This window comes from Molothrus ater, chromosome 1, assembly GCF_012460135.2.
Source record: "Molothrus ater isolate BHLD 08-10-18 breed brown headed cowbird chromosome 1, BPBGC_Mater_1.1, whole genome shotgun sequence".
NCBI classification, from domain to species: domain Eukaryota; kingdom Metazoa; phylum Chordata; class Aves; order Passeriformes; family Icteridae; genus Molothrus; species Molothrus ater.
Genome location: NC_050478.2, coordinates 10,985,053 through 11,043,421, shown reverse-complemented (window position 1 = coordinate 11,043,421; position 58,369 = coordinate 10,985,053). Strand labels below are relative to the sequence as shown.

Below are 58,369 nucleotides of genomic sequence, written 5' to 3'. Positions count from 1 at the left end.
GCCTAATTAACTGCAGTTAAAAATAGATGATGATCTGTACTAAATAACTAGAACTGTTTGATGAGACTTGTTTGCTCCTTGGTCAAACAAAAGAACTCTTGAATCTTGTGGGGCTCACTGCAGTTTTATATAACTGAAGATTTACTCTATTCCCCAACTTGAGAAGAGTGAGAGAGCTTGAGGCTGAGAAGTTGGGAGAATCCTACAGAGACTGGCAAAAATCCCTCATGTGCCAACCAGAATGTCCTGTGCCTGCCTCTGTCTGCATTCCTTCTTCTTCTCATGCATGTTGTTCAATCCAGCCTGGTATTCTCCAGCCCAGGAGGAAGCAAGCACCTAAAACCAAAATGCATTTGTACTTGCCAGCAGTTTCTCTGCTTGTCAAGCCTTGGCAGTGGCAGAGAGCAGCCATTCTGTGGGGACTGGAACTTGCTGTTGGAGGGAAGCAATCTTGCTTTACAAAACAATCCTGCCTTCCTGCTGCAGCCCTTGTCTTCCCAGGATTGTTCCTCAGCCCTTTGCTTCCTCTGCCCCCTCTGCCTCCATGCAACGAATAGTGGGAGGCTGGTGAGGCACAGTGTGTGAAAAATGTGTATTTTATGATTGGCTTTTCACAAATATTAAAATAAATATTTTATGTGTTGTGTTAGAAAGTTATGCTGTGTTAATTCTCTTAAGTAGTGTGTTAAATATAGTTTTGGGTTATAAAAAAAATGTTAAAATAGAAACTATGCTATGTAAGATACTTTTTTTAAAGAAAGGACTTGCAGCAAGATAGCAGCCACAGGACACCTAAATCTTTCAGAGAAAGAGAATTTATTGCCCTGTTATCAGAAGAAACGAACTTCCTGCCTCAAAGGTGCTGTTAGGATTCAGGGGACAAAGTTGACACTGACCAGACAGAATCCTGTGTTTGAATGGAATTTATGCATCATGTATGAGGCGTATGAATATGCAACAGGCTATTGTTTTTTAAGGGTTAATCCTTTGTTAACGGGTGTCTTTTTTCGGGCTTATGCTGCCCAGAAAAAGGTACCTGGATGTCCATAACTTTTTGTCTCTATTGTCTCATATTGTCCTAATTCAAATTGTCCAATTTATTACTACTCTAATTGTATTACTATTTTTATAACCATTTTATTACTATTAAACTTTAAAAACAAGTGATTGGCGTTTTTCACACACTGGAACACATTTCCCAGAGAAGCTGTGGATGCTCCATCTCTGGCAGCGTTACAGGCCAGGCTGACGGGGCTCGGAGCAACCCGGACCAGGGGAAGGGGGCTGGAACTCGATGATCTTTAAGGTGCCTTCCAAGCCAAACCATTCTGATTCTATGAGCCAAGACTCTCCAGGTTTTCACAACCCACATGAAACACAAGGCTCTGTCACTAAATACTCTTCTCCTAAAATTCTCCGATTAATCACTTCCCTTTGAGCCACAGCTGCTCACTCACACAGGAGCTGCTACAGCAGGAGCTGGGACATTCTCCGGTAACTCCGGACAGGCTCTGGTCCCTCCCGTGCTGCCATGGAAGGGTTCCAGAAGGCGACAACGTGCCCGGTGTCACCGCAGCACAGCACAGCACGGACCTGGGCGTGCTCCACACCCGCAGCCCTCGCTGAGGCGCCGCGGCCTCGGGCACTGCCCCGGCCCGCTCCGTCCCTCGGGCCTGAAACACCGCCCGGGGCCGGCTGGACACTGCCGGAGACACAGGCGGAGACAGCGGGACAGGAGGCGCCGCTTCCGCGACATCACCCGTGACCCGCCCTTCCCTTCCCTTCCTCTCTCCCTCCGCCCTCCCGTTGCTTCCCCTGCCCTTCCCTTTCCCGGCTCTTTTCCCGCCACTTCCCGGCCAGGCTACGGCGCCTGCGAAGGGACAAAACGCCTCCGGCGGAGGGAGCGGGAGGGCGGGCGGTGCCGGCCCCGCCCCCGCGCGCCCCTCCGCGGCGGGTGACGTCAGGCGCCTCACGCGCCGCTCCGCGCGTCACACGCCGCGCGCGCGCCGGGGCCCCCACCCCCCTTCGCCGCTCCGCCAATCCGCGCGCGGCGGCGCCCGGCCGAGAGGCGCCGGCCAATCCCTTCCGCCGGCGGGGGCGGGACTTCCGCCGGGAGCCGGAAGCGGGTCTCTCATGCGAGCGGGTGGTTGAGTCTCGGCTCGGAGACGTTTCGGGCCCGGAGCCGCCGCCGCCCCCCCGCGCCCCCCCCCCGCCCCGCCCGCCCCCGGCGCTGCCGCCGCCCGCGCCCCCTCGGCCCCGCCTCGCGCTCCGCTCTCCTCCTCACGGCATCCGGCGGCGAGGCCCCGGCGGCGGCGGCGGCGCGGCGAGAGGCCCCGGCGCCCGCGGGAACCCGACAGGAGCGAAAGGCCCCGCGCCGGCGGAGCCCCCCCCCGCCCCCGTGCCCGCCCGCGTCCCCCGTGCCGAGACCCGGCCCGAGGGCGGCGGCGGCTGTTGGTGACAGGTGAGTGCGAGGGGCCGCCCGGCCCGCGCCCTGCGGGCGGCGGCGCCCGCCGGGGCCGTTCCGCAGCCGCGTCTCCCGGTGTGCGGGGATGGCGGGGCCGAAGGGGGAGCGACACCCCCGCGCTCCGTCGCCCCCTCGCACCGGGGAGGCGGCCGGAGCCGCCATCTTCCCACCCGAGGCGGTTCCCGGGGGAGAGACGGGAGGGAGGAGGAGGATCCCGGTTCGGGGCCGCGGTGCCGGCGGGGGTAGGGCGGGCGAGCCGCCGGGGCCGCTCCCGCACTGCGGCCTCGCCGCCCCGGGCACAGCGGGTGAGCTTTGCCCCCGCGCCGACGGGGCCTTGCGGGAGAGCCGCGTGTGCCGCGGGCCGAGCGGGAACGGGGCGAGTGCCGGGGGGACCCGCCTGGAGCCTGCCCGGCCGGGCCGGATGGGCGGCCGGGACCCTGCGGAGCAGCGGGCGGTGCCGGGCCCTGGCCCGTGGCTCCGGGTACGGCGCTGGCTCTCCACGGCAGCCCTGTCCCGAGCAGGTGAATTGCCGGCGGGCCGGGGCAGTGCTCGGGCCCTGCGCTGCCCCCGGGATTTCGTTGTTGTTGGGCCTTCGGAGTTGTTTTCACTCTCGGTTTCAGTTTGTCCAGGTGCTCAAAATTACTACGTAGCTTTGTCCGCAGTTTAAACAGATGTGCACTTACCAAACAGTGTTTGTTGTGTGAGATTCCTGTGTGGCAGATAAGTATAATTATTTTTATTCTGTAGGTAAGCGAATTGAGGCAAGTGGTTAAGACTTGCCTGTGGCCACAGAGAGAGAGCTGGTTTCAAAACCACTGTTTAAACTTGAGTCACTCTTGGGGTAAAACCCTGGGAATTCTGGCTTCCGATTCTGCCTCTTGTCTCTGGCCTAGTTTTGTTGGCCTCTGAATCCTTTGTAAAGTTGGAGAAAGATTCTTTCTTAAGTACTGCCTCAAGGATTGCTGTTGTAAGGTCTGTCTGCTGGTTGAAGTTTCGTGTCAGACTTATCTGTTTTTTACAGATTGGATAAATTCTCAAAGGTCAAAGCGTGTTGTATTTTTTTTTTTTCAGCTTGCTGGTATTTCACAACTCTTAGGTTTTGATTCTGGTCTGGTAACTTTTTATCAGTTGAACTTTCACTTCTCCCTGATGCTGATTTGTAAGCATTTCTTCAAGTCAGTTTTCAAGATATAAAACTAATCAGCTTACTCAGCCCAGCTATTAGAATAACATTGATATTTTTATATTTTTAATTTTTTTTTTTTTTTGTGCGAAATGAAAGGGAGGTGAAAACTAGGCTGAGGCCTGATAATACACATAAAAAAAGCAGTGTATATTTTATGCATAATGTCTACAGAAAATTTTATTCTTCTAGATGTGTTGTCATTCATGTGGGTATGCTCTTTATATGGAAGCCACAATTACTTCTATGTTTAATTTGTCATATATTTTGGGGGAAAAATAATCTTTACTCAAATGGAGGTACAAGTTTTCTTAAATGAATTACAAACATTGAATTTACAAGCAGAAAATTGAAAGCATTTGATCTCTTGGACGTTCCTTAATAAACAATTGTATGTAATCAGGTCCTTAAGCGCACACAATGTTCTGGGTTAGATTGAACTGTTTACCTTGCCGTTTTTCCAGGGTTTTTTACCTATTTATACACAAACACTGTGAAGGACTAAAGGTGTAAGCACGCACAAGCATGTGCTGCCTTGGTTGCTTTTTATGGCTGGCTGTAATGCCAATATACACACAGAAAGTACAAATGGCTGATATGTATTTATTATATATAGTGCTTAGATATGGGGCTGTATCTTAAATGTTTCATTACAGAGCAAAACAGAAGATCTGGAACTGGAGGCAGTTATGGGAGCTTGGGGATTTTGTTTGGTGGTTTTTGTTTCTTTGAGACATACAGATGCCATGTAGGCAGTTTCTGATGGTGATATTTTATTTCAATTAGAGTGAAGTTAAATCCTTGGTTTATTTACTGAAATGCAGAGTCAATAGAGTCAGGTTTGTCTAATCTACATGTTCTGTACCGATCTGTTGCTGCATCCCTTATTAAGTCTCATATCTTGCAGCAGCTTTGGCTTTAAATCAGTTGAAAGCTTAATTGGCATGGTAATATAAACTCTTTGTTAAATATTTATTACATTACCTCGCAGAATGCACATGCTAGACACGGAAAAGGCATGTTTGTGACCATAGTGCATGACAAATCTAAAGTGACAGCTTAAAGGTAGCAAAAAAGGAGTTACAAAAACCAAAGTAATTAGGTGTAGATGTATTCCATCAGTTTGATTTTTTTCAAACTAGGTGGCTTTTAGGACCTTCAGCGCTATTAATGTTTAATTCCATGGTGTCTATATATATTCATCAGTCATTCACAGTCTCGTAAATTAACAGGTAAGGCACACAAATAAGAATGTAAAGCACTTGACTTGACTTTTCTTGTGCCTGTGCTGCAAGGAGCAGGTTTTGCAAAGGCCGCAGCCTTATCGATCTTGAAGAAGAGCACTCTTGCCTTGGAGGTGCGAAGGTGGCTGTGGAGGTAGCTCACAAATGCAGTGTCAGGAGGGCTGTTGCTGGCAGAAAGAGATGAAGCAAGCAAAGAAATATATTCTGCTGGAGTCTGGAGAATATTAAGCTTTGGGAGTGTGATTTGTGTGTGTATGAATCTATGCACGCATGTGAGAAACTGTTACATGCCATAAGGCGTAATAAGTGTGGTTTGCAAAGTTCTCTGTTCTTCTGAGCATTTACTAGCAAAATGGCATTTTTAGATAACAGGTTTGTCTAAGTCTTCGACATACCTGTAGAAAATAATCTCAGGCTGAATTTTTTTTCCTGTATGTAATCAGTGATACTCAGCCACCAGGTGTATTGGGAAGTCTTGTGCATTTGCATTTAGAATGGGCACACAGGTATGAGTAGGATGGACAGGATGTTACAAAACAGGACGTTGTAAGGAAGAAAATTAACCCTCTCCCTGCAGTTTTGAAATAGGCAATGATGTGTGGAGAGCTATGTAGAAGATGAGAATAAAAGCTACTCTTGTAGTAAAGGCCCTGGAAAGGTGTTTGAGCAATGTTGTTCTGAAAGCAAGGCACGCACATGCTGAAATTGATACACTGAATTTAGTCCATATACTTGATCTTGACCAGTGGATTTCACCACAGAAGCCACTAATTGAAATAGGATGGGGAAAGTGATGTAAAACTTAAAACTAGCACTATTTCAAAGTTTGTAATCCCTCAAAAAAAGAGAAGACACACACGCACAACCTCTTCCCCTGAACTGATAATGTGCTTTGTCAAAGGCGCCAGTTCTAACTGTATTTGCATTTTCAAGCTAATGCTTTGGGAAAGCTCTGCTTTCTTTTTCTGTGCATTAACTCTTCTGTGCTAAACTCAAGTCAAGCTAGTGTATCAATAATAGTTAAACACAAAAATAGCATTCTAAAGCAACTTCATTGAATATAAAACTGAGTGATATTTCACCTGGTCAAAAAACCTTTTTGTACTGTAAATACCAGATAATTGAAGAAGCCCCATTGCTATTCCAGCAACCAGTTTCTTTTCTCTTTATGACTTTGACTGTCTAATGATAAAAATGTGTCTACAACCAACAAGTTTTAGGCACTTGTTAGAAACAGACCAGCAGTCAATTTCTGTTCCACCCATTCATCTTCTTAAGTTCCGTAAAAGTATTACAAGATAGAAACAATTTCTGTTAATTGGTTCCCAGCTGGTGGTACTTAAATTTTGGTGATGTGATGGAGGCAAGGATTTATGAAATCATTGGTCTTTCACATCTGTGTGTGTAGCTGTTCCATACCCTTGCTAAAGGAGGGTGCCCCCTCATTCAGAAGCAGGTGCTAGGAGCAATACCCACAGACAACAAAGGCACTTTGGAGTGCTCAAATTAGGTGTGACTGTAATACAGCATAAATGTGTGATTAGTATAGCCATGGCAGTGTTCATTCTGTGATGTGTGCTGCTGCAGGTATTTTGTGTCTGGGTATGTGTTTCAGGAACAACAATTAACTCCAAAATTGGAAGTCTGACAGAGGTTACTAATATGTGGCTAGCTGCTTGGCCTAGAACATTGCTGGGAATTGGGGAAGCGCTGTTTTGACACCCTGATGAATCACCAATTTCTTTGAGTCTTAATCTTTTCGAATGCTCTCGTTTACCAGGGAGGGCTGGGCTATGCATATTCTGGATCCTGTCAGTCCAGCTCCTTAATGGGTAGTTGAATGATGTAATACAAAAGGAATCAGTTGTTCATAAGCTGAATGGATTGCCACCTCTGCACTTCCAGCAGCTCTGTTGTTATTCTCATAAGGCTGTTGGCATGTAAGGAGCTGGTGTTCCAGAGAGCATATCCTACAGTACAGGTTTATTCTGGATTGCCTCTGTGGCCATGTAGAGTTCACAGATATCGAGTTCAGTGAACGTGTATCTATGGTAGTGGCAGGTATACACAGCTTTGAGTTCTGGACTATTGCACATATAGATAGAAATATAGATGCCTATAGAAATGTATAGACATCGGTCTGCCATGGTAGCCTGTGATGAATTGGACACAATTGCTTTATCTGTTAGGGATTCTTTTCTAAAATGCCAGTATCACTTTCATTATTGAAAACAGGAAACCCTGGCAACACAGACTTCGGAAATTTCACCTTCAGATGCTATCAGAATTTTACATGGGATATGTTCAGGAATGCACTGAGTTTTCAGTGTAAAGAACATACAGTTATTTTATCTAAAGCTAATGCTGGGGCTTTTTGGAAGGCTAAATACTGTATCACCTTATTTGGCTTCTGGATTTCTTGTGGTTTTTTGAACAAGTATCTAATCAATATTTTCCCTTTGTATGGGTCAATTCTCTCTTATTGGCCCTTCCCTCCTGACTTCTGGAAGTGAGCAACAATGGTGAATACTTTATTGGTACTATTCATAAGGCAGACTTCCATCTGTCTTGTTAGGGGAATTGCAAACTTGCTTAAAACACTATAGATTTCTGTTACTCTGTTAAAAGTGTTTATCAGTGTTTCTCAGCCCATCTAATGTTCTGCAGTCTGTTTTAAGTAAGTATTTTATAGTTACAGGATGCCAGTGATCCAACAGGGAAACCCAAGAAACAAAATATTAGTTAAATAGTAACTATGTTGAGAAAAAAAAATCATTTCATAAATCTCATTCAGCAGAAACTTAATGAAAGGTTTGAAAGCTTTACAGTGATGTCTCTTGGCAGCTTTATGGTTTTGTTTTCGGTCACTGTTGGTATCCATATGCGTATTTTCACAGGTTGTGATGCTGTCACAGGTTGCCTCACAACAGAGTCTGACTCTGACTGTTGTTCAAACAAGGAACTGATGAATCAACAGGCCAGTGTCCAAAGTAGCTTGCTTTTCCATACCCCAGTGCTGAGGTTTATGCTCAAATGTTTGGATATATCCTCCTGGTTTCTGCTTCTTGTTCTAGGAATTAAAAAGTAGAGCAGAAGTGAAGAATGTACTGGGGCATGGTTACTCTAAGTGCTGAGCTACCTATATGTGCAGAATTTGCAGTCTTATCTCAGAGTTTCATTCCCATTCAATGTTGTTGCTGCCCAACAGATAGGGAGAGAAAATGGTCACCATGTTGCTGTTTAAAGCAGCAAGGCAAACAATTTGGTCAGAATATCATTGTCTACATTGGCATCTCTCCAGGATCTTGGGTTTGTGTCCCTGCTCAAATTTAAAGCTTCTTGTCCAATTCTTCATAATAAATGTCAAAAAAATTATGCTATCAAGAAGGGAAGGGACTCATTTTAATGAACATATGGTGCAGCTTAGTTTATAGTCTATATTTTATGATTATAATTTTCTTAGTTAACAGTGTGTATTCTAACTGGTTTCAAGGAATAAGTGAAATTTTTAGAAGGGTCTGTGCCCAGTTATTTTGACTTACAATGAAAAATTATTGTCATTAAATCCAAGCTAAAATATTGGCAGTCCATCCTTTAACTGTGAGTCAAAACCTGAATTACCAGTAGTTTTGATTACAGTGATACTCTAAGAAGGTGGGGTGCTCTAACTGTGAACAAATGTGCACCCAATAGTCTTTCATACAGTGATTTAAAACTAAGCAAGAGCTGCTTCTGGTTTCGGTGAAGCTTGTAATGGAGGATGGTAGCCTTTATTAAAAGAGGAAGTAATGCTAAAATGACTGGATTATTGGAGTTAAATTCTATTTTTGGCAAAGAGGTTAATGAAATAATCATTGGCAAAAAACATTCGTTTCCTTTTCTTTTACAAAATTTTAAAGTTAAATCATGCTTCTTCTGTAAGTAGGTAAATTTCAATTTAGATTTGGTCCTTAAGATGTTTCAAAACTTAAACTAACATTATAGGTCAATGACTGCTTTTCAAGTCATCTGAAAAAAAAAAAACCAAAACGAAACCCCAGAGATTGAGGGGAGTTCATCCGAGGCTGTTTGTTTTGCAGAATGACTGTTTATTGAAATAGTCTTTGCATTGTCAAGGATTGCTGTATGCATTGGTGTTGGGACAAAAATTGTCACTGTACCTTTTTGCTTATCACTGGCATCATCAACATCCTACATGGTTATATATGCCTCTCACTTGGACTTTATGTAGGTATAGATCCTCTTCTCTCCTAGCTTTCTCAGGCCTGTTGTGAGGGAAAATATATTCCAGGAGGACTGTAATGGTTATCCCTTTGGTTTGTATCAAATCTTTTCCAGAATTCCAGTTCTGTGTGCATTTGAATTTGAGATCCATGGTGTTAGATTTCTGCTTCCCTGAGTTAGGAGTTTATTGTATGGTCCCAGAATGCCATGATAAAGAACGTGGCAAATTGGCTTTGAAGCTGTGTATGTGTCTTAAATAATAATTCAAAGTACTAAAAATACTAAGGATCCTGGAAATTCCATATGCAGCTTTTGACCTCCTCTTGCTTAAGTGCAACGCTGATTGCAGACTTGAAACGTTGAATCCAAGTAATAGCAATATTCTAAGATAAGACTATTAAGATCTGTTAAAGAAGGTCAGCCTTCTAACCTCACCCTTGAAACTGCACTGAATATTAACCCTATAGCTTCAAGTGGTGTTTTTAGTCTTGTCTTTCATCATAAAATGCTGCATCTGCTTCTGCCAGCTTTGGAATTTTTCTGAGGAAGATGTTGTTCATAAAATCCTGCCCGGCAAAGCTGGGTTAGTTGTTTCCTTCACCTTTGCCAAGTGTCCTGCCTGGAGTCACAGGCAGGCTGTGAGTGCTTCAGCCACTCTCTGGCTAGCAATGTTGTGAAGAATGCGGAAAACTTAGAGCTGGTATTGGTAAATCGTGAGGAGGAACATTCAGTAATTGAAACAAGGAAGTTCGTTGTTCCCAGCATTGCCAAACTCACCCTCTTCATGCTCAACATTTAACTTGTTCCCTCTAAGCAAGTGCTAAGCCTCCTGGAACCTCAGCATGTGTTACAGCATTTGAAGATTTAGTGTTTCTTTGAAGAGCTGGGAAAAGACCATCAGTTGCTGCCTCTTAGCTTTAAAAACTTGAAGCACCTAGTAAAAATACTTTGGAATTGGCAGTTGTTTTGTTAAACAAACAATTTATGAAATGACAGGTCCACTCACAGTGAGCCTGACGTGCTGAGGTGCTGGTGAGTATGTTATCCAATAAAGTTCACAATCTTTTTAGTTTTCACTCAAAGTCAGGAATCAGTTTGTCTTAGACTGAAACTGTCTCTTGCAGTGAAAGTGCAACAGTCTCCTAAACTTGACTTCTCTATGTGAGTTCTTAGCATGCTTAATTGTTGCTTCTTTCAGCACAGGAATGGAAAATTAATCTTACACTTCCCTTCAATAGCTACTTTAGGGAAAAGCAAACACCAAAAAAACACCCCCACCTCATTGGATAAGGGAGAGGAGGCCAGTTATGTGGGGAAGGAAAGAAAACAAAGAAAATACATTATTATGCAAGATATTATCTTTACATAATAATTCCTCATATGTGCATGAATTCAGAGAAGGTATGGTAGGATGAGACAGACTTGATGTCCAGAGTGCCAGAGTAAGCTTCCCTGCTGGAGATAAGATATCTGTCAAAATAGAGAATAGTTTGAATGAAATAGATTATAGATCTATTTTCTGATAGCCTTGTTAATCTCCTCATGAAGTCTTGGTTGGCTATGGGTAAGAGCAATACAGGCCTATTTTAAGAGTTCAAGAGTTTAAGCTACCATGTAGTGTTCTGTAACTGACTATTTAAAAATAGCACAGGAATGAGCGAGTTTTTGGGAAACCCAGTCATTAGTGCTAACAGGTATTTGCTCCTGCTCTGTCTACTCCAGGGCAAGCTCAAATTTTCTCACCAATTCAATTTACTGTTTCTAATCAATTGCTCTTCTGCTTTCTGTGTGTATAGAAGTGTTCAGTTTTTGACTCATGTCATATTAGTGAAAACAAGCAACATGGATGATGGTTGCTTTCAGGTGAGGTTTTGTATTTGATAGTGCTAAAATTTAGAAACATACTTTGTGGTGCTTTCCATCGCTTTTTTCCCCCATCATTTAACATTTGCGTGAAATGACAATTTCTGGATCAGTGAGCAGAATTTGATATTAAATATTGGTATTACATTAAAAGCCTGGAACAGTCTCCCAGCTAATTTGTTGGCATAAAGGCCTCTGAAGTTATTGAAAAGCTTTGGCTTTCAGAGAAAATCCAATTAGCCTATGAAAGACCACCCTAAAAGATCTAGAATTAATATTTGTGTAGAAAGCAAACATTTTTAGCAGTTAAATTTATGCATATTAGTAAAAATACCACGACTTTTCTTTGTATTGCCTCAGCTGTTGTGTTTGCAGATGAGAATCCTGCACTGGACACTTCAAGCATAGGCTGTTGCCTTGTAGGTGGATGGGAATGTTACAAGAAATCAATGTGAATAGTGCATTAGTATAATATATGATGCCTATGCTCTGATGAGATTATTAAAATATATTAATTAAAGAAAAAATCCTGCTGAAGGAAGGAGCTTCCGTCACATCCTGCAGTTTCTCTTAACTCGTGTTAGACATAAATATAAGGGGGTTTATATACATAGTCATTGTTTAGGCTGGCTGGTTTTAGAGGATTATACGAAGAATTAGTCTGCCTCTATGGTTAGGCTTATTTAACAAATGTATTCCAAATGTAGTTTGAAAGCAGAGGCAGCTATGAAGTGCTGTGCAGAGTGTGGGGTCCAACTCTAAGCTAGTCATTCAGTAGCTACTTTAAAGCATTGTTTGCCCTGTATTTAGGCTTCATTAGTTTTCTGATGATTTCAGTGCAGAAGAGGCAGTGGCTTGCACTGCCTGTCCTTTCATTCTTTAATTCAGTACAGACAATGTTCAATCTGCTGGGGTTTTTGTTGTGAAGGTCCTGCAGATATGTTACTGTAGCCTTTCCTTTTTTGGTTTTGAGTTGTTTTGGGTTTTTTTTAATTGGTGATCCTTTGTAACAGCAGCAGCAGAGTGATGTGGACCTCAGCTGTTGAGTTCCACTGAGAGCTGAGGTTCTGCTCTCTGCTCCTCCGGTTTCCTAGAGCAGGACAGAAGAGTTGCTGCCACCAGGCATTCAGCTTGAATCCTCTCTGCTCCACTGCTGTTTTGGTGGCCACACAAGTGAAGTACATGTGCAGGCTACTAGTGTGTAGTTCTGTTTAACTCTAGAGGGGGGTGTTCAGATTTATTCAAATTCTGTTCTTGCTGGTGATGTTTTCTGTCCTGGAAAAGTAAAAAGTTGTGCCAGAGCTGGGAGGTAGGCAGGAAATCAAATGCTTGCAAATATAAGGGAGGGCAAGTGATGGAGCATTTTAGTGGAAAATCATTATACTTCAAGGTACTTACCTAATCTGCTTGAGCAACAAATTCCTGATCTCTTTCCTGAGAAAGTTAAAAGACATTTTTATTCAATGTGAGATGTTTTCTGCTCTTTGTAGACCTTGGTAATGAATGTAGAATGTGTAATTCTACATTCAGCTTATCAAGAGAGAACAGGTTGTGGAGAACTACTATAATAATTAATTTATATTAAGTTAGCATTCCATTTTTCAGAATTGTCGTGATTTGGTTGACCTGCTAACAGTTTAACTCTGCCATTTGGGGGGTTTCTTAGAAAATGCACAAATCTGAGAGTTGAGAAGTGAATTTTAATTAAGTGTGGTGCTTTTGAAATCATCATCTGATAAATATCTTATCTGACACGATAGTTATAATAGAAATTAAATATATATCTTTACGAATAACCTGCAGGGTGTGTGCTGTTAGTCCACTTACAGTGAGGAAAACAAGCTTGTGGCTTTGTGATGGATGTGCAACATGAAGCAACTCCTGCTAATTAATGAGTTGAGTTTCTTAATGTAATGTGCTTCAGCCTGCAGTCAGGAGAGTGCTGCTTCAGACTGAAAACTGAAACAAGCCATAAGCAAACTGAAAACTGCTCATGACACAATCACTCTTGTCTTCAAGGCACATGACACTCTTATAAGGCATAAAAATGTCTTCCTAGTGGCTTATTCCTGCTTGGTAGGCACTGCTAGTGTTTTTAAATGGTAAGATTTTTGTTAAGTTATATACCATTAAATATCTGGTTTATTGCATTACTGAGGAGGATGTGAGCCACAGGCTTCTTGGTCCATCTCTGGAGTGATGTTTGAGTGCACATCAGATAATAACTGCATGTGTAGTTTCTTGGTGTGCAGGAGGGCTGCAGAAAGTCTGTGAGAGACCATTGAGTGTAGTGAAATTATTTCATTTTCATTACACACGTATATTTTAAATGCAGTGCATAAAAGGCTAGATACAAAAATATAATCATGATACAAAAAATATATACAAAATTATAATCATAATTTTTTATTTGTGGAGGTCATCCTGTTATCTTCCGTGCACTGTTGACATCATGTTCTTGTTTGAGGTGCTGAGTAAGACTGTAACTTTACCCTCTTCCCATTTTTCTTGCTCTTCACTGAAAGAGTTTTTCGTATGGCTCTGTACAGAGTCCTCATCATTTACCAGTCTCAGGTTTCTTTGGTATTTTATCACCTTTGTTTAGTAACTTGCTGCTTGGCATCTTTTGGACAGCTAATTACTGTAATGATCTGGATTTCCAGACTTGCAGAGTAATCAGTTCTGATGTGCTCTTCATAGCACAGGTTTCTGTGTGAGTGAGAATGCTCAGTAAATGATGAAAGTTGTGAATTGCTTGGGAAGCCTTGCTTGGGAAGAAATGCTTCATAGATCTTTAAATAAAAAAATGGAGTATTTCTTTTTCTTTAAACAGCAAGATTTACTATTTCAGCCTTTTTAAAAGGAGAGACTACATTTTAAGGAATAATTAATAGAATTGCAGAACAATTTTGGAGGCTGTTAACCTTATAAACAACAGAAGGGATAAAAAAACCCCCAAAGTTGTGAAGTAGGTGCAGCAGCAGCTCTAAATGATTTGTGTTTTCTGTTGAAGGATGTTAAAAAGGTACAGCATTAAGGTTTAATTGTTCTTCTGACACTGCAGTTCTTGCTGTTGCCTTGTGCATTTTGAAGTGCCTTGAGTTTTCCAAGTGTTCTGTTGCAGGTGTTCTATTCCAAGTGTTCTATTTGCCCCCAGTGCTTAGGTCCATGTTCCTCTTCAGGAACCCAGAAGTTGCATTATTCTGGAGAGTGCTGGGGCATAAGTAATTTCTTGGCAGGAAGGAAAACTGAAACAAATCCAATGGTACTTTTCTCGGGTTTTTTGAAATCTTAACTTTTCAGCCACCACGCTGGCGTGTACACTGGATGCTTGTATGTTTTGAAACCTTCATCTGACAGACTTGCATAAATCACTGGGTCTAACCAATAAGCTCCAGAGGTGAATTTTCAACTTTTTCCCCAACTGTTGAGCTAATCAGCAGTTAAACAAATTGACGACCTTGTGATGATTTTTAATAGTACTGCATTCAAGACTTCTGTAGACACATGCTGTGACTAAATATTTATGTCGTGTCAGCTTTTTAATTGCTGTTGTGTAATAGAGATTTTACAACTGATGTAGGCACAGTGATGATTGCAGAGATGGCCGCAAACAGATATGCTTTTGATGCTGTTAGATTTCTTATTCACAGCTATATTATCTGCTGTGGTAATGGAACTTCTTCACAGCATATTTTATTTTAAATAATGCCATCCTTTGAAAGCCGGATTGCTTGTCACATCTGTTCTGTAAAGAAACTGATTTCCTACTTTGAAGGGGAAGATGGAAACCCCTGAGTTCTGTCACAAGTTTTCTCTGTGGGCATGATACAGCTTGGATGATGTTACTCATCTACAGAATGGTAGCATGTGCCCCATGCAGCAGGATGATGGGTCAGCTCTAACAGCTGAGATGGTTTTTTGTAAGTATCCTCAAACAACCACCTGATGAAAATTGCAAGTTTGTATCAGTGCTTATGACACTAAGAGGGACACTCTCAGCCTTTCAGGATTAGAGTTTTTCCAGTTTTTCTTGATGATGCTGTATAAGCTTAACCAAATATCCTGTATCTGAGTTGGCACTGGGACTGAGAACATGATTAACTCATGATATATTGCATATGCTTTGGCTATTCACAAAGCTGGTGAAGCTAATAAAGAAAAGTTAAACTTCATTTAAAGAGGAGCTAATGTATTAAAATTGTAGCATATTTTTGGGAAAGGCATCTCTTATTTCTCATATAAATGTCTATGTGATGTCTTCAGCAGGTGCTAAAACTTTTCAGAGCTGAGGTCAGTGGTAGCTCTGATTACCTCTGCTGTGGTGATCCTCATGGGTACACAAGTGTGTGGTAGATGGTGAGAAAGAATGTTCTCTCTCACAGTAGAAAGAGGATTTCTGGCTTGCAGCTGGAAGTTTGTTATGAGGCTCAAGTTAAGCAATGCACCTCTGTTTAGAAAACATTTTAAGCTTTCTCATGTTACTGAAGTGTATTTCTGTATTAGCCTTGTGAAGACTTAATCTGTGTTTAAAGTTTCTGACATGTTTGCTAGGAAGAATTCTGCACAAAGCCAAACTCAAATCTATTTTTGTTTGTACTTGCTGGAAGAGCAGTGAAAAGTTCTTTTATTCTAGCGAGCTTTTTTTGTTTTATGCTGTTGCTATTTGCAGGGTGAAAGTTAGTTGTCAGCACTTGCATTTGTAAATCTCTTTTTAAGGGCTGATTACCCTGGGCTGAAAGTTGGCAGGCAAGATCTCGGCCCTAGAGCATTGTTTGGGGTTTTGCATGTTTTTAAATAACAGATCTATGTGACTGATTTGATTGAGAGAACACATGCTGCTACTCAGACTGTAGTAACTGTAGACAGTGAAACAGAGTGCAGAAGAGCACACTGAATATGAATGAGAAAAATTAGAGATGTCTACAGTGAAAGCAGGAGGATTGGGGGCTACACTCCAGGGAGGTTTTTAGGGAGGTCAGCAAGAGCAGTAGAGGTTTTGTTTGCTGTGTAACAATCAAGGAGATAGATGTCTTTTCCAAACTATTTGCAAGGTTGTGGTGCCTGTGGATGCAGTGTGTTTATAAATACCTTCAGACAGTTGCACATTAACTCTGCCCATACTGAGATACCCAAACCTGCACTAAATGCAGTGTAAAGGTTAGTTGGGTGTTGGCACCACACTAACACACACGTGTGGCTTCTGGATGAGGGCAGTCCCAGCTCTGCTTGGCTTGGCACCCAGGCAAGAGTGATCATGTGGTTGTGTGCACTTATCTGTGTAGTCATTCTGTGGGCCACTGCTGGTTTGTATGTTCTGAAATTATGGAATTCTTATAACTAGATGGCTTTGAAAATACTCTACAGTGAAGAACCATGCTGTCAGCCTTAAAAAAAACCAAAACGCTACAACTGCCCAAAAAAACCTCACAAACAAACAAAAATTAAAAATCAACCTCTCCCCCCCCCCCCACCAAACAGACCCCATATCCTTGTATTTGTGAAGGTGGTTGTGGATGTTGCAGAGTGAAACCAGTAGGCTGAAATACCTGTGTTGCTTGACCAGATGGTCTCAGTCCCTCCTGAAAATATTCTTGTAACTCCTCAAGTTAACCACTCACAGGTGTCCACAGGGACAGATCTGATGACTAATGAGAAAAGGAGTAATAAGCACTCTTGCTGTTGCAATTACTAGTTTTGCAGATGGAAGAGTGTATTCCAGTTTTGGGGAAAGCAAATATGGCTGAATATTGTGCCATTTCTAAAGAAAAATGTTTTTCTTGTATTTTAAACTTCTCTGTCTTGGCTATTTACAAACCAAGTTTGGACTACTTTTGGTAAGTCTCAATAAAATCTAGGCAGTTTCTCTTGGGATAGATAGTTGTAGAAATAAGTACTTGAAGGTCTGTAGTAGAGTCAAGAACAGAGTTATTCTCAAGTTGCTGAACTCAGCTTATTACTGCATGATCACCAAATGGCAAGCTAGAAGGATATAATGGTTTACTATATGCATTTGCAGAATTGAAATTAATGGTTGCTTCTAAATCAGTGAAACACTGGCACAGGTTGCCCAGAGAAGTGGTGGATGCACCATCCCTGGAAGCATTCACGGTCAGGTTGGACAGGACTCTTGAGCAATCTGATCTAATTGAAGATGTCCTGTCTTCTTGCAGAGGTGTTGGACTAAATGACCTTCAAAAGGCCTCTTTCAACTAAAAAACTGCTCTGTGATTCTGTGATGAAAAAATTGTCATTTGATTGTGATAGCTCAATGTTCTGCTGTAGGTAGTGCTATCCCTGTCCCAAAAGGGTTTGCCAACTTGCAATTTTCTCTTGAATGCCTCCTGCTTATTGCTGCAACATTTATTTATGCAAAGATACATTGAAGTGCTGACTGGTAAACCATATCTTTTAAAGTCATGGACAAGTTAACTCTTCAGTTGGATGATAATTTTTATTGCTGCATTAAAATGCTCCATTTAACTTGTCACTAATTCAGCTGATAATCTCTTTCAAACAGTGAATCTGTGGTTTCTAGAATTGCCAGTTATTGATTGTGGTTTGTATAAATAAGCTTTTATATGAAGAGATATATCAATACTAATGAAAAACATGCTAAAACATATCATATGGAGAGCTTTTAACATTCCATGATTTTTATTGGTTTTCTCTTTCCTGAAGTATCACTGCCTTTTTCTACAGCCTTTGTATTCTCTGACATGATAGTCATGGGAGTCTGCTGTCATGTGGGTTTTGTTCTCTAGGAGTCCAATAAGTGGCAGTTCTGCAGTAGGAAAGGTGGCATTAACTTGCCAGAACAGCCCTGCATGTGGAGTCGTTTTCAAGTATCTCACAACCACTGGGATTTTGCAGCTGAGCACTTGACATCCTGCAGACTTGTAGCAGTGGGGTGTATTAAGTGAAGAGAAATTGCAACAGAAGCTCCTCTTTGTGTGTTTGGGATCTTTCTGTATGGCTTGCTCATTTACAGAAAGGCAAAGGCTGATCATTGTTAAAATCATGGGATTTGGAAAGCAGGTTTTATCCTCTTCAAACAAATTACTTTATTGCTGTTGTTTGGAGTGCCATTTTGATCCTTAGTGATCAAAATTTAACTTAAATACATGGGTTTGACATTGTAATTACTAAAAATAATTTGTTTTCAAGGTGAGTGGTATTAGTATGGTGTGTATCACAACAAATCCATGTGTCTAATGAGAATATGATTATGAGTCTGAGTAAGCAAAGTTACCTATGGCTTCAATCTAGACTTGGCCTGTGATAAGCATCTTGCATAATCTCATCTAAGGGAGTTCTGAAAAGCAGTAGGGTGATATGCTGCTCTAATTGCTGGTGGCTTACCTGAGGAATTTGAAGTGGCAGTGTGCACACTGCAGTTGTGTGGTGTCAGGTTAGCTGACAACCTGTCTATCCTCAGCTGCAATTAATGATTTAGCTGGGTATGTTGTGCTTTATGGCCAGTCAGCAAATGCTTTAAAGGACATATATGTAGTGGAACTTTACCTTTTGTTTAACAGATTCATATAATTGCAGCTGTTTCCCTTCCCTTCCTTTATGCATAAACTTACAAAGTTCTGGTGTTAACACAGTGTACCAGAGGATGGAAGAGATTGCAGCATGGCTCTGGACAGGCTGATCCTAGAAGGGAATGGGAATATGTGAGATAAACAGGTGACAGAAGGCTATTAAGAGGTACCTTAACATGGATATGGGGATCAAAATGCTGAGTAGATACCACCACTGCTGACTGGAACATGCTTGTCTTTCTCTAAAGTAGCCTTTAGCTTATGAATCTGGACTAGAGCTATGCCCAAGGGTAGTATGAACAGCAGTGGAGGTTACATACAGTGAATGTGAAATGAGTAAGGAGTCTTGGGCTCTTTTTAGAAAGAAAAATTAATCCAAAATTTGGAAAGGCTAAACAGAATTTCTTTAAAAAACATGAGCAGAAGTGTTCTCCAGGAGGCTTAGACACTTCATGCAGTGCTAAAGTGTCTACCTCTTCCCATGCATGGCTTTGAGCAACACAGAGTCTGGCTGTTTATAACTGCTTTTGAAAAGTTGCTTTCATCCTGAGGATGGTTTTTGGTTATTTTATAAAATATAAACATCCTGAATGAATTCCCGACTTTGTTACATAACCTGTGAGTATACTTGTGTGTAACACCGTGAGGAATAGTGTAATTTTTTAGTTCCATTTTAATGTGGTTTTTTTTTCTGTGCCATTTCTTCCTTAAGTAGTTTCTATTCCAGGGTGAGAGACATAGTGTTAAGAAAAGAAACTTCTGAGAATATAACAGTGACTTGTGTTTCTTTTGAAAGCATACTTTTTGTGCTAACTTCCCATCAATAGCATGAGGTAATTCATGTAAGCTGAAATGTTCATCTTCTTGGGGATGTCAGTATATTTGTTTCCTCAGCTATATGTACAAAATACCTTTTGCATAATCCTGTAATACAGGTGCTCAAATCAGTTTATAGCTGAGCATAGTAATTTTCTTTGAAAATATTGGAATATATTCAGTCAGTTGCATTTGTATTTGCTTTTGTCCATTTCAAAATACAGGTGTAAAGGAGACTAATGGAAAGCCATAATGCTCTAGACTGAAAGTCTTCTTAACTCTAGTCTTGGAGTCAAGGTAGCCTAAAAGGAGCTTATGTTCCTAAAGAATGGAACATTACCATTAGCTTACGTGTGCTACAAATCTTTACATTTTCATTTTAGGGAGATTGCATGTTTGGTGTCACCAACTTGAAGGCAATAGATCTTTCTCATGCATTGTTACAGATACAGTACTGGAATTTCCTATGAATAAAAAAACTAAAAAAGCATTTTACATCTTTTTAGAAAAGAAAAAATAAAAAAGCCTGATTTTCACACCTCAATATTTACTTTGAGACTTCATGCTTTAATTGGTTTTTTTGGCATCTTTTAAAAATAACAGCATTAAATAATAGCATCAAATTTCAAAGCAATGTCACTGTCAGACTTTCAACTCTACTGAGTTTTTCACTTGTTTAATCAAAGAAAATAAGATTTTGGGATGATAGAGCAGAAGAACTGGTTGAGTCTAGCAGAACTGTTGTAACATGCTTCTTAAATCTTGCAAAGATAAAATGACCATGAAAGTAGTTCTAGAAGAAAGGTTGGTTTGTGACTAAATGCTTCTTAGTGAGTGGAGTCTGCAGGTTATTTGAAGAAATCATGGTTTGAAATGCAGTGTGAATAAGTAAGGTGAGAATCAAGAGAAGCTTTCCCAGTGGAATTTCCCTGCCCAGTGCTGTGGCAAGTGTTCATCTCTAATCCCAAGGCAGCCAGTGACTGGGAGCTGAGTGTATCTGCAAGGTGGCTTTATCCTCATTTTATGTTTTCTCTGGATGCATAATCCTGACCGAATTGTGTGGAAGTTCTTTCGCCTTTGCTCTGAGTCAGGGTGGCGTGTCTGGAGTGGCTGTGGTTCTGAGGAATTTCAACAACCACTTACTTACAGAATCTTTTGTCTTCTTATTTCTGCAGCTTACAAAGGTGACCAGTAAAGTTCTCTCTGAGCAGCCAAAAAGCAGACAGCTCATGACTTCTGATCAGGACACTAAAGTTGTGGCTGAACCGCAGGTGCAGCAAGTACAAGAAGTTAAGGACGGTTCTCATCTAGTAAGTATTCTAATTGCATGTTCCCCTGGTGTGCTGTAGGAAACATTGTGTTTTCATTATGTCTTAATCAAAATTTTAGGTCAGAACATTTTAGAAGACAGTTGGCTGACAGAAAGCATTGAAACATTAAACAGCCCGAGCAGAGCTGTTGGAGGTGGTTAATTCTCCATACTGACTAGAAACCTCAAGTTAGCTTGGCTTCAGCTCTTTGGGGGGATTTACATAAACTGCAAGATATGACAGTTTGCAGTCATTTAAGGTACAGGGTTTTTAGGCTATGCAGGAATTGTATCACTAATCTTGAACCAAGGTCCTTGGTCCCACCTTGCCATGTGAGGGCAGTGCAGGGAATGCACTTTGTATGTATGTGTAATTGAGAAAAGCACAAACCCATACAAGCAGGAGTTGGCAGTCTGTAACAGGAATTTTGCTCAGTCAGTTGTGCCAAGTGGCACGTGCTGCTGTTGCTGTGCTGCTGTGCAGGATCCAGTGAGTGGCTATATGGGATGCTTTTGGCAGATCATACAGTAGACTGTACTGTGTGCTTATATGTTGTAGTAAATGCTGCATATGTCTTCAAGAAGATTGAAGACCTTGATTTTTATTCAAATACGTTCAAAGTTTTGTCTTTGTTAACTATATATTGGGAGGAACGTTTCCTCCTGGGACATCTCGAAGGGTTTGGTTTCATTGTATGTTCTTCCAGGAGTTTCACTTGTGCTATGCTAAGGAGCAGGTACTTCCTGCTTCCAGCTTAGCTTGGAGCAAGCACTAGGGAGCATTCTGAAAAACCCCTGCTTTGCTTTTCTAAGAAAGCTGGTGCACTTTTTGTTTGTTCCTCTTCCTCCCTTTTTTTTTTCTGAGTTCTCTGTTATACATTTCTTAGATGTGAATTTTTACTTATTTGACAGTAGAGGAAAAATTCAGTCTGGTTTTCTGCCATACTTCTGGAAGCTGAACTATTGAGGTGTGCTGTGTTTGGGTTTTTTGGTGGTTTTTTTTTGTTTTTTTGGGTTTTTGTTTGTTTGTTTGTTTTTCTGTACCCAGAGTATTAGTGCCAATAAACTTGAGTAAGAGTGGCTTGCAGATTTTTTTCAAGAGCTTGAAGCTGTCCATGCATTTCAACAGGTGCATTAGCATTAAAGGCAATTTATTAGTCTTCATATGGGTGCCAGTTCTTTTAATTTGACATACTAGAATTTTTATTAAAAAAAACTGTATTTAAATATTAATTCCTGTTCTTCCCTACTTACTTGGAGAAAAAGAGCATAACCATTTATTTATATTTCAGGAGACCTTACTGTTCTTTTCATGGGAAGAGAAAGCTGATGTCAGTTTAGATATCTTGGATATCTCCTAGTACCCATAGTGCTATTATAGCACATTTCAAATAACTTGTTCTATTGGATTAAAGCTTTTCTTTGGCTGAGTATTTTATCTGAAAAAGATGAGACCTGTAGCTTATTAGGCTTTAAGTTATACTGATATGATACTCTTATGTGCACAACATCAGAAGGTCATTCTGGCATGAGCATAATCACCAATATATTCTGTTAACAGTGGTGTTTTCAAAATGGTCCCTTGTGTAATGCCTCATGCTTACATGAGTTGATTTTTGCCAGTGCTTCAGGACTTCACTTGCAAGTTCTGTGAACAAGATTATAGTTGAGAAAAACTTCACAGAGTGCAGGAAAGAGTTAGCAAACTGAAATCATTAAGACACTTCCATCTTTCCATAAATGTGATAGGAAGGAAGAAAAAACTGGAATCCTGGCTCTATTGCCTTTAGCAAGTCCATACTTGAGGTCAGGCAAAAACCACCTGCTGTTTGCTAATTATTTTGAGATCAGTGGTCTAGACTGCAAAAAGACATAGGTGCATGTTTGTGCTGGTCATTATTTCAGTGTGCATGTGATATGGGACCATACAGCTCTGGCACCTAGTGAGCTTTCTAGGGGTCTGTTTTTAATAGACTTATAAGAGATGTGCTGAATTGCATTCCCAGCTGTTTTGGCTGTGCTGTTCCACTGGGTTCTCTTGATACACTTTGTCCAAATGCTTTTGTTCAGGAAGAAAGTTATTTCAATGGGGAATCTTGATACATTTCTGTAGGTCCTGTAAAAATAGGTATTAGGCTAATTTTCATCAGAAGTGGCTATATAACAAGTATTTTTTTTCCTCTTTGAACAGTAACTAAATTTTTCTAATTATGAGCTTAGTCATTCTGTAATTTGGCAAGAACAAAACTGAAGACATTCTACTGTGAGTAATGTTGATAGGTAATCAATAGTGACTAAATTAAAATGAAGGTTTTGATGTTTTGGATGGAATCCTTCAGAGATCACTTTTCAGGGTTGCTGGTTAAAGATACACAGGTCACTTTTTCACAAACATGTTTCAAAGTCTTAACCTCAGAGTGAGTGAGACAGTCTTCTGCATTGAAGTAGCTATGAAACTATGCTATTTAAAGCATAATCTAGGTCAATCACAAGTCTAGTATGATTCTAGTATGGTTCTACTCTGGTTGGTTCATTTCCAACACAACCAGTCAGTTTGGCTGATTCTAGTGGTATTTACCAGCAGAATTTTGCACATAAGTTGTTTGAAGGAAATTGGCATCTTGAGGATCTTCATGGATTTCTTGTCAATAGTAGCTTAGGCTTACACATTGGAGGTACATAGTTTAGAGGATACTAGCAGATTCTTAACTTTGATGGTTTTCTTAGCTTTGGGAGTTAAATGTGCTTTTTTTTCAACTTCATTGACCTAGAGGTGGGCTTTGTCGCTTCAGGTGACATCTGCCAATAGACTATTTGTATCCTGATTTGACAGTTACTCTTTCTGAGAGAGCCCTTGTTAGGCTGGACCCAGGAGAATCAGCATTTAAAAAGCAGTTCACTCCATTTTAACTCACTTCTGTGCTTCCTTTTCAATAGTAACTCTTTGCTGCTAGAAATTAGGTTACTCTGAGGGAAGAGGCCAAGCTGCCAATCCCATGGTGGAGGTAGTTTGTATGTCCTGTCTCTGCCAAATTAAGATTCAACTGACTTTTAGTGCTAAAAGCATGCACGAGTCTTTTTCCTTGCTTATTGAGCCTAAATTCTTCCTCTGCCATGCTCACATTTGAATATGTGGCCTCTCAGAGCACTTTCCAAGGACCAAAGAATTTTCTTTCTTTGATTAGTCAAATTAAGACCTGATGTGGAAATTTGAAAATATCTTCAGAAGGGATTCCTGTCACCAAGCGACAACAAGTTCTGCAAATGTGTGTTCCAGTGCAGGATATTACAGTAGGGCCATTTAAACTTGCCATCTGATTGCAATATTAGCATCACCCATTCTTTCCCTAGCTGAATAATTACCAGGTGCTGCCATGGGTTTCTGTTAATGGGAATTCTAATCTGTGTGGTACACTGATGTTTGTTAATCCTTATAGGTACTGTAAACAAAAGTTCAATCCTACTGTTGTTCAAAGCAGGGGGAAAATATCTAGAGCTTCCTGAAAGATGGCACTTAATTGTACTTACCAAAAATGTTTTTCTTAGGAAATACTATAAAAGGATGTCTTAGGTTTATTGCTGCTGGATTATGTTGTTCAAAAATCCTTTTGCAGCCCATTCAAGAATAAGCCTCAAAATGAAAAGGAACTGAGGAAATCAAGTTTACTAGTTTAATACAGGACCATGTGCTCAGTGAAAATTCAGTATACCAGATAAACCTTAGATCATTGGACAATGCAGTTTTACATGCAGTATGTGCGAATTTAATGTTAAGCAGCAGTTTGTATAATGAGTAGGTGGTATTCAAGAGATCCTGACTAGCTTTAAACAAGAAATGGGAGAATTAGGCTTTACACTGAACATGTACAGGATCAACATCACAAAGGATCAATACTGGTTGGTGTTTGCTCTTTCTGTCATGGTATTCTAGATTTAGGCCATAAGAAAAGTGAATAAGGCCATAAGAATAAGTTTATACATGTAGATGACATCTAATGCTCATGTTTGATTATTTCAGAGTGTAGAATATGTACTTAAACTCTTATCAGTCCATTAACCATGATCTATTGGAGGGAAAGTCAGGCAATTTGATCAGCTGTGTCAGAAGCCTGCAGTGGTGTCACTGCAACATCTGTTGTGAGGCTGCTCTTCTGTGTTCCCTTCCCTGGTGATGGGCATGGCATCAGGTGTGGCCTGGGAGTGCAGCATAATCACTGTTTCTTCAGAACTTGTTACAGTTGCATGACTTTGTTATAGAGAAAGAATAAAGGAAATTAGAATTTGGTAGGTTGTAAGGATTGCTTTGGCTTGTGTTATTGTAACTTTGAATCTAGATTGTTTTTAAATTTAGGCCTATAAGGCTATATATGGGATAAACCCTTACTCCTTGGCAAAGAATAAGTACATTGGGAAATGAAAGAGGGTGAGTATACTCTAGTTAATAAGCATGTTGACATCTTGCCTTCTGTGTAGGTGTGTACAGGATATAGGACAAAATACCTATTAAAAAAAAGTAATTGTTCAGGTTATGAAAGTGCTGCTTCAGAGCACTTTTGTTTCATGCAGTCAGAAAACCTGTTTAGGCTTTGAGTAGATGAGCAATATACCAGAGCTAAAATATGCATGAATAAAGAAAGAAAAACCCAAACAAAATAACAAAATTTACTCCCCAGACGAGCTGGGCTCTGAAGTAGCAGAGCATGAACTCTGTTAAGTGCTTTTCAAGTTGGTGGCAGTGTTAAGCTTAGCCAGAAGGTGCCTCGAGTGATGTAGCGTAACAGGAGTGGCATTTTCTGCTTAAATTCATGTTGCCTTTTTTTTTCAAGTTGTAATCGCACACTAAATAGTATTGAGAAATTTGACTTAATGAATGTGCACTGTAGCTGCTTTAAAATAGAAATTATCCCTGGAACCCTAAGATAAAAACAAAGGAACAAGTACAAAATGTGCTCTTACACATGAGAAGGGTATGGGAAAACTGGAATAAGTTTCTGCTTGCCTGAACTGCTTCACCCCTTTTCTTCCCATTAGTTGATAGGAGAAGTGGTTGTTAAGGCACTGGAAAAGTGGACTTTGCCCTGCTCTGTCTCTTAAAGACACTTAGCTCCTCTCTAGAAAGCACGAGTTAGTAATGGCTAAATCACAAGGGGAAAAGTCTTTCTATTTGTTTATCTGATAACGGAGTTTTCTGAATAATTGTGAATTTTTTCAGTATTCCTGTGACTTTAAGCTGACATTAAAAACAGTTAAATTGTTTGCTCATGGCATTTCTTCAAAAAAACTATTCTAAGTAACTCCCTCCCCCTTTGCCTGTTCTCGGTTCCAGGGAATGCTAAAGAGAGGAGTGACTTGGCATAGTTTTCAGTCTGGATCCAAGCATGTTGAATAACTTTGTCCCAGGGGAGAATTGAAAAAAATGCAGCAGATGGCAGCAATGATGCATCAGACTTCCTATCCTTAGGAACAGTGTAGCTGCAGGCACTTGGAGTCTTCCTGGGTCGGATAGGGGGCAGGGGGAGGGTAGTTTTCCTCTGATTTTACTTTACAATTCCAAAGCAGACTTGCTGAAGAGGGGATGTACTTTTTTATCAATTCAGCAATCTTTTATGGTCAGAGTTAGTGGAATATTAGTTGTCATAAGGTGCACAACCAGTGGAAAAATAGCACTGAGTTCAATGCTCATCTGGAAGAACATTGAAATAGAGTTTAAGGGTCTGTCCTGTCTTACTCCCTTTTCAATATCTTTTAAGTAACAGAGGAGGGTGGTGCTGTAGTTGTACACTCCGTAAGCTCTCTGAAGTATGGGGTCCAAATCTGAAATAATAGCAATGCATTTGAGAGAAGGTCCAAACGATGTGAGGTAATGGAAAGGCAAAGACGAACAAATCTGTTTAGGGCACAAAAAGATTGCTGGGTATTTTCAGCTTTTTTATTGGGCTTTTATATTTGAAGAAACAGAACCACTTTTTATTAGCAACTGCAAGAACTTACAGTAATAGAAGTATTTCAATATGTAAATACATGTGTATAAAAAAGGTTTAGTTGTTACAAGGTCAGGAGGAGTCGGTATATGTACAACAATGAAAACTACTGAGGACAGACTTTTGGAAGGAATAGCATTCAGTCAAATTACTTTTTAAATATTTCTGAGTTTTACTAAAAGGATACACAGTTTTCTTCTGAGCTTAAGTATAATTAATCCTGTCACAGTACCATGAGGTGGGTAAATGATCTTGAGGCCCCCTTCAGTGCTATAAGTCACTGAGGAATTATGTATTCTTTTTTTTTTTTCATGCAGATAACAAATTTTAAAAAAAGGCTTGGAACAGAATTAGCTTCTGATAAGGTACAATGACTGCTCAATGGAATACATGAGTCTTATCTATCTTTAGCCTGTTTTTCCTAAAGAAGTAATTGTGGTGTAGGTTCAGCTCTGGGGGAAGGGAGGTGAAGGAGAAAATGGTCCAGAAAGTGTTTGATCTACATGTCAGATTTAAACATGTCAAGCCAGAATGCATTTTAACTTGTGTAGAAGGTGGGAGTTGTAGTAAATATGAAAACAAGTAGTTTCTGGCATATATGGGCATTGTGAAAGATGTCATTTAAATATTTTAACTATTTGGATGAACAAAACTTTTTAGGAAACAATAGAAGTTCATAAGACTCAGTAGTACTCCTAAACAGACTGTAATCTCATTAGAAGGAGTATTTGGCTTGAATGTTAGAGTGTATATGATGAAATACTGAAACATTGCTCAGCAACTGGGATTTGGACTTTGAGTGGCAATGACATATGAACCCCTGCATGGTTTTAAAGTGTGCTATTTTTGGCAGTTGGGTGTTGGCTTGTCTCCTCAGTAGCCATAGAAAGTTAGCGTAAAGAGGAAGGTGATTTGCAATGAGAAGACCCTCTGACACTACTTATTAAACATGGGCTGCTGCTTCAGTAAAGAATTGAGTAACAGCACGAGTGAGGAGAAAACCAGCTTGTTACAAAAATCTGTGGAAGAGGAAGCACCAAAGTCAAGGATAAGTAAAACTTTATCTTCAATTTTTGGAACTGTGGAAAGCCAGGATCTGCATACAGTGGGAAGGACAGTTAATGGGGCAGCTGTGACAGTCGGCATTGAACGTGTTTGTGGTGATGATTGCGCAGTGTCAGATTCTAAATCTGGTTTTTGGGGTAGAAAAGGAAAATATTCGTCATATAACAGCATGGGGAATACTCCCCATGCCAGCCCTAGGAGGACGTATGGCAGACCTTTTAGCTTCTTTAATTCCTTTAGTCACCTCTTGAAAGTCTCTGGTACATATGGAAATCTGCAGAGAAGTGAAGAAAAGAAAGATAAGATTATTAAAAAAAGAGCACCTAAAAAATTTAATAGTAATGGTCAGCATGTGAACAATATAGAAAATAATAATAGCAATATTAATAATGAAAATGCAGCTTCACAAGAGCATTGCTTGTTTGATCATATTTCTAATTCACATGTAGCAGATATCATAGACAAAGGCTTACAGAGTGAAATTTCCTTAAATAGAAATTCTCTAGAGGATTATGCAGTTACATGTGACCATTCAAGGCAAAATGAAACAAGAGTGAGTGTTGAAGACAGCAAGAGTGACAGCTTACAGAAAGTTTCGAGTTCATATAGAGAGATGTCTCCAACATTTTCCTGTCTTGATGTAGACAACAGTCAAAACGTGAAAGACAAGGAGTTTTACAGCATTTGTGTTGTAGATGCAGAAGATCTGAAAGGGGATGAAGAGGTGCCAGCTACTGTGCATGAAGAGACTGCAGCAGACATAGATAACTCAGCTGTTACTGATGAAGGAATGTGCGCCATGGCACGACCTCTAGACAGAGGGAAGGAATTTCCAATGCAACAATTGGCACAAGTGGAAGCTAAGTTTAATTCACAGAAAGAACTGTTTGAGTATAAAAAAGAGGATAGATCAAACATGGAGAAAAAGGATACAAAGGAATGTTGTAGCCTAGACATCCAGTGTTCTTTTGATCACTTATTGACTGACCGGTGTCAGGTGCAGAGGTTAAATAATGACAGTACAGTAACAGATGTCTTAAAAGCAAAAGTGCCTGGTGAAATCATCCCTGAGAATCAGCAAGAGGACATATATACCATGGGTAGTGCTGCCAGTTGGAATGAATCACTGCATACAGGTTGTGATTCTGTGAAGCCTGTGTATGCTGCTGGAGAGGACCAATACAGCCCTAACTCAGAAAAGGTGAAAAACAGTGATCATATTTCCAATGTATTATTAAACACTGGAGTATCTTATTCAGGAAAAACTGTGGGAAGTCATCATTCTGATGTTGTACCACTTGTTGTGCCACTGACTAGGCATCCCTCCAGTGTTGTAGAGCAAATAAATACTGAACAGGTGGTAGACAACATAGGGGGTAACTTTAAGTTATCATTAGAGTTACATGAAATGGACAATGTAGAAAAACTTGATGAAGTCTGCTTTCTAGAGCCAGAAAGTGAAGTAAACTCAAATGTGGAAAAGAAAACACTTGAAAGAACATATGGTGATAGCCAAACATTTTCACCAGACTCTAGTGAACATCACAGCAGTTTTGAAGAATCCTTGAAAGATGGAGAGAAATGCACTGGTATAGTTTTGCATAGCTGTGAAGCTTTGAACGTGACTGAAACACAGCTAAACTTGGAGGAAGGTTCTGATTTTCAAAGTCACATTAAGGGTTGCACTGAAATCAGGACATCATGTGAAGCTGCAGTCCACAGTGTCATGGAGGAGGAGATCTGTGTGAGTGCCTCTGAACTAAAAGGTGACTTTCTTGAGGAAGCTGGTAACTTGACCAGAACTAGATCAGGGATAAGTGATGGCACTGTGACATCTCATGCACATAATCAAAGCACAGATGAAATGTTCCTAAAGGAAAACAGCCTAGAGTGTGAGGTTTCACAAGAGTTAGTAGAGAATAAAGGTAAAGTATGCAAATATTCAAATTCAGATGACAAAACCAGTGTCTCTTCTGTATCTGTGGAATGTGAGCATATGAATAAAATAGATATGAACAGCAGACAAGATAACCAACAGGATGTGTGTTCCTTCCACACAGTGGAAGATCAATGGAGTGCAGAGACTGAGTCAGCCAAAACAGCTGGGCATGTAGTAGAATCTGTAAAACAGACAAAATTTGAAGGTCAACTAAATGAGTCCATTGATAACAAGGCAGAAAATGTAAAACAGACTCTGGATGCTAACATTGCTGATTGTGATAAAGGCATCTTCAGTTGCAGTGAAGGCTTGGCTGGCAGTCAGAATGCTCCCTCTGACTCCGCTGTACCTGCAGTCACGGACAGTTGTATGTACAGGAGTGTAAAATTAAAAGATGCCACGAAAAATCTGGAAGATGCCAGTAAACTCTTAAAGACAGACCATACCTTTTTACCTGTATTGTGTCAAAATGCATGTTCTCATGAGCATGACAAACCACCAGAAGAGCCTGAGTTGTGTCACTGTGCCAGTCCAGAGCCAGAAGTTGGGAACACTCAAGTTTCTGTTGGGCCTTTTACTGAGGAAAGATCAGAAACTCATGAAAAAAGTATGTGTGATGTAAATGAATGTAATTTCCAGGATGGTGAAGTAAACCAGTATGTCAGCATCCACGCAAAGGAGAACCTCACTGGTTTTGGTTTATCAGCTGAGAATCTAGAACCTTTTACCAGGGGGAATTTGAAGCAGTTGCAAGCCGAGACTACTGAACTGAAAAACACCAGTTACATATTAAATACTCAGATGAATGACTTGACCACAAGCTGGGAACAGATGCAGCCAGATCACAAGATTTTCTCAAACAAAGAGCTTGGAGTTTGTGTTGACCCAAAGCAGGTAGACAAATATGCTGCTACTCCTTCCTATGAAATACCCGGTGCCTCTCCTGGTGCAGCAGGATTTCAGCAAGGCGGAGAGCAGTGTGTGTTAGGTCTGATGGAAGATGGATCAAGTGACCAGAAGCAGTCCTACGACCCGGACAGACAAAATCCCCACGTTGAAATGTGGTCACATTTCGTCAGTCTTCAGACTGGCAATGCTGATTGGACAAATCAGCTGCTTTCTGACATGGTTCCTTCTGGTAATGGTGAATATCTAGTGGGCTTTTTATGGAATAATGCAGCTTCTAATGATACCATGAAGAATGACAGACTGTGTATAGTTAATGAAAACTTCCAGAATGAACCTGAAAATTTACCAAGTGCTTCATATGCAGTGGAAACATACCCATATCAGCTGCTGGCACCGGAATGTGCTGGTACGTGGGGATGGCACAGTAAAGATGAACTTGTAAGTATTCTGCAGAAGTGGTTTGCTCTTAAAGCTTAAAGCTGAAGCTAGAAGTTTGACTAAGCCAAGTCAAACTGTGGTTTCTTTAGTTAAATAATGTTGTTTTGTCCTGAACCTGATGACTCCCTTTCCTTTGAAAAACCGAATGCAGAAGTAAAAAATTTTGCTGAATATTGATTTTTTTTTTCTGTTTACTTTGTGTGAAAGTTCAGTCATTGGCAAAGTAACTTGATTGCAGGTTCTCAGTTTCAACTGAACTTAAGATAAACAGTGTGCAGAAGGGAAGCTTGCTACAAACAATTCTCAATGCTCTTTAGCTTTGTATAGGAAGAAGTGTTTGTGGATTTCCTGAAGTTCTTGTTTGGTAGCAATTAGGAAATCTTTTCCTCACTTCTGGAGGTGAGTAGTGCTGTAGAGAGGAGTGACTGCAGGAGAAGTAAGAGGGAAGAGCTAGGCTGGATCTTGGCTAGCTGGGCTAAGAAACAAGTGAAGCTGTCTGGACACAATCCTGAGCTGCTCTGTGGACCCTGCTCAGGCAGGGAGGTTGGGCTGGATGACCTCCAGTGGTCCCGTCCAGCCTTACCTCCCCTCTGCAGAAGTCAACCTGTAACAGCTGCTGCTCCTTTTTTCTTCCCTGCTGAGCTTCCCTGAAATTGTTCCCCTCGCTGGCTGTGTTGGAACAGCTGCTCTGACCTTGCCCTGCACTTGCAGTGTGGGCAGTGGATTGTGCTCAAGGCTTTTTGCTCTCTCCTGGGGGAACTTCTTATATTAAAAATGGAAACTGATGGATCTTGCTGTCATCTTTGAATCTTACTATGCAAGTAGTTATGTCAAACACTTCCACTTTTTCTAAGTCTTCTCTGTCATTCAGGAGATGTGTTTAAGTAAAATTTTAAAAGTTTTTGTTATTTTCTGGATATATTCTCTATGCACTGTGATAATAAGTATTTGAATGCGTGTGTTTAAGAAGATTTAAAGCTTTGTGGGGTTTTGGAGTGCCTGTCTCTAAACACTGCAATGCTCCTAGCATCTGTAAATTTAGGAAGCAAATTTTTAATAAGCTTTTTTCGTGTGTCTTACCATGAGCAATATTCTTTCCCAGTGTAATTACATTAAAACACTCAACATATATTTTGTGTGGAATAATTCAATGCATTTTGCTCAAACATAAGCAAAACAAGTCTCATATTACTCTAAAGTATTCTATTAGATGTTTGCACTGCAAAGAGCCATCTCTCTTAAGCACAGATGTGGCCATTTATATGATGGTTGTCTATAACCATATGTAATCATTAAATGTGTCCATTTCCAATCCAGGTTAAAAGAGATTATCTTGACATGATTTAACTGGATATGGTTATTCATTCTTTCTGTCCTAATGCTCTGTTCCTCCTCTAAGTGTAGTAACAGAAGTTGTCATGCACATTTATTGCTTTCAATTTTCCATAATGTTCCATTAAAACTGTTAAGTGTTTATATAATTTCAGAAAAATCCCTGTAGTTTTGTATTTTCTTGATATATTTTTAAGTATTATTTTGCAGATACAATAGATACAGATCTAACATGTTAGATTGATGTACAGATAAAAGTGTAACATATGATTAGCAATATAATCAACATCAAGAAGACATATATATTAGAGAACTGCCTGAAGTCTAGGTCAAGTACAGACTGGGTTAGTCTGTCAAAGGCAAAGAATGAAATGTTTGTTGTCATTTGCTCTGCTTGATAACATTTTCTGGTGGTTTTAATCAGGGAAATGAATACTGTGCAGTACAGTTCAGTTGTGTTTGTACCTGAAATGATTATGGGAACTCAGTTAATATATTCAGGTGTGAAAAAACATGACAGTAAAATCTTGAGTTGTATGTCTGATACTGTTATTTGAAACTGAATGTATCTGTGCACCAGGGATTTCAGGATTGCTGTGCATCCCTGAAATGCATAATCAATTTCTTTTTGCAGGAGTCAACCAAGGTTTCTGAGTTAAACCCCAATGCAAAGGTGTGGGGAAATCATATGTTACACTTGGAAGCAAGTGGTGCCACTGATGGTAGCGTGAGCAAAACGTGGGAAGAAATACCTGACCAGCCTCCAGATTCCTGTAAAGAAGGTATGAACAAGAGCTTCTGGCTGTTGCTCAAGCAGAAATCAAAATTTAGTGCAGGACTGTCTCAATTCTAATTTTCTGCTAAAAAACGTAAAGCAAGTATGTAAGCACCTTTATTTCAGATGTAGTTTTAACTGTGGCATGACTGTGATTAGAAGGAGCACTTGTGAGTGTGTTTGTGGTGTGTGCTGCAGGACTGGATGCCAATGGCAATGGTGACAAGAAGCATCAGAGCACGGTGCTGACGGAGCTGCCGGAGCCGAGCGCGGCCGTGCCGGGCTCAGAGCAGGCGGACATGAACCCTTTGGCTCTCGATCATTCCGAGTATGAGTCTATGCACGAAACCACCCAGACAGGTAAGGGAAAGCTAAGGTGTGCTTGGACTTAGCTTAAAAACAAACTAAAGGTGTATTTTGGGTGAAACAGTGAACATCTAACGATACCAGTTTTGTTGTTCAATATATGCATTCTTTAAACAGACCCTAGGAATTCCTGTCTGTTTTGCAGTCTAACTTGGACATGTTCAGAGACCAGTCTCCTCCTTGTTTAAATCTTACAAGGTGCTGCACAGAATCAAACAAATACATGTTTCTAGTTGGGTCAGGTGCTGAGGTGAGATTCACCTACAGTTCGTGTCTCAAGTAGTAATGTTAATGTGGGGAAAGACCCGTTTTGTACTTAAAATAGAAGCAACGTTTTAGTATTAACTTCTTCACATTCTTGATTAATCAACTTCCAGAATTTCTCTTCAGTGCAACTGTTAGAAGCTGTAGTCTATACCAGATGGTATGTTTTAAGAAGCTTCTGGAAACTAGCATAGAGATTCACCGTGCTTATATTTCATTGACGGGGACAGAAGGTCTGCAAGATGCATGTAGAATTACTACTTGAACTGAGATGAGGGATGGGAAGTAGAGGAAAATGTGCTGGGTGTTTCTTGAGATTCACAACAGGTCTGTTCATTATGCTTAGCTGATTTTGTATTTAAAATTACCAGTACAGCATCCATTATAGCTGCAAATCAAGGCAACTGAAATCAGAAAATCAGACATCATTGTGGTATCATCTTTGCTTATATTTGAAAACTGAAAGTTCTCATTGACTCTTGTACTTAAGGGTAATATTGGGGAATATTAAATAGTAACTAGCTGGCAAATAGGAAATTGTATTAATGGTGTCTCACACTCTAGAAGGGAACAGCATTCTTCAGATTAATGCTGGAACTTATCAGTGTGTCCTTTATGTGCCCAAAATAGTTAACTTTTAACATGAGTTCAATGGTGTTGTAAAGAGCTGAGCAGCAGGTTGATCTGTTCCATTCGATGAATAGTGACACATGGTCCCAAGTCTGAAATCTGATTTTCATTTTTTAGTAATTATATTTAAAAATGCATATAAAAGGAAATGTGGTTAGAACAAGATACATGTATTTCTCAGGTGTTGGTGTTCTCTTCATCAGAGTAGAACACATGGAGAACATGGGTGGGAGAAAATTAGAAGTTGCTTTAGGAAGAAGAAAGGCTAAGGAGAGCTGAATAAAAGGATGAAAGTTAATGAAGGGAAGGGTATAGAGGACAATAGTTGGTGTGAAATACTTCTAACAATTTACATTGTTCATGTAACTATGTATTCAGATACATACTTACATGAACAATGTGCTACTGAATATTTTGCAAATCTCAAAAGGCCACACAAAACTTGTACTCTTTAAACACTTCTCCCTCTGACACAATGAGTTTACTCTCTACTGACATGGGTATATTGTGTCTAAACTAAAAGGAATATGAAGTTCATATTTTCCATGGGATAATTTTTAAACTTCTAAATACAAGAAAGAAATTAATTTTGCCTTTTTAACCAAAAGATTGTAAATTGACTGCATATTTATTGTTAGTAGATTGGATATCTGCTGATATTCCAAAACTATATTTTTGAAAACCTTCTCTGAATTAATGTGTTGGTAATTTAGACTGAGACCAGAAGTATGGAGTGCCTCCATTGCATTGTTCCTTGCATTGCATTAGTCAGGGTTTCATCAGCTAGAAATTTCATCAGCTAGAAATTGACAGTGTTTACTTTGAAATGTTCTTGTAGCTGTTCTAAAAGTGCTTCAGATTTTTATGTTTTTGGAGAACAGAGGTTAACAAGTAAAGTCAGACATGGTTTCTTTTTTCTATCTTAAATAAAAGTGTTGCCATGCAATTTCAGGGGTTGGTAACTAATACATAATGAACATCTATTGAATTTGAAAATTCATTACTAACTATGTAGTCAGTAATAGACATGATGGCTTGTTTAAAATAGATATTGTGTAATATAGCAGAGCTACTTTTTAATTTGAAGTATTTTAATTATTAGGTGGAAACGAACAGTTGCAGCCAGAAGGTCAGGAAGATTTACGAGAATTACTGAAAAAGACACTGGAATTCTGTTTATCTAGGTAGGTATTTACCTAAATGTACCAAACAACATTTCTTAGTTGTTACTTAAAACTGAGTGGAAAGGATGAGAATTTGGAAAAAGTAACACACAAATTTCAGAGTGTTGTGTTGATGTACCTCTTAAAGCTTACCTGAAACCTCTGTGCCTAATGCATAAACTACCAAAAATATGGTTTGAAATAAGAGTAGTTACAAGCAATTACAGATCAGGTGAATTTTTGTGATCTTTACTGGTCATAATTAAAACTGAGTAATTTAAGCCATTTAGCAAGCTTTAAGCCAGTGATTTTCATTAATTAGCGAAAATGCTGAAGGAATCTGCCTTCTACTATGTAATGAATTTTTGTCTTAAGTTTATTGGACAAAGTTTATCTGTGACATTTCTCTATTTTTTTTCTCCCAACAGAGAAAATCTTGCCAGTGACATGTACCTTATATCACAGATGGACAGTGATCAGTATGTGCCAATAATGACAGTAGCAAATCTTGATCATGTCAAGAAACTCAGTACTGATATGGATTTGATTGTTGAAGTGCTGAGATGTGAGTAGAAGTTCCTCAGTGCTAGAAGGCATTTTGGTTATTGGTGAAGAACTATTAATCTGAATTTTTCATCTCTTCTTTCTTATTGTATTGCAGTAAAATGCCATTATTTTTCTGTACAGCATTAAGTAGCCCAAGCAGCTTAGATCATCACAGTTATAGGACTGTAGTTTTATCAAAGCTACTCTGTATTCCAGCTATTGAATAATGATCTATGCACATAAGAATTAATGATTTTAAATTGTGGGATGTGGTGGGACAACTCACATGATTGGGGGATCATGATGGATCTCTCTAGACTGTTCTGGAAAGACAGGTGGGGAAGAAGGGATGGTGGAGTCTCACTCTTTTAAGGAGAACCTTGAATGGATAGAAATCAGCTGCATCAGTTCATGGAAGCTCTGTGGGGTACCTGTGGGGCAAGACATTCCAAGGGGGATCTTACAGCTGGCTTCTGCTACTGACCTAAACCAGGACAATAAGGCCAATACAGCAATATTTGTGTCACTTAAGGGAGCTTTGGGTCAGCCAAACCTGGTTCTTACAGTCAGTTTCAATGGCTTATAGATATTTGTTGGAAGAACAATACAGCAGCTCCTGCCATCCATCAAGTTTCTGGAACATGCAGAGGACTGTGTTCCCATACAAGTGTTAGATGTGCCAACCAGCAATGAGGCACTGCTGGACTCACTGCTCAGAAACTGAGGAAACCTGCTCTGTATGTCTCAGTCAGTGGGAGCCTTGGCTGCACCAATCATAGAACTGTGGTGTTTGGGGTCGTGCTGAGCACACTGAGTGTTTCTAAGGTCTTACATTTTGCAAGAGCAAACTTCAGCTTGCTCAGAGCACAGCTGGGAAGAATTCTGTGGGAAGCTTCCATGGAAGATAAAGGCACTAACTATACTAGTGCTGAGAGTTCTCTCCTGGAAGCACGAAAACATTTCATCCCCTGTAAAGGTAAGGGAAGTAGGTGGATCAAGAGACTCCCTTGGCTTAACTCTGTGCTTCTGAGTCTGCTCAAAACAAGAGAGAGGCATACCAGAGATGGAAAAGTGAATGAATACCTGGTGAGAGCTACAAGGGCATTGTCAGGGTGTGCAGACATGCAGTTATAAATGCATGTCTGCACACCCTGACAATGTGAAAACCTCAGCTTAGAGTGTATTTGGCAAGAGCTACAAGTTCTGTAAAAAACTAGAAAGTATTCTTCAGGCATGTAAATGATGAACAGAAACATTGTCTGCTTGTTTCTTAATGTTCAAAAATATTGGAGGCTCTGCATTGTATGTCTATGTTCACAACATCTTTTGGAGTGCAAAGCTTCTAGGTTTGTTGACAGCTGAAATGCATTCTTGTCTTTTCTCTCTTAGCGTTGCCTTTAGTTCAAGTGGATGAAAAGGGGGAAAAAGTTCGGCCAAATCAGAATCGCTGTATTGTGATTTTACGTGAAGTACCTGAATCTACTCCCATTGAAGTAAGTGTTCCCTTGTTCAGTAAAGAACACTTTTCCCTTAGGACTTGGAAGTCAGATTTCTTCTAGATTTCAATAAGCACATCACATTTTTTATTACACAGTTAATTTCTAATAGAACTTCTTAAACTTAGTTTATTGTCTTTGTTTGGATAAGAAATATTTTTGGTAGATGCATGTTGCTCATAGCAAGGCTGTGGTAGAACCTGTAGTTCTGCAGAGGGCTGAGAAACTGATAGTGCTGTCTTTGGTAGAGATACATCATTTTCTTGGGCTTTGTCCTACTTATATGCACTTGGTACTCAGATCCTTGGATAAATAGACAAAGATGAAAGAAGATGAATCTTAGACTAGAAAAGGCCACTGTTGCCCCTTGAAGCTTGCTCAAGTAAAGTAGTTAAAGCTTTGTAAACATTTCCATAATGCTGAGGTGAGAGGTGTCAATAAGTCACTAAGGATCTCCCCTGGCTTGTGGAATGAGTGCAAGACTGGAGAACTTCATTATTTGAAAGATACTTAATGCCACCCTGATGAAGCAGGGACTATGACTGATGAAAATATTAGAAAAAATTATGGGGTCATAATTAAACCATCTTGAATTTTCAAAAAGGAGAAGGTGCAGATTCTTGATGATGGGTATATATTTTAGTTTCTCTTCTATTTAATTTTGCAAGGAAGACTAAAGATTCTGAAACAGAATGCTCCTCTTAATAACCATCATACAAAAATCAGAAGTACTGCAGTTTAGAAACTGGTAACAAAAAAGTAAGTGGCCTTAAACAGAAACATGAAACAAAATGCTAAAAGGAATTGGAGGGAAGAAGTTGGGTATATGCTATGTACATAGCTTTAAAATAGTGGCTACTTCTAGCTTTCCAAAGGAAATGTAGCCTTACAAAGACTGCCTAACTTTTAGTATTGTAGATTTTTTTTCTGTTGTGAGTTCATCAGGTTGGATATATTAACACTGGATGTTCACTCTTAAATGTTTGACAGCAAAGTTCTGAGGAGTCTTTATTTTCAGAAGAGTTGGTCTCCAGTGAAATGTCTTATACATTTTGTTTAAACTTGTTGTGCTGGAAAAATGTGGACTTAACTAAATAGATTTAATAGCCTATGTTTTCTAGCACAGCAGAGTCAGGCTTTATTTAAGCAGCAAAATTCCAAGATGCTGTAAGGCCTCCCAAGTTGTGTTGCCTTTTGATGCTGCTCACCTCAGATCTGTGACAAAACAAAAAAGTATGCAAATGAATTAAAACAGATAAGAAATCCAGGGTCTGTTTTTTCTGTAGAAACTAGCCAGTGGTGTTTGAGGAAACATAAGCCCTGTTTCAAATACGTGAATCTGTAAACATTTGAGTTAAAGCTTACTTGCAGGTTTCTGCTGAAAAGGCAGGACTTTCCTGTCCCATGCCATATGCACAGGTTTTCATGTGGCTCCATGTTTTTGGGGACAGGGGAGAAATAGACATCTTTCTGCACTTGATACCAAGTTTAAATGTCTTCTCTGGCCTAAATAGCTCCCAGCCAGACCCCTCTTGCAGTATAGCCTGAGACAGTGCTAGTTTTAATTCCTTCCAGGGCAAGACTGGAGAGAGCTGACACTACTACAGGTGTTCTGAACTACTCCATTATGTTTTGTAAGCCCAACAGTGCTTTCTGTCTTTCTTTCTCAGAGCGTCAGAGTTTTGCAGTTTACATTGATGTTTTCTTCTCTCCATCCTTCCCCCCTCACCTCCCCACCTCCTTATCAAACCACTTTCCCCAGGAGGTTGAAGCACTTTTCAAAGGAGACAATTTGCCTAAGTTCATCAACTGTGAGTTTGCCTATAATGACAATTGGTTCATCACATTTGAATCGGAAGCTGATGCACAGCAGGTAATGCTGTTTTTTGAGCTTATTAGAATGTAAAAGTAAATAAGGATGATAGGAGGATGAATTGACAGGTTGTAAACTGTATTACAAATGTCTTAACAACTTGAAAAGAAAAATACCCCACACTGCAAAAACAGTAATGCTTCCCCTTAGGTAGTATCCAGTTTTCAGTAACTATTAAACATAGCACTTAAGAGGTTTTTTTACCTTGTTCACATATCCTGGCTTCCTGGCTAAAGCTATTATTTTTTTGTACTGAGAGTGTTGACTTTTTTTGGGTGACACATTTAAATGCTTCAATCATAACCATTAGAATCTTGTTTTAATGCTACTGAAGCACTTAATGATAAGTTAAATGTTGCTAAATGAGGTGATGTATGAGATTTTGCTATACTGTAACATTAGCAGACACTCCAAGAATTATTGTTAATCTTAGCCTGTCAAAACTTAAGTTCCCTTTATTTAAATTGCATTTGACAAATCTAACAATTTCTTTTTTGTAAAGGCTTACAGATACCTTAGAGAAGAAGTGAAGACTTTCCAAGGAAAACCAATTAAGGTAAATAGAGGTTTATGATGTTAGGGGTGGTGTGTGTGTGTATGTTCTGGGTTTTGTGGTGCTCACTGTGATTTCTAATATAAATTTAAGTAGTCCAATCTTAGCAGCTTTTTGACCTGAAGGTGGGTTTAGAAATGTAGCACATATGACTTCAGCTCTCCTCTTGCTCATTTCTGGCAGTGGTGTATCCAGCCCAGCATCAGGCAGCAGGGGAGCATTCCTGCTGTCTCTGCAGTGACTGATAAGTGTCCAGTAAAAGTTTGAGAGTTGCTAATTTGAACCATCCTGATATAATTTGAAAGACTACTGTAATAAATAATCTAATCTCCTTTGCAGGCAAGGATAAAAGCAAAGGCAATAGCTATAAACACATTTTTGCCAAAGAATGGATATAGACCTCTGGATATGAACCTCTACACACAGCAGCGCTACACAACATCCTTTTACATCCCTCCAGTATACAGTCCCCAGCAGCACTTCCCACTGTACAGCTTAATTGGCCCACAGACCTGGTCAGCCACACACAGCTACCTTGACCCTTCATTGGTAAGTCTCTTGATTCTGGAACAGTTGTGTTCTTTTCAAAGCTGATACTATTTTCTTATTGAGGTGTAGGAAGCATACCTATCCTGAAGAGGGGAGTTTAAGATTCTGATTCTTCTTGAAAAACAGTCCTTCAAAATCCTTGTCATGGTGTACAAGATGGATTATTTGAAAATTGTGTCTGATCTCAGACTGGAGTGTGATTCTCTTCTTAAACCTTTTAGGTTTTGATGCAGTTCCTTAGTAAAGACTTGTCAAGATACCAAGATCTTCTAACAGGAAGTTAGGTTGCAGGTTAACATGCTGAATTGCCCTGTTTGGCATGTTCTTAAAGCAGAATATTTTCTGTGCAATGGTAACATCTCTTTTAGCAATGAAAAGTGAAGTAGCTTTTGCTAATTACAAAAATCACTTTTAAATTGCTTTTTATGTTATTTTCTTAAAGGGGCTATTGGTAAGGCTTGAAGATAGGGTGGTAGCAATAAATCCTTAAATACTCTAATGAGATATCTACTCTATCCTGCAATGCTGCTTCTGTCTTTTGCATTGTGACACTCATCAGAATTACCTTGGCCCTTTTAGTTGGCCTTAGTTACCCTACAAATATGAGGAGTTTCCTATAATGACTGGGAGGCTCAGGTTTCCTATCTGGAGCCTCTTTCTCCCCTCTGGAGATGCCTCTTTACTTGTGGCTCAAAGAAACGAGGGGAGCAATGCTCAAAATTAGAAGTTCTTTAGATGTTTTTTTTGGCAGAGGATTAAAGTGTCCTTGAACAAACTTGAGCAAATATCCTCTGTACTGAACCACAGCTAATTAAAAAGTTGATGTGCTAAACACTTCACACACAGGGAAGGGAACCAGAGGCCTTGCAGGGGGAGGCGTTCTGAGGGGGGATGAAGAATGCGGAGGAGACAAGGTAACACAGTGAGCAGTGTTATTCCAGGAAAAAGCTGTCTTGTTAAGCAGCAATGAATGTGAATCTGCCTGTAGATAAACTGAGACTGACTGTTGCACAGTCTTGCTCTGGGATACTGAATGAGCTGGATGGAAATAGTATGAAAGACACAGATTAATAAACCACAGGTTCAAGCACATCATACTGTGTTTCTACCTTATGTTATCCTGTAACTTTCTGTATCCAAGAAAGCTTACTAGTCCTATCCTTTGGGGAACACTTGATGAGTTTGCTAACATTGAAGATCTCAAACTTTTCTTAGTCAAAACAGGAAATGAACTGTCTGTGCTTTGCTTTTCACTGTTCTGCAGTGCATTGTCATTGGTTAGCTGCGTGTTATGTACATGACTGTAACGTGATGTTTCTTGATTCTTTTGTAGGAAGAGCTATATTTGAATAGAAATCACTTGAGGAGAACAGGGACCATGAGGAACCATGGCACAGCAATAATTTTCATGAGACAGGGTTGCAGTTTGCATGTAGAGACTTGTGTGAAAATACAGCAAAGTTTCTCTATTCTGTTTCAACATAAACTCTACTCTCATCTCTAATTTGAGATTGAATACCCCAGTCATGTGGGCAATACCATTTTAGTTCTGAAACTTGAATATGGCAACACATGTCCTCAGTATTCTAAAACCTACCTCATTCTTCATCGTGTACTTAAATCATATTTGAGAAAAGATCTAGTTTTTCCTGTTTGGGAAAAAAAAAAAGAAATTGAAAAGAAAGTATATTTGAACCAGTCAACTTCTGTGAATGCTTTTGGTATTATTGGAAAACGGAGAATTTTTTTTTTTTCATCCAAAAGGATCACACATCATTATAAAGAAAGAAGAGTTGAATATTGCTAGGGTCCCTGATAAGTTCAGTGTCTTCTCATTTTTTCAGGTTCAGTGGTTGCTTACTAGCTTTGATGGAATTTTTCAGGACTCATGTTGTAACTCTTAAACCAGAAACACTTCAAAGCATATTTTGATGAAACTTTGTTCCTCAAGGAGCTTTGTTACAGGCCTTCTTTAATGGCCTTTTTGTGAAGCCTGAGGTAGCATTTGCTGTCATGCATGCTAGGTTAGGCTAGCAGTAGTTTGATATGACAGCTTTGGTGTTAAATTTTGTTTTCCATTGATCGATGATTTAACTTGCACAAGATTGATGATTTGACCTTTTTCAAGTTTAAATGTACCTTTATAGCAAATGGTCTTAATCATAGCTGTTTCTCAAAGCTTAATAGAATGTAGAAAGAATCTTTTTGTTCTGCATTGTAGTTATTTTCAGGGGAAAAATACAAGCAAGCATTTGCTGGCGCTAACAATAACATTAAATGAAACTCACACATTCAAATAAAAAAGACAAAAGTGTGCTAGTGAGGTTGGAGAAATGACTTTGAACATGCTTCAGGTTTTGAGGCATGTACAAGTCGTTAGTATGCACGCAACTCAGAAAATGTTTTGCCAATGTTGTTTCTTCAGACAAGAAGGCAGTGTTTCACATGTAGAATAAGGTGATAATAAGGTGATCTGAAAAGCATCAGAGTTCCACTTAACATCCACTTATTCTCTAGGCTTTATTTAGATGTCACATGGAAGTAGAATGAGGAACTAAAAGGAAGTTGTTGGGGTTTTTTTAAGGGAGGAATTCATGTACAATTATAAGAGAAACAGTTACAGGCCACGTTGATTAGAGGCTCTGACAAAGAAGTATCTTGGTACTCCGAAGCCATGTGTAGTATGGTGTGAAATAGGAGGAGAGCTGTTTAACTTACAACCAAGAATTTTGGCTTGATGTTTTTCAATCCTCTTGAGCTGTCATAAGTTGAAGATGTGTAGTGGCTGACTTCTCAGAAAAACAGAAGCTTGGGGTTTTTCCAGAAATTTTCTAAGTCAGCTACAAGGCACTAGACAGATGCTCTATTGCTGTTTGAGACAATCTTTTGAGTACTGTCCTGCACAGAATGACATAAAATATAGAGTTAAGAAAAGTAATACTCAGTTTGTTTATAATGATGAGCATGCGATACCTTTTTATAGGTAACACCATTTCCAAATACTGGATTTATCAATGGGTTCACATCTCCAACCTTCAAGCCTGCTGCTTCTCCACTGACAACACTCAGACAATATCCTCCCAGGAACAGGCAAGTTCATCTGTCTTTTAACAATACTGTTGTATAATCTGGCACATGGGGTTTTCATCTGCTTATTTTAGTAACACCAGCTCACTTGAGAATACTTGTGAAACTGAACCTGGTGCTAAAGGTGAGGCCAGAGGGCAGATGGTGCTTCTGATGTTAATGGATGTAGTGTTTGGAAATGTAAATGTACAGTCTGAAAGCTGAGAACTTGTCTGTTCTGTGATTTAGGGTATTCAGCTGAAATATTCTGAGATGACATGTCATCAACAGGATTATTCATATAGTAAAGCTCTAGTTGACAACAGACAGGGAAAAGGTTAATTTTGGTAATTCACATGACCTGTTACAATGAATGTTGATCATTCTTATAACTGAAATAAGTGATAAAGGAGTGAAGATCTTGCTTCTGAATTCTGTGAACAGGCTTAGGCCTCAGAAGGTGTTGCTAGTGCGCGTATGTTGAAATGACTTTTGAATTTATAGGAATCCTAGCAAGTCACATATACGCCATACAATACCCAGTGCAGAAAGGGGACCTGGGCTTCTAGACAGTCCTACAATATTCAACTTTTCTGCTGATCGTTTAATCAATGGCGTCAGGAGTCCACAGACGCGGCAGCCGGGCCAAAGCAGGACACGGGTGCAGAGTGCCACCACCAGCTACACCAAGAGGGAAGTGGGAACTGGGAGGATGGAACAGACCAGCCTTGACTCGTCCCCTGGATTAGGGAGGGGAAGGTGAGTGTGCTTCATGGTTGTCCTCGGAACAGCCAAGTGCTGCTGCTTCTAAACTGCTCTGTTTAGTGGAGATGTGGTATTGTTACTATTCTCAATGCTGCTTTAAACTCAGACTCTCTCCTCAAACCTAAAATCTTGCAAAGTACGATACACAACAAAGGCAAAGCAGACTCACATGCTTTCCTACCTGATGAAAATCATTATTGGCAACTGATGAACTGTTTAGATCTATAAGATCTAATCTTCTATCATTTCTTCATCTGGTGCAAGAAAGTTTTTGTATATTATTTGTTTGACTTTATTGAAGAAGTTCTGCCCAGTTCCATTGTTCAGCATTGCAGATTGTACACCTGAATGTGTGTTAGCAGTGCTCATTCTTCACTTTTTCAGTTGAAGGATCAGAATTTTAACCAAACTGGGCATACACAACAGCAAAGATGATGGATTGGTATGGAGGGAGGAAAAACTGCTACAGGCAACTAAGGAAACTATTGTTATGTTTTTTTAAAAGCAGCCTAACAAAAAACAGAACCAACTACCTGGGGAGCTGAAAATTGGCATATTTATAAATACAGTTCTAATAAGTGCTTCATAAAAGTTTTGTGCAGCTTTGATAATGGCTGTATTTATGACTCCAAGTAAATCACATTTTGAGTGACTTACTGAATTGGAAGATAAGTGTTTTGTAGATGATCCTATTTCAGACTTGTATCATTGCAAATTAAATGGGTATTTTGTGCAAGGGTTGTAGTACTTTTCTAAATCTAATTTACCAAATTGTGTTATAACTAATGGATGAAAGTGTGATTAAGAACTCAGGAAACAAGATTGCTCAAACTATAGACTACAAAAATGTGCAGGAATAGTCAGTACTTAAAATTATATTGTTTTGATGTTTCAGTATTGAATACATTTAGAATAATAAAAGTAAAATTAACTTAGAAAATATATTGAAACTGAATTAGAATGCACTGCAAATTTTACTGTGCTGCTCGGAGGGGCTTTACCTGCAGCAGGGCTGGGGGGCAAAGTGCTAAAAATGTTTTGAAGGAGCCTTACCTGGATTGAAAATAGTTAGCTGTATTTCAGAAGTTACATTGATATACAAAAATTCTTGACCCCCCTATTTATATACTGTAACATTTTGTCTAATCCTTATATGTAATCTCTACCGAGATGCTTTTAACACAGGAATTACTTGCAACCAGTTTATTCTTACCCTGACTTGAATAAGATGTATCCCTTTATTTTAAGGGCAGCTTGCTAGGAATTTTTCCCTAAAACATTTCTGGATAACCTGTGTAGAATGAAGATGGATGAAATAGCAATTGGAATTAATTTCTCCTGTTTTCATTAACTGCTTTCCATCCATTTATAGGCAAGGTTCTCATATCTGCATTCTTTCCCTTAGGAAAAACTCATATGGCTACCGAAAGAAAAGGGAGGACAAGTTTACAGTGAGTGTTCATGATCTTATTTGTCTCTAATAAAAGCAGGGTAACAAGGCAAGAGTGTGGATATTTCATGGAGTAGACATAAGGGGACATAAGTTACTGCAGAAGCAGTTGAACATCACAGTTGATTAAGGACAACAGCTCATTAGTCACATGAGTTTACTGCATTTGAGTATCAGAGAAGATTTTTCAATAACTCAGAAGTCAGGGAAAAGTTAAAATTACTCTTACAGTAGCAAAAAATTTCTATCTCAGTTTTTGTCAACATGCCAGTGTTCACATTCAGGAATGGCTAAACAGCTGAAGTTCAGAACACTTGATGCTTCATTATCAATCATGGTGATAGTGAAGAACATTATGTAGATATTTGTGGCATAATGTTTGTTATGAAGTGGTCAGTTCACTTTCTTAAATGCCTCTTCAGGTGCCAGCAGGTAAGGGTATGCTAACACTATTAAAATACTGTGGTTTTGGGAAACTGAAATTCAAGGTTATTACCAAAGTAGACTTGATACTTGAAAAGGCTGCACTAAGTGTAGAAGAGAAAAAAACCATGGTTTTGTAGGATTTACGGTGTGGTGTGATAAAAGCAGTCATTTCTGTGCTATTTATTTTTGCCACACGTGGCATATTCATGAAGTTGAACCAGGTTATTTCCTTATTCATGTTACAGTTGTAAAGTAACACTGCTTGCATGAGCCATAACACTTTCCTAAAGGTCTGGAATCACTGCATATGTGTGTTTGTGGCTCCTGCTGTTGGTTGGCCTGAGGGAACTAGGATAGAGAAGCAGGAAAGTTTAGCAAGTGATTCCTTCCTTTTGATTGCTTTTAGTTCTCATCAAACTTCCCAGAGACCAGATTGCCTGTAGGAATCCCAGTACTTCTTCCTTTTGCCCTTTCAAAGCTGCTTGAATTTTTAGAGTGAAGTTTTCCTATTAACTTTTTTCTATATTTTAACGAACAAGGAAGTGGTACAGGTTAGGTGTGAGTGGCTGAAGTGAAAGGATTACCTTGGATGCTTCCCTGAGCAGAGCGGCACTTCTGACAGAGCTGACTGCAAAGATTATTTGAACTTTGCATGTAAAAACTGGTGGATGTGAGTTCTTGGGAGACCCACAGTTCCCTTCTCTCAGCACCAGGCTGTAATTGCAGCCTGTGTAGCCAGATTCCTTCCAGTCTCTTCTGGGCCAAGAATCTTTATTCTGTAGTGTCCAGTGCTGCACCTTGAGCAGAGGTGAGAGCTACTGCACACCCAGGACTGTAAGGAAGTGTACTTGGAACCAAAAAATGAAAATTTTCCCTTTAGACTGTGGAAATAATTGAATCCAGTATCCTATTTCTTGTGTAATGCTGTAGCAGTTAGATAGTGTACACAGAACCAGTAAAACCAGTATATTTGAATGGAGTAATGACTTCTTTAGAAGATTTTTCTTTTTAAAGGAAAAAGTATAGAGTTGTATGCACATTTTCATGAAAAAGAGCATGAAACTTTTTGATCAGATTTTTTATGAGTCTGTAAACATAAGCCAAGTCCTGAATCTACAAGAAGTTAACTTGAGAAATTTTATGCATTTAGCTTAAAACACATTGAAGTCCTCCCTTATCCTGCTAATTTTAGATGTTAATGCCACTCTTAATTTTTTGAGGGTTTTAGGATTCAACTTTGTAACTTAAAATGTAACAAAAACATTTGCTATTGCAGAACTTCAGTCCCTTTTAACAAGAGTAAGTGTGTGATTTGAAGAATGACTTCTAAAAATTCGAGTTGTTCCTCTTGCAGTTTGAGCTGGATTAGTGTAGTCTCTCTCCCTGACCTTTGACAGGTCATTTGACTTCAGTTTTGGAGATTTGCAGTCTCCATTGCTGTAGCATTCTTCCAGGGGGTAATGCTGGGTCAGGAGCAGTGCTTGGAGTTGTAGTTGTTCTTGCTTCTGTATTTTTTCTTTCCCTGCTTCCCTCTTGACACACAATTCTTTGGACATTACATGTAGTTTGTGAAAAGACCTCAAAAGTAGTCTCATATCTGTTGTTTTTTTTGTTCAGAAGCATTGTTCTCACATTTGCACCATCTGGACTATATACTCGTATTTTGCTTTTCAAAATAGGAACAGTTTCAGAGATTGGTTTGCATTTGGTATTTTGCAGCAAAGATCATCTTAGCACAGGCCTCAGCACAGTCAAGAAACAGTTCTTTGAAGAAAAACTTCTTTGTTTACATGATGTAGGTGAAGTTAATTGGTAACTTCAGTTACAGCATATTACAAAGGAGTTTTATTTTTCCTGTGTAAATATAAAACAACTTGGAAATCCTTACCAGCATTTCTCACAAGTGATCTTAAACCATGGTACTTTTAACTCTTGAAATGCTCTCTATAGTGCAAAATAGTTGCATTTAACACACAGGTGGTTGTTTTGCTTGAGACATTGTTTTTCTTCTTAGAATTAGTTAGAAAGTGTCTGTTTCAAAAATAGTTTTGACTCTTACCTTTCTATTTTTACACAGTGACAATACAGATTAATACTAATTAGATATAAATTGTTACTGTCTGTACTACGTACAAGGCATGCTGTCTTACCCTTTCTTCATGTATCTTAAAATAAGATTCTTGTTGACTCCTTTCTTTTTATTTAGGATGTTACTAACTGTACATAAATGGGCATTATATTTTCACCATATCATGATACATAAACCAGTCTGTTTTCCTTTCTGTGTCACTGTGTCTGTCCTCAATGAAGAGTCAGTGAGAAAACTTCTTATTGTGTCAGTGTCCCTAAAGCTGATGCATATACCATGATATTTAAATAATAATTAAATATTTCAAGGGCAACAGTGGAAAATGAAAGCATCTATTCCTTGGTACTCTATGGGTTTTTTGGGGGATGAGATGGGGGAGCCTTCTCCAGGGGTTTGCTGATACAAATCAAGTGCAAAATACAGTTTAGAGCTGCATATCTTTTCTGTCATCTAGTGTAGTAACCCCAACATGGTATTTCTATTCCAGAGAGGCCAAACACAGTCTCCACCACCCCCAAAACCTCCATCTCCCAGCTTTGAATTGGGTTTATCTAGCTTTCCTCCATTACCTGGGGCTGCTGGCAATTTAAAGACTGAAGACCTGTTTGAAAACAGACTGTCCAGTGTGGTAATAGGAACGTCAAAAGAAAGAGTGAGTAGTGGATGTTCATTTTTGTTGGGAAAACAAAGAATTGCATACCTCTTGTTTTCTGATTTGGTGGTCTATACATGGAAAAACTTGTGGGTTTACATGGGTTGTAAGAAATGTTCTTTAAAAAGAGCTGTCAAATTATGTGCTGCTGCCTTCTTCACTTATATCTTAGAATTTGTTGGGTATTCTCTCTGAAATGGTGTGGAATATGGGCACCAGTTTAATAAGTAGATGTTAATAGCAGAGATTAGAAAATATGATCTTTGCTGTACATAACTGCCTCAGGCTTTTTGATAGACTCAGGTGAAGAGTATGTGATACATTTTCCCTCCTACTTGAAAGTAAGACTTCTGAATTTTATATAAAACACTTTAAAGTGACAAACTTCTAAGCACCAAAATAAAGAAGCTGCCTACATAATCTCAGTACACTAGGCATCATAGCTGGAACAAGAACTGCTACCAAAACCAGCTGGATCCCAGTGTTGTCTTGTCAAATTGCTCAGAAAGATAAAAAAACACCAGAATAACTTGGCAACCACTGCTGTATAGATGTAGTAGAGATGCAGTTGAAAATTAATGTTCAGTAGTTTTTCATAGATTTCATTCTTAGAACTGTCTCTGCTATGCCATCTGTGAGTGACAGTATGTTCTTCTCCAGGAAAACTCAAATAACCCTCTGCAGTGTGGAATTCTCTGGGCTGTGAAAGTCTGTATTGGCTTTTTTTGATAGCTCAAATGTAACTTGTGTTTTTCTAGCTGTACCACAACTGAAGAAGTTAAGCCCTGGATTAGCAGTGCAAAGTGACGTGGTCAAGTGGTGAACCAGCACAATCTCTGGTGTCTTCTCCTGCAATAAGCTGGGTTTAGAATGTTTTCTTTGGTGCCCATGTGTCAGGGGTTGGTAAGGAAAGGGAGAGGCAGCAGGGCAGTCTGCATCCAAGGCAGTGACTGTACAGAGAGCCCATCTACTCTGTCTCCTGCAGGTGGTAGGAGGGGCTGCTGTGTTCCAGGATTGCCTTTAGGGGAAATGAGCAGCTCAGAGCCATGGTAAAAACAGTGTTTAACTTACTGTCAGCCAGTACTACACATGGTAGGCTGTTCTTGGCTTAGATCTAAAAATTATGAAGTATTTTACCTCTGTTACTTATGAAGTGGTTTTTGACTATGGTATTTCAGGTTTTAAATACAATTCCAGCACTTGCTTTTAATGCTGCAGCTGAAAGCCCTTTGTTCCCCCATTACAGATCTAATACTTGCTTTGTACTTATGGTAAAGAACTTAGACTTCTCTCCTGTAGAAGCAGTCTTCATATCAGTCAGGCACTTAGGCTTTATGATACTTGCAGTGCACTGTCACATTAAAAAGCATCCTTCAATTTCCCAGTTTCATTTTCCAGCATACAGGAGTTACTTTGTACCATTGTGTGGAAAAAAGGGATTATGCTGCCTTTCCTTGTTGGCATTTAAGTAAAGAGTAAGATAACAGCAGCTGGCTCCAAAGAGCAATTGTGTTCTGCTACAAAGCTGTTTGAGCTAACATCAGTCTTGCCAATGTATACAGGCTGCTTTTCACCTTGATCTCAATGTTTTTTCATGTCACTTGATGTGGTGTTACAAAGCACTGAAGTAGAGTTACACAGTGCTTCCCTTGTTTCATATAGATGGGCAAGTCCAGTGTATGGGAGCTGAAGGGACTAAAGGTCTATCATTTCCAGCAGTTGTTATGCAAGCATCACACCTTTATGCTCTTTGCTTAGTGATGCTCTTCTAGAAGTAGCTCTGGGGAATGGCAGGTAATAATCATCCCACATTTTGTAACTAGGAAGTGCAGCACTGTCAGATCAAGGCTGAGTGTTTTGGCAAGGAAAAGCTCTTGCATGTCTGCTTGACTTGAAGCTGTTCACACTTAACCATGTACCTACAAGTTCTGATGCACTTGGGTCAGAATGCTCAGCAGCTTGCAATTTCAAGCCTTTGCACACACTATTACAGTGAATAAAACTATAAAAGCTGTTCTGTTATTTCTAAACATCCACCTTTTGCAGTCTTTTACTTGGAATCAAACTAGGCTTAGATCTACTGCAGTAATCTATGCTGCCTGATTTTAAAACAGTGCCATCAAATACCATTTTCTTTTGTAACAGCAATCCATAGGAGTCTTAAGGTTATGCCCTTTTGAATGGTGACTTGGCTGAGGCAAAAGGAGTGTTATCTTATTCCTTCTGAGCTTGTGTTCTCCCCTTGCTTCCCTTTCTGCATACCAGAATCTCTTTGGGGTTCGAAGTTTTTAGGACAGACAGGTCAGAAGCAATACAAAGAACATAGCACTCTTTAAAACAAACAAAATGGTTATAAAAGTGAGATATATGTTCTTCAGGATACAAAGTTGTCTTTTCTTATTTTGTGACCATTTAAATTAATGTATGCATCTTGAACCTATTTGGCATTTATCTTGAAGTACAGCATCACTTGGCACTAGCAGAATCTTTTGAGGGCTATGGAAAAAGCCTTTGCTTGGTAGCAAATCATTATATTGGGATGGTACAGAATTAGAGCTTTGAAGAAGACAGTTCTTAGTGCACAGCACTAGGAGACTTTTGTCTTCATAGGCTGCCTGTGGTTGTGTGTACAGGTGCAAAGCCTGCTTTGTCACCAGCAGGTGCAGAATTTTCAGGTGGAAAGAAGTCCAGTCAGTAGTGGTATTCCCCAGGGTTTGGTATTGGGACCAGTCTGGTTTAATAACTTCATCAGTCATCTGGACAGGGGGATTGAGGGCACCCTCAGTAAGTTCACAGACAGCACTAAGTTGGGCAGGAGTGCTGATGTGCTGGAGGGCAGGAAGGGAAAGGTCTACAGAGGGGTCTGGACAGGCTGGATTGATGGGCTGAGGCAATTGTGTGAGCTTCAACAAGGCCAAGTGCTGGGTCCTGCATTTGGGTCACAACAACCCCAGGCAGTGCTACAGGCTGGGGACAGAGTGGCTGCAAAGTGGCCCTGGGGAAAGGACCTGGGGGTGCTGGTTGACAGCGGCTGAACATGAGCCAGGTGTGCCCAGGTGGCCAAGAAAGCCAAAGGCATCCTGGCCTGTATCAGAAATGGTGCAGCCAGCAGGACCAGGGCACTGATTGTCCCCCTGTCCTGGGCACTGGTGAGGCTGCACCTGGAAGCCTGTGTTCAGCTTTGGGCCCCCCAATACAAGAAGGACATTGAGGTGCTGGAGGGTGTCCAGAGATGGGCAGCAAAGCTGGAAAAGGGTCTGGAGCACAAGTTATGAGGAACAGCTGAGGGAACTGGGGTTGTGTAACCTGGAGGAAAGGAAGCTTAGGGGAGACCTTATCACTCCTTACAACTGCCTGCACAGATGCTGTAGCCAGGTGGGGGTTGGTCTCTTTTCCCAGGCAACCAGTGACAGGACAAGAGGAAATGGCCTCAAGGTGTGCCAGGGGAGGTTTAGGTTGAAAGTCAGGAAATTTTTTTTTTTACTGTAAGGCAAGTTAAGTGTTGGAACACATTGCCCAGAGAAGTGTTGGAGTCACCACCCTAGGAAGTGTTCAAGAAATGACCAGATGTGGCACTTAATGCTGTGGTCTAATTGACAAGGTGATGATTGATTAAAGGTGGTCTTAATGATTTGAAGTGATTTTGTCATTCAGATATGTCCCAAATGGACTTAAGTTTCTAACTTCTTTGGAAATAACCCCAGTGTGTTATCTATCTGTGTTTCTAAATAAATGTAAAGGAAAAAATAACGTGTTCATTACAATATCTATATTGGCTCCTTCTGTACCTTCCTATAGTCAATTTACTGGTATAAATCAAACTATGAAGTGTTTCCTGGTTGTGCTAATTTTCAGGCAGACCATATTAATTGGATATTTTGATTGTCTTTCTGTTCCTTTTTTCCTCCTTCAGAACATTAATGTGGATGCAAGTACAAACACTATTCCATCAGGAATTCCTCGAGAGCCGTTACCAGTTTCTTCTACATTGCCCAGGACCTTTGAAAGGTCTCCTTCGCCTCCCCAGCCTACTGAGTAAGCACTTAATTACATGGGTATAATTAGTCTGCTCTGCATCACATTTGCATTTTCTTTCATCAGGCAGAACAATGTAAATAGCTATTAAAATTTTAATCAATGAAAGAAGTAATATTTTGTTGTACTTGTAGTAAAGGCAATAAAGCTTAATTTCTGAACAATATCATAATAGTGATTCAATCATAATAGTCATTTAGCAGAAGAAAATTGAGAGTTGTGGTTTAGTTTCTGTGAGTAAAAGTTTAATGAATACCTTACTGTCTCGTATTTAGATACCTTGGAAACACAGAGAGTAAACCCATGGCCCTGTGGGCAGTACTGATGTCCATACCATAAAAAAAGTTTTTTTGGTAACACTTTGTTTGGAACCTGCAAATCAAATAGCTGAGTAACTAAATGCTATTAGAACATGACAAATTAGAGGTAGTGTCACATTGCACAGGAATATATTTTTTCTATTCTTGATAGCATATTTTTAATGAAATGCTAGTCATCATGTGCTAGGCAAATTATAGCTGTAACTACTTGCAATCATATTCAAACTTTTTAGAGCTATTATTAAACTATTCATCTATCCTGAAGTTTCACTTTTCATGAGCCTTGCTTCCTGCTGGATGATTACAGGGACTCCAAAGTTGTGGATAAACAGCAGAGAGAGACACAGAGTACAGAAAGACTTTCTTCTTCCACTCTGAGTACTGCATGTAAATCGGTACAAGTCAATGGGGCTGCCATAGTAAGTGACCTTATCATTCACTTTTTCTTAATGATCCAGTTTGCATTTAACAGAATACTTACTGCTACCCATGTTGCCTAATCATGTGAGGCCAGCATCCTAGAATTTGTCCAGCAGCTTTTTGCTTGTTTGACTTCATGATTACTTGCATGACAGAATTATGCAATTAACAGTGTAAGAGACATCTCCTTATCTGAATCTTTTTCTTGGTAGTATCCTAGAGGTAGAAGTATTAAAACATATGTTGATATTGAAACCAAAGTATTCATTGTGTTTCAGCTGGTTTAGAGTTTGAAGGGGAAGTATTTTGCCCTGTGCCAGTACCCCATTTTTCTGGGATGCTGTTTTACATTTTACCTTTTTTTCAGCTTTATTGTCTATGCAGTTTTTGTAAACTTCATACTCAAACCCTCATCTGCATATTTAAGTGCAGCATTCTTTTGGGACAGGACTTCCCCCTTTTTTGTTCATACAAGTTTTTTTTCCCCTCAGGATGCTTTGTTTAACTCTGTTCTGTTTGTTCCTGATTTCCCAGGAACTGCGAAAACCTAGTTATGCGGAAATTTGCCAGAGAACAACTAAGGATCCTCCTACATTGCAACCCCAGAAAGAACAGAAGCCAAACACTGTAGCATGTGGGAAAGAAGAAAAAAAGCCCACAGAAACAATAGAGAAAAACAGAGAACCTCCTCCTGCAAAGTCACATCCTGGACAACCCAAAGACCAGAGAAGACAGTCAGGACGCAGATCGTCCCCTCCAGCCGTTGGCAAACGCTTAAATAAAGAACAGAGTACCCCTCCAAAATCTCCTCAGTGAAAATAACACCTGGGAGGGATTTGAGAAGAGGTCTGTTTCCCACAAATTAAACCCATGTTCCCACTAAGATACCTGAGAATGAGTTGCTGGTTAGGAGCTTGCAGTGATACAAGGCATGTAACAATGCCTGCAAGTTATTTTTTTGTGAAATACTTCTTCCCCCTCTTGAACAAGCATTCTATTTTTCTGGGTATTTCTGGATAGTTGTTCTAAACCTTACATTTAGATTGGTGCTTAATTGGAGGTGAAGCTTAGTGTGATTTTTTTTTTTCTTTTTCCAAGGTGTAAAATATTTGTCTTTAAAAAAAATCAACTTTTTATTAAGCCTCTCTGTGGCGGTGTGAGTGCAAGCTCTGTATAGTGAGTTTTTTCTAAACTGTTAAGCAGAAACATGCTGCTGCAATATTTTTAATAAACTGGTCTGCAAGTACATATCTAAATTAGTGTCCAAAAGACTGATAACGGCAGCTAGTGTGTAGAGTGCAAGAAAGTAGATATATTTTACAAATTAGTATGTGACCTTGAAGATTTTTTTTTATTGGGCTGCTGTACTAAGTGTCAGCAAACAAACTTGCACTTTTAGGTTAAATGAGTAGCTGTTTCTAGCATTTTTAAAAACTTAATCTTTTTTTGATGTTTTGCACACACAAAATGAATTCTACAGGGCACCATATAGCAGTCTTTCTGAAATATTTCCTTTTTTGACTTACTGCAAGCAAGTAACCATCTTCTCACTCCAGAATAAAACTGATGTTATAATTTGCAAATACAAAGCACATTGTGAATAGAAAGAATCAAGTCTGTGAGCTTCTATGGTGGTGAAGCCTGTTAGTGGATGTTATCAGGAGAAAGCAGAGTAGCCTTCTTGTGATAACCGTAGCTTCCCTGTGCTTGTAAGGGAGTTAACTGAGTCAGCGCTGTATATTCTGGTTACCCCTGTGCTCTGTGTAGACTTTTTTTTAAAACTCTGCCCCAAGTGCTCTTTGAAAGAGTTCATATCTTAGTCAGCCTTGTGTTGACATCTTCCTGTAACTACGAGCATTGGCATACGGATTTAAATTTTTCAAGCCGTGAGATAATGGTGTTTGTTTTGTGTGGTGGAGGAAGAGATCCCTGATATTTACCTCTGGGATGAGGTTTCTCACACTTATTTACTTTAGAAGTGATGCGCTTTCTGAAGGACAAGGATGCACTAAATTAGCAAGTTTCTAATAAAGTTGAATATAAATTATTTTTGTTTTAAAATGCCTAAAGCTTTTCTTTAAGTGTTTAAACTGCAGGAAGTTCAGACAAAACTCATTCCTGCTGACTATGACAGTACAGTTTATTCCACAAAAATGTTTATTTAAACAACTGATTTTTTTAAAGAATTATTTCCATCCAATATTTAAAGACTTGAATTTTATTTAAACTTGAAAATGACTTTGCCTTAACTTTTGTACAAGACAGTTTAGAGTTAATGAGGTCTGACCCCGTGGAGGGTTAGCATGAATGGCATACAGAATTACTCAGTTACAGTATGTATCTATTGTCACTGGTCTTACTGGGTAAACATACTGTAGTACAGGAACTAGCAGCAGTTTTTGTAATATACCTTAAAGATCTTAAACAGTTGATCTTTTTCAGATTGTTGAAAAACCTGTAAATGCAAATAGTCAATACTGTATTAAATATGTGCACTTGGAAGTGTGTGCTTTGCTTGTACAGTTGTAAATAATCAGAACATATAAAAAGGTACCCTAAAGAAAAAAAATCTGATAAAAATTATTGATATTATAAATGTTGCTGTTGAGCTGGATGTAGATAAACTAAATGTTGTGGTTTGAATATTACTTTAATTTGTTGTTTTTTCTTTTTCTTATTTTATTCTGGTGTGTTGAACTGACTCTGCCTCTTCACTGCAAAAGGGAAATGGAACGAAAGTCTTATTTGAAAGCCCTCAAATATTTTCGTAAAGTCCCTTTAAAACCAAACAATTTAACCAATTCAAAAGTGTTATGCAATGTAAATAATGAATTTCAGCAGTCAAACTGTAATTTTTAAGTCATTAATAAAAAATCAAGTCTAATTGGGGAAAAACTTGACTGCTGCAAAAATATACACTGAAGCTTACTTGTCTGCTTTCAAGAGTATCAATGCATGGTTCATAGAACTGTAAAGTAACTATAGAAGTTGACTCCTGATAAATTTCCTATTACAAGCATCAATTGGTAACTAGTTGGCATTGTAAATCCAGCCTGTTGTATGCTGCAGAATTGGTCAAAATAGGGCACATGGAGTCTGTTGATTTTTCCTGTTTCAAAAGCGCACTTTGTGAATGCTGAGGGAGGAGATAGGACCCCGACACCATCACCAAAACTGCTCAACTCCTTCTGTCATTGGATTTTTACCCCCTTCTCCTTTCCCCAGTGGCAGTGAAAGCGGTAGCTAGATTTGTGTATGGTTTAGGCCAGCTGTATGACTCATTCTGTTTGTCTGCTGCAAGTGAAAGGCTTTACCAGCTGCAGACAGTGGCGAGTGGTCCCTTCCAGCGGCTGTGAGCGGCTCGTGCTGGTGCTCAGCCCGTGCCCCAGGTGATCTGTTGAGACCAGTGGGATGTGTTGTGCTCTTCTAATGTATTCTGCTGCCATTTGTGATAGGTCAATACACTGTAATTACTGCTTACCCAGCAACAGTCTGTTGCATCTAAAGTTTAAACCTTCCTCTGATGTGGTTTTATAGCTTTTTTTTAAAAAAAAGTGACACGCCAAATCGCTGTGTAATATACAATACAACTTCTCCTTACTGTATTTTGCTTTGGGATTTATTTCCCCCCCACCCCCACTCAGTGACAAAATGGAGTTTTCGGAGTAGAGTTGTGAAGTTGCATGCAGACTGTTGCTATGATACAGAGAGGGATTAAAACATAGCTTTTAAAATTAAAAATCTCCCAAAAGCAGTAGCTGAGCTCAAGGTTCAGGGATCCAGTAATTAAAATTGGCATTTTACCCTGTTAGAACTGCGTGGTGATGCTTCTTATTTTGAAAACAAGTCAAAATGGGATCTGAGGTTCTTCCAGGAATTTAACAAAAAAGGTTGCTTTCAAAACTGAATGTCATTTCAAATCAGTCCTGCCCCGTGACACTGTCACTTAGAAACGTGTGAGCAGTGGCAAATTTTTTATGTTGCTGCCTTGTCCTTCAAAGCCTTGAGCCCTTGGCTTGGAGAGGCCCTTGGAGCATGGGGCAGTGTATCAGGAGCAACAGCTGACTGTAATGGTGCACACCTATCTCTGTATCTCCTTCAGCTACAGGTAGGGGTTTTGTGCTTCGGAACCTATTACACTAATAGCAGCAGACAATCCAAGATTTCTGAGGACACCTAACAGCTGCCAATTCACGAAATAGAAGTGTAATATGGGAGCCTTTTTGAGGGTTTTTGTTTTTGTTCTTCTTCCATTAAGACTGGAATCAAGCTTACATGTAAACTATCAGTAATTTAAGTTTCCTTTTGTGTCATAAAAATGTAAAACTGTCTAATTTGAAAAAAAATATGTAGGTTATGAAAAATAAAGATTTAGGCACTGTTGAATTCCTGATTTTTTTAATTAAACATTTCTTCAGCAGTATTTTTCATTACCTTTTGTCTTTTGCTCCCATTTTTGGAAATTGTATATTTCTAATTTTGGGAAAAAAAACCATTTGCTTTCCTGTTCAACACAGCTCCTGTAACCATCTCCTAAGGCTCTGTATCAGCAGCAAGAACCTCTGTGATATATCTGAAGGCTGCAGTGTCTTTCTCTATTAGGTAACTATGACTGGT

At 39.6% G+C, this 58,369-nt stretch overlaps 1 protein-coding gene across 2 annotated transcripts; it reads left to right on the top strand.

Annotated features, from left to right (window-relative positions):
* Positions 1 to 2,203: 2,203 nt before the first annotated feature.
* LARP4B (La ribonucleoprotein 4B) lies at positions 2,204 to 58,138 on the top strand. 2 transcript variants are annotated; one of them, XM_036405034.2, is made up of 17 exons: positions 2,204 to 2,461; positions 20,517 to 20,651; positions 32,949 to 33,096; positions 33,288 to 33,449; positions 35,452 to 35,533; positions 35,941 to 36,077; positions 37,448 to 37,551; positions 39,317 to 39,427; positions 39,930 to 39,983; positions 40,320 to 40,529; positions 43,513 to 43,619; positions 44,217 to 44,354; positions 45,766 to 45,811; positions 48,813 to 48,977; positions 52,891 to 53,012; positions 53,640 to 53,751; positions 54,287 to 58,138. In XM_036405034.2, exons 2-17 carry the CDS (start codon positions 20,571 to 20,573, stop codon positions 54,566 to 54,568), a joined length of 2,061 nt encoding a protein of 686 aa, XP_036260927.1. In that variant the 5' UTR covers positions 2,204 to 2,461; positions 20,517 to 20,570; the 3' UTR covers positions 54,569 to 58,138. The 2 variants fall into 2 exon arrangements, with proteins under 2 accessions (XP_036260927.1, XP_036260918.1); XM_036405025.2 differs by having other exon boundaries at positions 44,100 to 44,354.
* Positions 58,139 to 58,369: the final 231 nt, after the last annotated feature.

What these genes read in the sequence shown, in the direction of transcription:
- LARP4B (XM_036405025.2), top strand. Translation starts at nt 20,571, where the DNA reads ATGACTTCTGATCAGGACACTAAAGTTGTGGCTGAACCGCAGGTGCAG. An exon ending in GATTGTTGAAGTGCTGAGAT is followed by an intron (nt 36,078 to 37,447) that starts GTGAGTAGAAGT and finishes TTTCTCTCTTAG; the next exon opens with CGTTGCCTTTAGTTCAAGTG. An exon ending in TCGCCTCCCCAGCCTACTGA is followed by an intron (nt 53,013 to 53,639) that starts GTAAGCACTTAA and finishes GGATGATTACAG; the next exon opens with GGACTCCAAAGTTGTGGATA.